General features: G+C 33.4%; 2 protein-coding genes, 1 long non-coding RNA gene and 1 pseudogene across 3 annotated transcripts; 3 read left to right on the forward strand and 1 right to left on the reverse strand.

Annotated features, from left to right (window-relative positions):
* Positions 1-3,364: 3,364 nt before the first annotated feature.
* On the reverse strand, positions 3,365-4,318 carry LOC135149109 (uncharacterized). The gene is made up of 3 exons (XR_010287222.1): positions 4,118-4,318; positions 3,654-3,940; positions 3,365-3,496 (listed from the first exon to the last, which is right to left on the reverse strand). It is a non-coding gene; the product is annotated as an uncharacterized LOC135149109 (long non-coding RNA).
* Positions 4,319-18,207: 13,889 nt separating this feature from the next.
* On the forward strand, positions 18,208-18,750 carry LOC135149599 (AT-hook motif nuclear-localized protein 15-like). Its single transcript, XM_064085343.1, has one exon. It carries the CDS (start codon positions 18,208-18,210, stop codon positions 18,748-18,750), a length of 543 nt encoding a protein of 180 aa, XP_063941413.1.
* Positions 18,751-22,359: 3,609 nt separating this feature from the next.
* On the forward strand, positions 22,360-24,099 carry LOC135149600 (uncharacterized). The gene has a single exon (XM_064085344.1). The coding sequence runs from the start codon at positions 22,360-22,362 to the stop codon at positions 24,097-24,099; it is 1,740 nt and encodes a 579-aa protein (XP_063941414.1).
* Positions 24,100-33,886: 9,787 nt separating this feature from the next.
* Positions 33,887-46,595, forward strand: LOC108192561 (uncharacterized; annotated as a pseudogene).
* Positions 46,596-72,089: the final 25,494 nt, after the last annotated feature.

Genomic DNA, 72,089 nt, shown 5'->3' on the forward strand with positions numbered 1-72,089 from the left:
TCTCTTTTTCAGGTTGTTCCTTTGTAAATTCAGAATCAACTGCAAGCTTATACTTATATATTGCATTCTCTTTAAAAGTAACATCTCTACTTCTAACAACTTTCTTCATTTGTTCATCCCAGAAACGATAACCCATATCATCTGAGCCATAACCAATGAAGATACACTTTTTCGCTTTCGGATCAAGCTTGTCTCTGTCTGAATCTTTAACACGCACGTAAGAAACACACCCAAAAACTCGCAAGTGTGAAAAATTTACCTCCTTTCCCTGCCACTCTTCTTCAGGAATCTTGAACCCCAAAGGAACTGAAGGTCCCCTATTTATGAGATACGTTGCCGTGCTCACTGCATCTACCCAAAACATCTTTGAAAACCCTGCATGTAATCTCATACTCTTGGCCCTCTCATTCAAGGTTCTATTCATGCGTTCCGCAACTCCATTCTGTTGTGGTGTCTCTGGAATAGTTTTAATCATTCTAATCCCATATTCTGTGCAATAGCTTTTAAACTCTTCACTACTATACTCACCACCATTATCTGAAATCAAACTCTTAATATTCAAACCAGTCTGATTTTCAACTTCAGTCTTCCACTTCTTGAAAGTAACAAACACATCTGATTTATTTTTCAGAAAATAAACCCATACCTTTCTAGTGGAATCATCAATGAAAGTGACATAGTAGCGAGATCCTCCTAGTGCGCAGCTGTTGTTGGACCATATACATCCGTATGAATCAGCTCTAACTTATCCGCCTTGGGTGTCCTCCCTGATTTTGCAAAAGTAACCCGTTTCTGTTTTCCAAGAACACATGGCTCGCAGAAACCAACTTCCACATTCTTCAGCTCTGGAATCTTCCCCTGAGAAGCTAACAACTTCATGCCCTTTTCACTCATATGTCCAAGCCTTTGGTGCCACAAAGCCGAAGAACCAATCTCATCTGCAACTGAATTTACTTCACAGCTAGATTGTTCAACTATATACAACGTCCCCTTTTTCTCTCCACGAGCAACAACAAGATTCCCCTTTATAACCTTCCATTGTCCGTCTCCGAAAGTAACTCGATACCCTTCCTTGTCTAACTGACCCACAGATAACAACATCTTCTTCAGTCCAGGAATATACCTTACATCTTTCAACATCCAATCAGTTCCTAAAGAGGTTTTGAGATTAATTAATATCTCCCATGCCCACAATATCCAAAGTCTCATCATCAGCAAGACAGACTTTACCAAAATTTTCAGCTCTGAAATTTAACATCAAATCCTTGCAAGGGGTAGCATAGAATGATGCACCAGAATCCATAACCCATGATTCAACAGAACATTCAACACAGCAAATCAACGCATAGTCATTCACCACTTCTTCAACTATATTAGCCGAATCATCCTCTTTCTTCTTACCTTTAGGAGCTACGGTAGCTGTACACTGATTTCTGAAGTGACCCTTCTTTTGAGAATTCCAACAAACAATATCCTTGTGATCTTTGGATTGTCCTCTCTTTTGTGACTTCGATCTGTGACGCCCCTGATTCTGCCCCCTTCTGGTCTTTCTGCCTCTACCCTCAGCACTCAACAAGGAACCTGACGACTCTCCTGAGTTTCTCCTACGAATATCTTCTCCAAGAATCGAATCTCGAACTCCATCAAAAGTCATCTTACCACTCCTTGATGAATTGAAAATTGCAGTGACAAATCCTGACCAACTATCCGGTAAAGAGGATACCAACAATAAGGCTTGTACTTCATCATCGAATTTAATATCTACAGATGTTAGTCTTGATAGGATAGAATTAAATTCGTTAACATGATCAGCAACACAATCACCTTCATTCAATATCGTGGCAAATAACAAGCGAATCAGATATACCTTATCTGACGCAGACGGCTTCTCATACATGTTTGATATTGCTTTGATGAATCCATGAGTTGTCGTTTCTTTGACGATATTGTAAGCAACGTTCTTCGCCAAAGACAATCGGACAACACCCAGAGCCTGCCTGTCCAATAACTTCCATGCTGTCTCATCCATTGAAGCTGGCTTCTTCTCTTCTAACGGTTCATGTAGCTTTTTCAGATATAGATAATCTTCTATCTGCATCTTCCAGAACCCGAAATCTCTTCCATCAAATTTGTCGATCTTTATTTTCCCATCTTCTGCCATCGCTCCCACTCGCCTGAAAACCTGGCTCTGATACCAGTTGTTGAGTATACAACAACAAAAGCAAAACCCAAAAGCGAATAAACAAGAACAAGAAAAATAAACGACAATCACACAAAACAAAGATTTTACGTGGTTCGGAAAATCCTGCTCCACAAGCCACACTAATTTTATTGATCTCTCACAATTTTTTGTTGTTGTGATTTTACAATTACATGGGAGTATTTATAAGAGAAGAAATTGGCCAAACCAAAATAGGAGTCTAACTTTGAAATATCTAACTCTAATAGGAGTCCAAATATTTCTAACCAAATCCTATTCCGAATCTGACTCCACAAACCCAACACAGATATTGATATAGGAAATGGTATAAGAAAGTGATGGTTGGCAGGTAGCTTCCTTACCGGAAAGAAGTTTGTTTTATATGCAGCCCAGAAAAATGTACTCCCTCCGTCCCCTTTTACATGTCCATTTTGCTTTTCGAGGAGTCAAATTGACCAATTTTTGACTAAGCATTAAAAATTATCTACACATTATTTCTAAAATCTGAAAGTTGCATATTAAAATAAATTAAATATAATTTGTAATGGTATAATTTTTGTTGTTTTTCTCAATTATCTAATACATGTAAAGTTCAATCAAAATATAGTCAATTTGACTGGTCAAAAGTCAAAATGGACATGTAAAAGGGGACGGAGGGAGTAACTGTCATCATTGCCAAGTAACTACCAAGAACAATACCAGTGGTAAAAATCTCAGCAAGCTTCCAGCTATCAGGCATAGGAGATGGTTTCACCCTGTCCTTCGAAATTGTCATGATAGTACCTGGTATGAAAATCAACTAATTCGCCGAAAGCAAGAATTTCATCATTATAGTAAATCTTTACAGATTTTACAAATTACAATGAAGGATTTGGGGATAGTAGAAAAAGATGGAGAATAAATATCAAATTTATAGGAACTGAATGGAGGGGTGACAAAAGATCATATTACTTACCCTTAAAATAAAACAGTTTTATTCCATTGGCACCAAAGTCCATTCCTTTCGATGAAACAGCGCATTGAGTTTTGAAACTATTATTCCAACAACTTGCTATACAAAGTAAAATTCAGGTTAACCATTTTATTCATCACCATCAATTTTTAGTACAATACACAAAATGATTGTCACAATGAATAAATAGATGAAATTAATTAAAACTCAATAAATTATAATTGTTAACCCAATCAACCGCTTTGCATTCCGTTGTGAGATGACTTTAACTTGGACAAATTAAGATCTTCAAATTAATATGTATCAAGAAATTTTGCTTGCACATAAATAACCTTTGGAGGAAACTACAACACATAAACACAAAGAGATTATACAGAATCAATAAATAACAAATAACAATTAGATGTGTGATGTGCATATTAAACTGAGCGTAGTATGAATTGAGTGAATTCAATATAATTAAAAACCATATGCCAGGACATTCACGAAATAGATGATTGCCTTGTGGGTTTGATGCAGATTGTTACAGAGACCACTTCATCTGTCTGTAGTTGCATTTGTAGTACTTGGAGGAGTAATCATAGCTTCTCCGTATGGCATTCCAGTGTTGCGACCAACTGGATGAGTGTACCATGTGTACACTGTTGAGCTTTTTTCGGTTGATAGGCAATGAGTAGTTGGAATATACGGCATTTGTAGTATGATAAGAACAAACCATTTGTTCCGATAAATGAAACTTGTGAAATGTATGGAATAGTTGAAAATGCTTGAAACAGCAGAGGTGCCACCTGCATTCAGAATGAACTCACAAAGATTAGCCAATTATTCTCAATTAAGCTATGCTGCCATTTGTGTAAGTTTATTAGTAAGATATCAGTTGTGTGTATATGACTGTGATGTAAATTCAAAGTAGTTTAACATGATTAGGAGCATTAACAATATTTGAAATTATGCAGGAGCCTTACCCTGCCCTTGGGACTTCTCTTCATTATTTCAAGAACCCTTTCAAAAGTAGGCTTCCCAGTGGTCTCCCCTAGAGCAACTATTAGATCACTGAGTTCAAGTTTGCGTGACAAATAGTACTAAAAATAAATTGGTTCGAGACACACCATGAGCACCACCAAGCTCTTCAAGTGCTACTAAGAACCACCTATGCAGCTCTGGAGACCATTACCCTCTTATTTTGCTTTAGAATTCACATTGGGGGTTGTCAACAACTGTTGTCGTGAACTACTACACTAAAAAGAAACAGAAAGTTCTCTGAGAACTTATATCAAACAGTAGAGATGCAAAATCAAAAAGAAAACTACTAATTAAACAATTATATTATAAAAATCCAAGCATTAGTAAAGATATAGAATCAAGAATACTCATGCAATGTAGGGAAGAACAATTTAACAGATTTAAGTATCAATCCACAATTTAATTCAAAATATGCATTTTTCACTGAACTATATATAAAATGTAACACTAAAATATTAACATATATACTAAAAAAGAGGGACAGTGAAATGGGAAGAGAGAGAGAGAGAGAGAGAGAGAGAGAGAGTCGAACAGATATATGAAGAAATAGAGAGAGATATGGGAGACAGCCGGAGAGAGGGAGCTAGGAGAGAGAGAGATATTCAGGGAGAAAGAGAGAGATTCGCGAGGAGAGAGAGGGGGGATTACTTGGAGTAGACGGAGGTGTGAGGTTGGAGAGCTTTGATATGAAAAGAGACTATATGAGTTTAAATTCATGATATGAATTTGAATTTCGAAATTGAAATCAAAACGAAGCCAAAGAGGAAGTAAAGCAGCTGCATTGGACATATCAGTTCTATCTATACAGTGTTTTTGCTTGAAATGGAAAGCATCACACGTGATTATCAAGAAGACCGCATATGTTTTAATGGGAGTCAATAAATCAGGTGAAGACTTTTTGTTTTTTAGTGACATGGATGTGTATAGTATATAAAGATTTTTAACATTTAATCACCAATGGAACATGTATTGGAAAGTTATGCAATGGAGAGTTTAGACAAAAGTAGAAATTTGGATGACAATATTTGTAAATAAGTGTGAAGAATTAGGGTAGGGGGTGTAAAAAGCCATTGAAATAGGATTCAAGATTTATGATTTAAGGGATTAAAGGATACAATCATTCAACTTATCATTTATATTTTATTATTTTCATTATATTCATATTTTTGTAATGCAAAATAATTGAGAAAAATAAAATATTTGATAAAATGAATATAAATTCTATATTGCTCATATAAAATTAAGTAAAATATTAATATTCATACTTAACAATTTATAATATTTCAATATATATACCTTACATTTAACATATAACACATATATACATAGGGGTGGGTTCTCATACAAACTTACAAACTTACAAATTTTTTTATTCAACACATATATAACTTGAGTTCAACATTTTTTAAGATATTCTAGTTGAATATCGATTAAAATTGTGTTGGAGAAGTACATAAACTAATTTTTCAATGTAAAAACTATGTTAAACGTATTATATAACTAATATTTATGTTTCTAGACCGTACCCAAACCCCAGAGGTATAGTTTAAGCATCTTTATAGATATATTCAACACAATGATAATTAGTGTTCTACACCCGATGTTGAACCCCAGTTATAAATGTGTTGAATGCACGATTTATTTATGCGTTATTTTTAAAAATTGTGATGTTTTTTGAAGAATTTTCGACACGGATATTTTCTATAACTAAGCATTAACACGATGGGAGAATAAAAAGAAATTTGTAAGTTTGTAATTTAAAAAAGTTTTTATTTGATCCTATCTCTATATACATATACATATACACGTCAACTGTACTACCTAGTCAGGGAAGAAATAGAATCGGCGTGGTACCATACAAGCATTGATGAAGTTAGTCTTATTGACGGCGTTAAACAATTTAAAATAAAAGATGCATTATTAAAGGGAAGATTGTTTGAGGTACGTTGTTTTTTTAAGTCAATTAGTTTATGGAATTTTTTTATAAAACATGATGATATACAATTTTCTATATAATTTTAGGTTATTGTGAGACTTGCTGATCACGATGTAAATTGCGAGTGCAAATTCTATGTCCGGAGAGGTTACTTATGCAGACATGCGTTTGCAAGTTTGCATCAATGTGGTGTTTCCAAAATTCCACTAGCTTTTATTAACACACATTGGACAAAGAATGCCGAAAATCAACCCTCTGGTTTTGATAAGAGCGCGGTATGTAAGATGCGCACACATATCCAGGCGATGAAAGTTGACATGAAAGAATTAGTGACACACAAGGAAGCAACAATTAACAAGTTTGTCGATCCACAACCTCATTCAGATGTTGTTGTACAGAATCCAAACACAAGTCGTAACAAAGGATGTGGCATATGAGGGCATATTGTTGGACATAATGCTTGGACATGTCCACTCCGAAAGAAATAAAGCATTATTGCCTGATTGTTAAGAAAAATGTGTTATTTTCAAGTCTTTTCCCAATTTAACTTCTAAAAGATATTTGTAGTTGTCATGGTTATTTCATTTATCGAATAAGTTTCTTGCAGCATATTATTTATATTGCATTGCTGAAACTTTTTTAAAAGGGTGAAATGGTTGTGGAAGTTATGTTGGGCTCCCTCAGTTAATGAAAAATATCCATCTCCACCAACCCCAACTCCATCTCCATCTCCACCAACCCCAACTCCGCCTCCTTCACCTTCTCTTCCGCCATCACCTCCACCTCCATGTTGCCCGCCCCCTCCATAACCACCACATCCATTATTTCTATCACCACTAAATCCACCCAACCTCCACCATCCCCTCCACCTTCACCACCGTCACCTCCAGCCTCACCTCCGTCGCCTGAAACCACAGCCTATCCCGTTGTCACTATCACCCGGTTTCATTTTGTACTCGCTGTTTCACCAATTTCTAAAGTGATACTCACTAATTTATACAGCACAAATCACTAATATGCAAAGCGCAAATCACTAAAGTATATAGTAGAAAATCCCGAACTGTGCAACAACTGACAATAAAAATTGTAGATTATATATATATATATATATATATATATATATATATATAAAACAATGTTTAATGTAGTATAAACCCATGATTTTAGTAGTGTAGACTTACAGATATCTTTTATTACTGACCAACTTCCATATCCTGATGAACAACAATTTTGATCATCCTTTAGATACTGATGAGCTGCGCGCTTTTAGAGATGATGTCACTCATCAAATCCTCATCATCTTCCATATCAGATCTTGATTATCATTGAATGAGTATTTTTAACCTGTATGTTGAATCCCATGGCGCTAATAGCACTTATAAAAATCAATCATGGAGTTCCTCGGCACCAGCATCATGAAAACTTTGTTAGTGTATATTATGTTTTTAATAATATTTATAAAATTCATGAGATTTTGAATTAAGAATTTATTATTATACTTAATATTTTCATTAATCTCAGGGATGCAGAGGGCTCCATGCCCCCTAGACATGAAAAAATACTAGATAATATATAGTCATTTAATTGTTAATTTTTATGCATCATACTTGGTACGAGTTTTGTTGTTTTGTTGCAAGAAACCCGTGTTCGACTCTTTCCAACATGTTTTTAATTTTCTTTCTCGAGCATAATCTATGAGATTTTGATAGTTTATTTTTGAATTTTTTGGGATGGGCATCAAATATAATATTAATTTCTTTATTATTAGTTTTCTTTTCTTGAACTTAATCTACAAGATTTTGACAGAGTATACTTAAAATCTTTGTGGTGGGAATCAGATATATGATTTTCTCCAATACTTAAAAAAAGTGCTTATTTCTTAAAGTAAAGAAGTTCATTAGAAGTGAGAAGTAAATTAAAACTTATAACTGTTTGGGAAAGAATTAGAAATTCTGAAACAAAAGCTAGCAGCATTCTCAGCTTCTTTTAAGTGCTTGTGAGCTTTTTACACAAACGGGTCAAGAAAAGTAGAAGTCGGTTTTTTATCAAAAGAAGCCGGAAGCCCTGGTCCAAACATGCACAATCTATAAGATTTTGATAGAGTATACTCCCTCCGTTTCAAATTATATGTCCACTTTCTAAAAATCACATAGTTTAAAAAAAGTGAATTTTGAGAAAAAAGTTGGGTATTAAGTCATTAATTGAACATAATATGTGGTGTATGGTTGATCTTGGAAATATAAATTAGAAATATGTGAAGAAGAGTTGATTTTGGAAATATGAATTTACATTAAAATTTGAAGTGGACAAGTATTTTGAAACAATTTTTTTTCTAAAGTGGACATGTATTTTGAAACATAGGGAGTACTTGATTTTTAGGATGAGCATGAAATATGATTTTCATTATTGTTATTTTTTTTCCCTTAAGTATATTCTATATATAAAATTTTGACAGAGCATACTTGAATTCATTGGGATGGGTATCAAATATACGATGTTCTCCATTATTATATTCTTTTCTCGAGCATTATCTACGAGATTTTAATGGAGTTTATTTGAATTCTTGGGGTGGGTATCAAATACACTATTTTCATCATTGTTATTTTTTTCTCGAGTATAATCTACGAGATTTTGACGGAGGATATTCAAATTCTTTAGGATATGCATCATATATACCGATACTTTAGTTCAACTCCACCGGATTTTGCATAAAACTAAAATAAGTTATAATAATCTATAAAAATTCATAAATTATTTACTACTCTCTCCGTCCCAACCAATTGTATATATTTGGTTGGGACACAGAGACCAAGAAAAAGTGTAAAAAAATTAGTAAAATTAGATGAAAAGTAGGTAAAGTGGTGGGATCCATATATTTTTAATAATAGATTTGTGATAATGAAGGAAAGTAGTGGGTGTAATAGTGTTATTATTATAGAATGGAGATAGCGGAAAAAATCAGTGGGTGTAATAGTGTTTTATATCATAAAAAGTTACTATTTTTGAAATGTATAGAAATAATGGGACATCCAAAAAGAAAACTGTATAGAAATGAGTTAGACGGAGGGAATATGAATTTAGCATATATATCTCTTCCATCAATCAATCAGTGGAAAGATTTTATGTATCAAAATAATATCCAAAAGATTGTCCCTATGAATAAAATCAAATCACAGATATTTTATTGAATAAATGATATCTATTAATTGCTGGTTATTCTTCAGTTCTGCAGTAATAACATTTTCGCAGTTATTTAGCAAAAAAAAAAAAACATTTTCACAGTCATGAGTAATTCAAGAAAATTTGATGGATCCCCGTCCGCACTTCTCCCGGAAGAAAATCACGAGGAACCCAAGTCCAAGGATACAAGCTCACCATCTGCAGCTCCAGGGAGGCATGGAGGAGCCCCTCAATTTTCGTTCAATTCTGATGGGTCTTTAACGACCAACAGTGAGTCGATGAATGGCATCAACAAACGAGTCATTCTGGAAATCCCTAGTGGATTTGATGTCATAAGTTGTGTGGTGCAATTTGCACTGCATTTCGGGCTTTTTGTAAATGTGCTTACTGGCCATGGACTCATTTCTGATGTCGATGTTGCCTATTCACCCGGTGCAATCCGTCCGCTGTGCAGTTCTACATGCTATCACATAATTTCATTTTCGGGGACTTACCGTGGTTCAAATGCTGCTTCTGGAAACATTATTAGTGTTTTCCATGTTCAATTTGTAGATGATAAGGGTAATGTTATGGGGGGACGAATTCAGTCTCACATGAAAGCAGCAAGTACTGTTACGCTTGTTCTTGCTTTTTCTAAAAACGCCTGATGTTTCAGTTCTATTTTCTCTAGTGTTGTTCTGCAATACAAGATATTTGTTGGCTATGTACTCTGATAAACTATTTAGTTAAAATAAATCATTTTCAAATATTTTGTCCTGATATAGCTGAAAACCTTCTCTCCTAAATTTACACTTCTCGAGTAGGCACCACTTTATTGTTTCAATGTATATGTTTATTTCATTTGCTGAACACACAGAAAATATTATTATAAATTATATAAAATCAGTGAAATAAAATAAGAGAATAAAAATTAAGATATATCTGTGATTGATTTGAGAAGTACTTCTCATTATATAAATATGACAAATCAAAAAAATACTGCAAAGTCAACACACTTGAAAGTATAAATTTATTGTGAAAATTTTATATTAAAATATGTTTGCATTGTAGACCACATCTCTGACCTCTAATCTGATTTTGTTTTTCTTTACTCATTAACAATATTTTATCATAGTACATATTGAAACCAGTGTGTAAAATACCGTTGCAATGTTACCACCTATTGAAATATTAAAGGCTAATATTACATGTACAAAATTGAGTAAAATGTTTGTACACATTGATATGGCATGGTTATATATCTGAAGTGTAGTAATTGGTGATAGTTGAGCAAACAAAGATAATTTTTATTGATCCTTGTCTTGTGTAATGATTGATCGACAAGGTTAATGTTAGGTTTAATGACATATTTTTATTGATCCTTGTCTTGTGTAATGATCGACAAGGTTAATGTTAGGTTTAATGACATAATTTTGTACGAAGTTTGCGCAAACCAGATACAAAAAATTCCTACGGATACCTAAACATAATATTAACACACAGTCAAAACTAGCATTAACATAGACACTGCTCTTATTATTTCTCACCTATTTTAAATTTATATTTAATTTATAAAAAATATAGTTCATCTTAAATAATTATTATATTTTTCGAAAAGACACTAGTTCAATATAAGAATATTATACAATTACAAAGTTCATTCACATGCTAACAAAAAAATTTACAACAAAAGTTTACAAAATAATAACACAATATAATGTAGTCAAAATTTGAGATTTAGAATAAAAATATATATTGTAAAAATTTATAGTAACTTAGAAATAAAATAAGTTATTATAAAATATATATCTATCAGTGTTATGATCTTTTGTGTTAACAATGAATTTTATAATCGTTTAAATAGATAACTTATCTTAAATTCGGTATGAACAAAAATAACATATTAACATAAATTTCATGTGTAATCTATAAAGAAAATAAATATATTGACATAATTTCATGTTTCAGAATTTTATCGATGGGAATGAATTATTTTTGATCTCCAATATTTAAATTTTTTGTTATTTTTCATTTTACTCTCACTTATAATAAAATTATATGATTACGAAATTTTTATACATTATTTAATGAATTGTATCTTATATTATTTATAAATTTGGAATTGAATGTGAAATCATTTATTGATTATTTTACATTTTTATATTTCGATTATAAAACTTCGGTTATATTATATGTTAGTAATAATTTATAGAATTATTTTCATTAAGCTATTAATAGCAATTAATTTCATAAAAAATTTATAGTTTAAATTATTTTAGAAGGAAAAATAGTCATTTATTATAAATAATATTTTAAATAAATACTGAACACTAATAGTTGAGTATAAATGTAAATAATATAAATTATCCAAAATTAAAATAAATATTAAAAAAGTAAAAATTCAAAAATCGCTAGTCCAAGTGATAGTTGAGTAAAAAAACAATACCACTTGGGCTATCCAATCGTGCTCGCTTAATGTTAGGTTTAGTTGAAAATGTAACAATGTAACATCGATTTATAAATTAATAGGTGTTTGTTAGGTATAGCCGACAATATAAATTCACAATATTGATATAACAAATTAGTCTATTTCTTAATCCAGCTTCAACCGAGCTACATCTGCTGCGGGAACACGAAGCATTTCTAGACAATGATGATGTGGTAATTGGCATTACTACCTAAACCTGAAGTCACTCCTCAAAACCAGGACTAATGTCACACTATTTTTTTTAATATTTCTTACATAATACTATTTTAAATTTATATTTAATCTATTAAAATGAAAGTTGATCTACACTAAGCACTATATTTTTTAAAAAATAGACGTTTAATGCTATGTAGTATAGCTATAAGTTCACTAATAAAGATCCTAATTAAAAAAATTTAACAAATTCTTAAGAAAACTATCACAACATAATACCGTCAAAAAATGAGATTTAAAATACTAATCACAATATATGTTTTTAAAATTATAATAACTTAAAATAATAACATAAGTAATTATAAAAAAACAATAATTAACATTATATTTTCTATATTAAGGATGAATATTATAATTATTTAAATGGATAAACATAGAAAATTATCTAAAATTATGTATAAACAAAAATAAATTATTAACATAAACTTCATGTGTAATTTTATAAAATAATTAACATATTAACATAATATCATATATCAAAGTTTTATTAATGTGAATGAAAAATCTTTTCTCTCGTGTTTTTTTACATATTGATAATATATTCTACAATTTATTTTACTCTCATTTATAATAAATATACAAAGATTAGCATGGTTTAAAATTTTTACACCGCTTACCATCAAGAAGCCAAAACTAGAGCTGAACAAAAAGAACGGACTCAAAAAGCCCATTTGGATAGGCCTGATAAAGCTTGGATATAAAAAACCGGTCTAAGACCTTACAAGACCCTAATTTTGCAATAAAAACCTGACCCGGCCCGGCCCGAAAAATAATCTGGCCCAGCTTAGATAAAAGCCCAGATAAAGCCCGGCAATCCGTCCGCGTAAAAGCTTGTTTAACCTAGACAAAAACCCGATGAATCTGCATATTTGCATATTGATTTGTATACCATAACGATCAAAATCAACTTAATATGATGATGAGGACCTAAAGTACAACAAACAAAATTAAAAAGTAGTTCTATAGAGCTAATTAGATTATGAAAATAACATAAACCCAAATTATAAGAAATCCATGAAACGCTGTTTGAATCTGAATAGCAAGCACATTCTTTCCTAACAACCATTAAATCTTTAGGATGAGCTCTAACTACAGTAGCAATAGTAGCGGTGAAAGCAGGATCACTACCATAAGCAAGCGATGGTGAATCTGAACGGTCCGAGTAAGTAAGAGATCTATGATATTGATTTCCTTTAAACCCCTTCCAAGCTCATGACACCAAATCACCATATGAGCTCCTCCATAGCTTCCATTTCTTGTCCTTTCCCCCACTTTTTTCCTCCACAAAACATAGTTAACTGATTAGCTACCTTCTAAAATTTAGTAAAAAAGAGATTTTTACGCAAGATTTGGACCTTAATCATCAACTTTTATACACAAGACATACAACATAAATAGTGTCAATGTAAAGACGGTTCTACGGGGAGAGATGATGAGAGAAAGAAAGGAGTTACGAGGAGGAAGACTGTATATAATTTGTTTTAAAGTGAAATGTATATAACTGGTTGCAGTCCATCATATTCCATGATTTATCAGTCCTGGCCTGATTATTAAGAAGGCCTGGTCCGGTTAATCTAAAAAAAGGCTTGGGCTTCTTAAGGACCGGTCCTGGGCCTAGCAAGCCGGTCCTTTTGTTGGAAATAAAAGCAAACTGAAAACAAAACAAAATAAAAAATTAGATTATACAAACTTGGGACCCAACTTAACAGCATTACAAAATAGCCAATAAAAACCTCTAATCCTGAAGAAGCCCACACAAGCAAAGATCTTAACTTGGGATGATGCTATTGGTAAACGTAACTATAGCATATTTGGAGATACTCTGTCCTTTGATCCAACCTATCGTACAAACAAGTAGGTGAAAATTTTGTTTAGTCATTTTTCTAGTTGTCAAAATTTATGTTCTATGTGCATGTGTGCTGCAGTAGGACCCCATATACTCTATGTCATACACCATTGCCTGATCAAATTTGTATGTTTTTTTCCAGATATTGCATGGTATTTATTCCTTTTATAGGTGTTGATAATCACTGGAGCAATGTGACATTTGCTGCTGTACTGGTTGAGAAAGAAGATCATACCAACATTAAGTGGGCGTTGGATGCTTTTACCAAATGCATGGATCATATTCCTCCATGCGTCATAACAGATCAATGCCTTGGAATAAATAAGGCTGTTTCGCTCGTTTGGCCCGAAACCATACATCGTTATTGTATGTGGCACATTATGAATAAATTGTCTAGCAAGGTAGTTTCATATATAAAATTTTGATTTTTATTCACTCAATAAATATTGATTAGTGCACTGATATTTTCTAAATTTTCTAAGATTCGTCCATCCTTAGCTTCTGATAAAATTTTCATGGCTAAAATGAAGTCTTTAGTCTGGGCTGATCACTTATCACTTCAATAATTTGAAGAAGGTTGGACGTCTTTTATTGATGAATACGATTTGGGTGATAATGACTGGCTTACTGATATGCATGTTATCCGTAAAGAATGGATCCCTGCTTATTTTAATAATGTTGCAATGGCTGGTTTGCTTAGAACAACGTCACGTTCAAGGAGCTCAAACTTCTACTTTAAACATTTTCACAAGAGTGGGGATACTTTGCTTGAGTTCTTCTCTAAATATAAAAGTGCAATTGAGAAACAACGTCATTTATTTGAAGATAACAACCAGCTCTCAATATCCGTTCCAATACCAGCCACCGAGTTGAAGATTGAAATAGATGCTGCAAAAATATATACACGTCAACTGTACTACCTAGTCACGGAAGAAATAGAATCGGCGTGGTACCATACAAGCATTGATGAAGTTAGTCTTATTGAAGGCGTTAAACAATTTAAAATAAAAGATGCATTATTAAAGGGAAGATTGTTTGAGGTACGTTGTTTTTTTAAGTCAGTTAGTTTATGGAATATTTTTATAAAACATGATATACAATTTTCTATATAATTTTAGGTTACTGTGAGACTTGCTGATCACGATGTGAATTGCGAGTGCAAATTCTATGTCCGGAGAGGTTACTTATGCAGACATGCGTTTGCAAGTTTGCATCAATGTGGTGTTTCCAAAATTCCACTAGCTTTTATTAACACACGTTGACGTTGGACAAAGAATGCCGAAAATCAACCCTCTGGTTTTGATAAGAGCGCGGTATGTAAGATGGGCACACATATCCAGGCGATGAAAGTTGACATGAAAGAATTAGTGACACACAAGGAAGCAACAATTGAAAAGTTTGTCAGTCCACAACCTCATTCAGATGTTGTTGTACAGAATCCAAACACAAGTCGTAACAAAGGATGTGGCATATGAGGGCATATTGTTGGACATAATGCTTGGACATGTCCACTCCGAAAGAAATAAAGCATTATTGCCTGATTGTTAAGAAAAATGTGTTATTTTCAAGTCTTTTACCCAATTTAACTTCTAAAAGATATTTGTAGTTGTCATGGTTATTTCATTTATCGAATAAGTTTCTTGCTGCATATTATCTATTTTGCATTGCTGAAACTTTTTTAAAAGGGTGAAATGGTTGTGGAAGTTATGTTGGGCTCCCTCAGTTAATGAAAAATATCCATCTCCACCAACCCCAACTCCATCTCCATCTCCACCAACCCCAACTCCGCCTCCTTGACCTTCTCTTCCGCCATCACCTCTACCTCCATGTTGCCCGCCCCCTCCATAACCACCACATCTATTATTTCTATCACCACTAAATCCACCCAACCTCCACCATCCCCTCCACCTTCACCACCGTCACCTCCAGCCTCACCTCCGTCGCCTGAAACCACAGCCTATCCCGTTGTCACTGTCACCGGGTTTCATTTTGTACTCGCTGTTTCATCAATTTCTAAAGTGATACTCACTAATTTATACAGCACAAATCACTAATATGCAAAGCGAAAATCACTAAAGTATATAGTAGAAAATCCTGAACTGTGCAACAACTGACAATAAAAATTGTAGATTATATATAATTATATATATATATGTGTATATATATATATATATAACAGTGTTTAATGTAGTATAAACCTATGATTTTAGTAGTGTAGACTTACAGATATCTTTTATTACTGACCAACTTCCATATCCTGATGAACAACAATTTTGATCATCCTTTAGATACTGATGAGCTGCGCGCTTTTAGAGATGATGTCACTCATCAAATCCTGATTATCTTCCATATCAGATCTTGACTATCATTGAATGAGTATTTTTAACCTGTATGTTGAATCCCATGGCGCTAATAGCACTTATAAAAATCAATCATGGAGTTCCTCGGCACCAGCATCATGAAAACTTTGTTAGTGTATATTATGTTTTTAATAATATTTATAAAATTCATGAGATTTTGAATTAAGAATTTATTATTATACTTAATATTTTCATTAATCTCAGGGATGAAGAGGGCTCCATGCCCCCTAGACATAAAAAAATACTAGATAATATATAGTCATTTAATTGTTAATTTTTTTGCATCATAGTTGGTACGAGTTTTGTTGTTTTGTTGCAAGAAACCCGTGTTCGACTCTTTCCAACATGTTTTTAATTTTCTTTTCTCGAGCATAATCTATGAGATTTTGATAGTTTATTTTTGAATTTTTTGGGATGGACATCAAATATAATATTAATTTCTTTATTATTAGTTTTCTTTTCTTGAACGTAATCTACAAGATTTTGACAGAGTATACTTAAAATCTTTGTGGTGGGAATCAGATATATGATTTTCTCCAATACTTACAAAAGTGCTTATTTCTAAAAGTAAAGAAGTTCATTAGAAGTGAGAAGTAAATTAAGACTTATAACTGTTTGGGAAAGAAGTAGAAATTCTGAAACAAAAGTTAGCAGCATTCTCAGCTTCTTTTAAGTGCTTGTGAGCTTTTTACACAAACGGGTCAAGAAAAGTAGAAGTCGGTTTTTTATCAAAAGAAGCCAGAAGCCCCTAGTCCAAACATGCACAATCTATAAGATTTTGATAGAGTATACTCCCTCCGTTTCAAATTATATGTCCACTTTCTAAAAATCACATAGTTTAAAAAAAGTGAATTTTGAGAAAAAAGATGGGTATTAAGTCATTAATTGAACATAATATGTGGTGTATGGTTGATCTTGAAAATATAAATTAGAAATATGTGAAGAAGAGTTGATTTTGGAAATATGAATTTACATTAAAAGTTGAAGTGGACAAGTATTTTGAAACAATTTTTTTTTTCTAAAGTGGACATGTATTTTGAAACATAGGGAGTACTTGATTTTTAGGATGAGCATGAAATATGATTTTCTTCATTGTTATTGTTTTTCCCTTTAAGTATAGTCTATATATAAAATTTTGACAGAGCTTACTTGAATTCATTGGGATGGGTATCAAATATGTACGATGTTCTCCATTATTATATTCTTTTCTCGAGCATTATCTACGAGATTTTAATGGAGTTTATTTGAATTCTTGGGGTGGGTATCAAATACACTATTTTCATCGTTGTTATTTTTTTTCTCGAGTATAATCTACGAGATTTTGATTGAGGATATTCAAATTCTTTAGGATATGCATCATATATACCGATACTTTAGTTCAACTCCACCAGATTTTGCATAAAATTAAAATAAGTTATAATAATCTATAAAAATTCATAAATTATTTACTACTCTCTCCGTCCCAACCAATTGTATATATTTGGTTGGGACACGGAGACCAAGAAAAAGTGTAAAAAAATGAGTAAAATTAGATGAAAAGTAGGTAAAGTGGTGGGATCCATATATTTTTAATAATAGATTTGTGATAATGAAGGAAAGTAGTGGGTGTAATAGTGTTATTATTATAGAATGGACATAGTGGAAGAAATCAGTGGGTGTAATAGTGCTTTATATCATAAAAAGTTACTATTTTTGAAATGTATAGAAATAATGGGACATCCAAAATGAAAACTGTATAGAAATGAGTTATAAGGAGGGAGTATGAATTTAACATATATATCTCTTCCATCAATCAATCAGTGGAAAGATTTTATGTATCAAAATAATATCCAAAAGATTGTCCCTATGAATAAAATCAAATCACAGATATTTTATTGAATAAATGATATCTATTAATTGCTAATAAATGATATCTATTAATTGCTGGCCTCCGGGTGCAACATGCTATATATACTTATCTATTTTATTCTTCAGTTCTGCAGTAATAACATTTTCGCAGTTATTTAACAAAAAAAAACATTTTCGCAGTCATGAGTAATTCAAGAAAATTTGATGGATCCCCGTCCGCACTTATCCCGGAAGAAAATCACGAGGAACCCAAGTCCAAGGATACAAGCTCACCATCTGCAGCTCCAGGGAGGCATGGAGGAGCCCCTCAATTTTCGTTCAATTCTGATGGGTCTTTAACGACCAACAGTGAGTCGATGAATGGCATCAACAAACCAGTCATTCTGGAAATCCCTAGTGGATTTGATGTCATAAGTTGTGTGGTGCAATTTGCACTGCATTTCGGGCTTTTTGTAACTGTGCTTACTGGCCATGGACTCATTTCTGATATCGATGTTGCCTATTCACCCGGTGCAATCCGTCCGCTGTGCAGTTCTACATGCTATCACATAATTTCATTTTCGGGGACTTACCGTGGTTCAAAAGCGGCTTCTGGTAACATTATTAGTGTTTTTCATGTTCAATTTGTAGATGATAAGGGTAATGTTATGGGGGCACGAATTCTGTCTCACATGAAAGCAGCAAGTACTGTTACGCTTGTTCTTGCTGTTTCTAAAAACGCCTGATGTTTCAGTTCTATTTTCTCTAGTGTTGTTCTGCAATACAAGATATTTGTTGGCTATGTACTCTGATAAACTATTTAGTTGAAATAAATCAATTTCAAAAATTTTGTCCTGATATACCTGAAAACCTTCTCTCGTAAATTTACACTTCTCGAGTAGGCACCACTTTATTGTTTCAATGTATATGTTTATTTCATTTGCTGAACACGCAGAAAATATTATTATAAATTATATAAAATCAGTGAAATAAAATAAGAGAATAAGAATTAAGATATATCTGTGATTGTTTTGAGAAGTACTTCTCATTATATAAATATGACAATTTTGAGAAGTACTTCTCATTATATAAATATGACAAATCAAAAAAATACTGCAAAGTCAACACACTTGAAAGTATAAATTTATTGTGAAAATTTTATATTAAAATATGTTTGCATTGTAGACCACATCTCTGACCTCTAATATGATTTTGTTTTTCTTTACTCATTAACAATATTTTATCATAGTACATATTGAAACCAATGTGTAAAATACAGTTGCAATGTTATCACCTATTGAAATATTAAAGGCTAATATTACATGTACAAAATTGAGTAAAATGTTTGTACACATTGATATGGCATGGTTATATATCTGAAGTGTAGTAATTGGTGATAGTTGAGCAAACAAAGATAATTTTTATTGATCCTTGTCTTGTGTAATGATCGACAAGGTTAATGTTAGATTTAATGACATAATTTTGTACCAAGTTTGCGCAGACCAGATACAAAAAATTCCTACGATACCTAAACCTAATATTAACACACCACTCGTCAAAACTAGCATTAACATAGACACTACTCTTATTATTTCTCACCTATTTTAAATTTATATTTAATTTATAAAAAATATAGTTGATCTTAAATAATTATTATATTTTTCGAAAAGACACTAGTTCAATATAAGAATATTATACAATTACAAAGTTCATTCACATGCTAACAAAAAAATTTACAACAAAAGTTTACAAAATAATATCACAATATAATGTAGTCAAAATTTGAGATTTAGAATAAAAATATATATTGTAAAAATTTATAGTAACTTAGAAATAAAATAAGTTATTATAGAATATATATCTATCAGTGTTATGATCTTTTGTGTTAACAATGAATTTTATAATCGTTTAATTAATAGATAACTTATCTTAAATTCGGTATGAACAAAAATAACATATCAACATAAATTTCATGTGTAATCTATAAAGAAAATAAATATATTGATATAATTTCATGTTTCAGAATTTTATCGATGTGAATGAATTATTTTTGATCTCCAATATTTAAATTTTTTGTTATTTTTCATTTTACTCTCACTTATAATAAAATTATATGATTACAAAATTTTTATACATTATTTAATGATTTGTATCTTATATTATTTATAAATTTGGAATTGAATGTGAAATCATTTATTGATTATTTTACATTTTTATATTTCGATTCTAAAACTTCGGTTATATTATATGTTATTAATAATTTATAGAATTATTTTCATTAAGCTATTAATAGCAATTCATTTCATAAAAAATTTATAGTTTAAATTATTTTAGAAGGAAAAATAGTCATTTATTATAAATAATATTTTAAATAAATACTGAACACTAATAGTTCAGTATAAATGTAAATAATATAAATTATCCAAAATTAAAATAAATATTAAAAAAGTAAAAATTCAAAAAACGCTAGTCCAAGTGATAGTTGAGTAAAAAAACAATCTTTATTATCGTACATTTGTGTAATAACCATACCTCTTATTTTTAGTTATCGCTTAATGTTAGGTTTAGTTGACAATGTAACAATGTAACATCGATTTATAAATTAATAGGTGTTTGTTAGGTATAGCCGACAATATAAATTCACAAAATTGATATAACAAATTAGTCTATTTCTTAATCCAGCTTCAACCGAGCTACATCTGCTGCGGGAACACGAAGCATTTCTAGACAATGATGATGTGGTAATTGGCATTACTACCTAAACCTGAAGTCACTCCTCAAAACCTCAAAACCAGGACTAATGTCACACTATTTTTTTTAATATTTCTTACATAATACTATTTTAAATTTATATTTAATCTATTAAAATGAAAGTTGATCTACACTAAGCACTATATTTTTTTTAAAAATAGACGTTTAATGCTATGTAGTATAGCTATAAGTTCACTAATTAAGATCCTAATTAAAAAAATTTAACAAATTCTTAAGAAAACTATCACAATATAATACCGTCAAAATATGAGATTTAAAATACTAATCACAATATATGTTTTGAAAATTATAATAACTTAAAATAATAACATAAGTAATTATAAAAAAACAATAATTAACATTATATTTTCTATATTAAGGATGAATTGTAAATCACAAGTTTTGATGATCACACTTCAGCAAGCTGCTTTATTATAATAGCCTACTCTTTTGATGATCACACTTCACAAGTTTTGCAGGAATTGAAAACAGCGAGCTGTTATGTGATAACAGCAAGCTGAACAGAGTCTGGACAGAAGCAGTGTTCTACTCGGATTTTGAACTCAAGATTTATACATGGGTTAGGACTTATATATTGTACATTCTCTGTTTAGTATATGATTTTAGTGAACGTTTTAAGCTCATTTAAAATCAATAAAACGTTTTCTAAATATGGGAAGAAGTTGAGAAGAATTCAAAATCTTTTCTCTTAACAACTTCTATCATATCCCTAAATTATAGGAGCTGATTTGTAATCGTTTTTCAAACTCTAAACTCCTATAGTTTTGCATATGATTTATCTCCAACGTTCAGAACAACGTTCACAAGATCGTTGATGGAGAAATTCAGATCTCTAGCCGTTATATTATTTCAATTTATATATGGCTATTGTGTTTTTCAGAAAAGCAATCAACTCACTTTGAAAAACATCAATCTTTCTCTAAACTTCGAGCTTGAATTGTTCACTGCTATTATATATTATTTAGAGAATACTTTTGAGTTGTAATCATTATTCTTGTAATTGATTATTGTGATTAGTCACTGAAACTAGCAAGGGTTCTTAGTGGATTAGAACGGGAAGAGCTAGGTAATTAGTTACATTGATTCTCAAGGGCAAAGGGTTCAGGAACGAAGGGATTCAAGGAGTTGGAGCTCATGAATTCAGAGGTTCAAGGAACGAGTTGCTTGGAGAAGTCAGTGGGAAGCTAGTTGCAAGTTGCTCAAGGTTAAGGGAATAACAGCAACTGTTTCAGTGACGGGGTAAAGGGAAGATATATTATTATTCTGTAATTGTTTGATTTTCAGTAATAATATATTCTCTTACCGAGTTGGTAAGGGACCAGGACGTAGACCATTAGATATAGGGGTCGAACCTGGCTAAAATTGCTTGTGTCTGATTTACTTTTCTGCTCTTTATTGTTTTGATATCTGCTCTCATAACAGCCTGCTTTAATTGTAAAACAGTAAGCTGAAATATCCGGTAAAAGTTTAAAACTGACATTGGTAGCTAATTACACCTATTCACCCCCCCCCTCTAGGTGTTATTTCATTTGGTATCAGAGCTGCGTTTACTAACATTTCTGTAACAGGAAAGTATAGATCCTATGGCTGACCAATTTCAGGGAAAATCAGACTTTAGAGCTCCTCTCCTCACCGGTTCGGATAATTACAATTGGTGGAAAGGACAAATGGAAGCTCATCTCTCCAGAGACCCTCTCATTCAAAGAGTTGTTGAAAGAGGTCCCTATCAATTCCTTGATAAAGATGGCAAAGTCAAAGATGTTGATGAACTCACTACCGATGAGCTAACAAAGATGGGTGCAAATGGAAAAGCAAGGAGTACTCTCATCAATGGTCTTAATCAAGCTGAATATGACAAGGTGTCATCTCTCAAATCTGCAAAGGAGATATGGGATGCATTGGAAGCTTATCATGAAGGTTCAAAGGGTCTAGGGAAAGTAAAGTTGGGACAACTAATGAAAGAACTTGGTGCTTTCGGTTTGCAAAAGGGAGAAATAATCAAAGAAGCTCAAGCTAGGTTTCAACTCATTGTCAATAATCTAGGGAGACTTGGAAAGATAATTCCTCAATCAGAACTCAACATGAACATTCTCGCTTCTGTTCCATTCGACTTTCAAGACAAAGTAACTGCCTTGGAAGCTGCTCACAATATTGATACAATGGATCATCTAACTCTTTTTGCTGAATTGGAACAATTTGAGAAAAAGATGCATGCCAAGAAGAATGATGCTCCGGTTGAGAAAATGAAGAATTTAGCTCTTACTGCTGAAAAGAGCAAGCCAGAATCAGATGAGGAATCAGACGAAGATCTTGCACTCCTTTCCAAGAAGATTCAACGGATGATCAACAAACATAATAAGCTGAAAAGGGAGAAAGGCAAGGACAAGGCTAAGAACTCAAGTAGCAGAAAGCCCTCTAAGGAATCAAAGGATCAGAATTGCTTCGAATGTGGAAAGCCTGGTAACTTCAAGAAGGACTGCTACAAGCTGAAGTCAAAACAGCCTGCTGTTTCTAAAGACAAGAAGAATAAATCTAAAGCACTTCTGACTTGGAGTGATGATGAAGAAGAATCTGCCTCTAGTGATGACTCTGGTGAGGAAATGATCAATCTTGCACTTGTTGGCATGGAGGATGACAATGTTCGAGGACTCACCAAAGATGGTCTTGTCGAAACTGATTCTGAGGATGACAACAGTGAGGTTAGTTCGTTTAGATTTGATCTTTCCAGTGATAATCTTGTGCTAGAACAGCTAACCATGCAGGAGCTAGATCATATTCAAAATGAGGAATATAATTCTCTCAAGGTAGAAAACAGCAAGCTGATTGAAAAGAATAACTATCTCAAGAACATGGTTCAAGAACTTATACAGAAGATAGATACATTCTTTGACTCCAAAGAGCCTACTCAAGCCAGAATCAAGGAACTTCAAGAAAAACTAGATCAATCTGAAGGTTTTCATAAAGTCTTGATGAGAAGAAATGAGGCTCAAAAAGAAGAAATCTATCAGCTGAAACAAGAGATAGAAGCCAGAGATGCATGCCTAGAGACGTTCAAAATTAAGGAATCTACAAAGCTGCATTCATTTCAGCCTGCTGCCAGTACATCTCAGCCTGCTGCAAGTACATCACAGCCTACTGCCGCAACAAGACAACAAGCTGAAAAGATCCAAACTCTTGAAACAGAAGTCTTAAAGCTTAGAAAAGGAATGGGAACTTTTGTTCAAGGAGAAGAAGGTCTGAAATTCATGATGAAGAGCATCAAGGTTCCACTGGATAAAGAAGGAGTTGGTCACAACTTCAACAAGAAGAAGAAATGCTCTTAAGTATGAAGGAAGGCGTGGCAAACCATACAAATATGCTATGCCCTGGAAGGAATGTGCAAAATGTGGAGGAAAAGGACATCTAGCTCAGAATTGCAGAGTCAGACCTCAAAGACAATACTTCCAGAAAAGATTAGAAGGGAAAACAGCCTACCGGAACAAGAAAACAGCTTACCAGAATGGTCCAGACAGAAGCTATAGAACTCAGCAGCATACATATCCTACTGTGGTCCAACAATGGATCAAGAAAACTGATTTAAATGCTTTATATGTTCTTGCTTCTAACCAGGGTGGACCCAAACCAATTTGGGTACCAAAGGGTTGAGTTTTGTTTTCTTTGTTTTGCAGATGTGTCTTGCTGCTAAGATCAAGTCTACACAATGGATCATTGATTGTGGCTGTACAAGGCATATGTATGGAGACAAAACTCAGTTTAAGAGTCTAAAGATGAAAAGAGGAGGAGGTGTAACTATTGGTGATAGTAAGACCCTCCCTATTCTAGGTAAAGGTAAAGTTGGTAATGACACTACCTCTATCTTTAATGTTAGATTTGTTAAAGGCTTGAAATACAATTTACTTAGTGTAAGTCAATTGCATGATGATGGTCATAAAGTTGAATTCTCTAAGGATAAATGTGTTATTATTGTTGGTACTAACAAGATTCCTCTAGTTGCTAGAAGGGAAGGAAATATATATATCTTAGATTTTGAGTTGCAGAAAACAGCCTGCTGTTTAGCTGCTGTGGATGCTGATCCAACCATTTGGCATAGAAGATTGGGTCATGCTCACATGGGCTTGCTTAAGAAGTTGTCAAGCAAGGAGCTAGTGAGGGGTTTGCCCAAATTAAAGTATGTCAAGACCGAGGTGTGTTCAGCATGTCAGCTAGGCAAGCAAATCCGAAGCACTCATAAGGCTAAAAATATGGTATCAACTACTCAACCTCTAGAACTCTTACACTTAGACTTGTTTGGTCCTGAAGCTTATAAAAATATAGGAGGTAAGCAATATTGTTTTGTTATCGTTGATGACTATTCTCGATATTCATGGGTTTTATTCCTTCGTACTAAAGATTGTGCATTTGAGGAATTTGAAAAGCTAATCAAACTTCTTGAGAACAAGTTGAAAACCAAGCTTATAGGTATAAGGAGTGATCATGGAGGTGAATTCCAAAAGGACTTCATTACATACTGTGAGGAAAGAGGAATCACTCACCAATTCTCAGCTCCAAGGACACCTCAACAAAATGGAGTCGTAGAGCGCAAAAACAGGTCACTTCAGGAAACAGCAAGGACGTTATTGCAAGAAAGCAAGCTGCCAAGAAGTTTCTGGGCAGAAGCAGTCAATACAGCCTGCTATGTTCTAAACAGGGTGATCATCAGGCCTATCTTGAATAAAACTCCATATGAGCTGCTGAGAAATAAGACTCCTAATATCGGATGATGCAGGTATTGATCCAAATGCTCAACCTCCTCCTGGTGAGAAGAAGACAGATGAAGCTACTACTCCAGCATCTAAGCAAGCTGAAACTCCATCTTCACAAACTGTCACTCCATCACAGCAAGCTGGAACATCATCTCAGCCTATCGGAATGACATCTCAACAATCTGGATCTTCATCTCAGCAAGGTGGAACAGAATCTCATCAAGCTGGACTATCCTCTGAAGTGCAAAATCTCTCTGACATTCTATCTAAAATGAATCTTGATGGATCAAATGCTCCAAAGGAAAGGAAGAAAGCTTCAGCCTCTCATGAAGAAATATCTCAACAAAAACTGCCAAAGGCTACAAGGACCGTCAAGAACCATCCTTCTGAGTTGGTGATTGGTGATATTACTGAAGGAATAAGGACAAGAAAAGGAAAGGCAAACTTTTGTGCTTATGCCGCCTTTCTAGCTCAAGAAGAACCAAAATCCGTCCAAGAAGCTCTCAAAGATGAAAATTGGATCATGGCTATGCAAGAAGAACTCAACCAATTCGAAAGATGTGATGTTTGGGAATTGGTCAAGCGTCCAGAGAATGCATCAATTGTTGGCACTAAATGGGTTTTCAAGAACAAGCTTGATGAAGAAGGTACTGTTACTCGCAACAAGGCAAGGCTTGTGGCTCAAGGATATAACCAGCAAGAAGGCATCGACTATGATCAAACATATGCTCCGGTTGCTCGCTTGGAATCAATCAGAATGCTCTTAGCTTATGCATGCTACAAAAAGATCAAGCTGTTTCAGATGGATGTCAAAAGCGCTTTCCTACTGGAAGAAGAAGTTTATGTAAAACAGCCTCCCGGCTTTGAACATGAACAGTATCCAGACTACGTCTACAAGTTGAAGAAAGCTCTTTATGGATTGAAACAAGCTCCTAGATCATGGTACAAAAGACTCATGTATACATAGTTAATTTGACATGAGCATGATGGGTGAGCTCAACTATTTCTTGGGTCTTCAACTCAAGCAGACTCCTGATGGTATCTATGTGCACCAAACAAAATATGTGAAAGAGTTGCTGAAGAGATTTGGATTTGAAAGTGTCAAGCCAAAATCAACTCCAATGCCTCAAAACAGCAAGCTGTTTTCAGATGGATCAGGTAAAAGTGTTTATATAAGACGATATCGAGGTATGATTGGATCTCTATTATATCTAACAGCCTCTAGACCTGATATCATGTATAGTGTTTGTGTTTGTGCACGCTTTCAAGCTAATCCCAAGGAGTCCCACTTAAATGCTATTAAAAGGATTTTTCGTTACTTAAGTGGTACTATTAATCTTGGCTTATTCTATCCTATTTCGAATACATTTGATCTTGTTGGGTATAGTGATGCAGACTATGCAGGATCACAAACGGATAGAAAAAGCACAAGTGGTGTTTGCAACTTTCTTGGTTCTAGCTTGGTGTGTTGGCAAAGTAAGAAGCAAACATCGGTGGCTCGCTCTACAACTGAAGGCGAATATCTAGCTGCAGGGAGCTGTTGTTCTCAAATTCTATGGATGATGCAAACTCTCAAGGATTTTGGCATCAGATGTGAAAAAGTTCCAATTTATTGTGACAACACTAGCACAATAAATATCTCAGAAAATCCGGTTCTTCACTCTCGCACAAAGCATATCGACGTCCGACATCATTTCTTGCGAGACAATGTGGCTAAAGATTTCTAATCATTCGAAGAGAATTGGGCATGTGCACTATTTAAAACAGCAAGCTGCTACCGGTATGTAGCTTACCCTTTATGCTGATTAAGGGGGAGAATATTTCAGGAGTAAGTAAATGTTATTTAGTGGAATGTATTTTTGTTGTTGGACTAACAAGATTGCAGGAATTATAAAATTCAGGGGGAGTTCAGGTATTATAAAATTCAGGGGGAGAATCTCCTGAAATAAGTGTAATCATCAAAAAGGGGGAGATTGTAAATCACAAGTTTTGATGATCACACTTCAGCAAGCTGCTTTATTATAATAGCCTACTCTTTTGATATTGCTTGCTTTAGCCTTCCGTTTTGTATCTGCTAATTCAGTTTTGCAGGAATTGAAAACAGCGAGCTGTTATGTGATAACAGCAAGCTGAACAGAGTCTGGACAGAAGCAGTGTTCTACTCGAATTTTGAACTCAAGATTTATACATGGGTTAGGACTTATATATTGTACATTCTCTGTTTAGTATATGATTTTAGTGAACGTTTTAAGCTCATTTAAAATCAATAAAACGTTTTCTAAATATGGGAAGAAGTTGAGAAGAATTCAAAATCTATTCTCTTAACAACTTCTATCAAATCCCTAAATTATAGGAGCTGATTTGTAATCGTTTTTCAAACTCTAAACTCCTATAGTTTTGCATCTGATTTATCTCCAACGTTCAGAACAACGTTCACAAGATCGTTGATGGAGAAATTCAGATCTCTAGCCGTTATATTATTTCAATATATATATGGCTATTGTGTTTTTCAGAAAAGCAATCAACTCACTTTGAAAAGCATAAATCTTTCTCTAAACTTCGAGCTTGAATTGTTCACTGCTATTATACATTATTTAGAGAATACTTTTGAGTTGTAATCATTCTTCTTGTAATTGATTATTGTGGTTAGTCACCAAAGCCAACAGGGTTCTTGGTATAGAACAAAGGGGGAGTTAGATAGAATTAGTCTTCACAAGGTCTGAGGTGCTAAGGTTCGAGGAACAAGGTGAATTCAAGGAGGGAAGCTCAAGGAATTCAGAGGTTTCAAGAACAGGTGCACAGGGGACTAAAGTGTCGAGTTGTTCTCTGTCTGCTCAAGGTTTCAGCAAGCTGCTTTAGGTGACTGGGTAAAGGGAAGATATATTATTATTCTGTAATTGTTTGATTTTCAGTAATAATATATTCTCTTACCGAGTTGGTAAGGGACCAGGACGTAGACCATTAGATATAGGGGTCGAACCTGGCTAAAATCGCTTGTGTCTGATTTACTTTTCTGCTCTTTACTGTTTTGATATCTGCTCTCATAACAGCCTGCTATAATTGCAAAACAGTAAGCTGAAATATCCGGTAAAAGTTTAAAACTGACATTGGTAGCTAATTACACCTATTCACCCCCCCTCTAGGTGTTATTTCATGAATATTATAATTATTTAAATGGATAAACATAGAAAATTATCTAAAATTATGTATAAACAAAAATAAATTATTAACATAAACTTCATGTGTAATTTTATAAAATAATTAACATATTAACATAATATCATATTTCAAAGTTTTATTAATGTGAATGAAAAATCTTTTCTCTCGTGTTTTTTTACACATTGATAATATATTCTACAATTTATTTTACTCTCATTTATAATAAATATACAAAGATTAGCATGGTTTAAAATTTTTACACCGCTTACCATCAAGAAGCCAAAACTAGAGCTGAACAAAAAGAACGGACTCAAAAAGCCCATTTGGATAGGCCTGATAAAGCTTCGATATAAAAAACCGGTCTAAGACCGGCCTGCAAGTCCTTACAAGACCCTAATTTTGCAATAAAAACCTGACCCGGCCTGAAAAATAATCTGGCCCAGCTTAGATAAAAGCCCAGATAAAGCCCGGCAATCCGTCCGCGTAAAAGCTTGTTTAGCCTAGACAAAAACCCCATGAATCTGCATATTTGCATATTGATTTGTATACCATAACCATCAAAATCAACTTAAAATGATGATGAGGACCTAAAGTACAACAAACAAAATTAAAAAGTAGTTCTATAGAGCTAATTAGATTATGAAAATAACATAAACCCAAATTATAAGAAATCCATGAAACGCTGTTTGAATGTGAATAGCAAGCCCATTCTTTCATAACAACCTTGAAATCTTTAGGATGAGCTCTAACTACAGTAGCAATAGTAGCGGTGAAAGCAGGATCACTACCATAAGTAAGCGATGGTGAATCTGAAGCGTCCGAGTAAGTAAGAGATCTATGATATTGATTTCCTTTAAACCCCTTCCAAGCTGATGACACCAAATCACCATATGAGCTCCTCCATAGCTTCCATTTCTTGTCCTTTCCCCCACTTTTTTCCTCCACAAAACATAGTTAACTTATTAGCTACCTTCTAAAATTTAGTAAAAAAGAGATTTTTACGCAAGATTTGGACCTTAATCATCAACTTTTATACAAAAGACATACAACATAAATAGTGTCAATGTAAAGACGGTTCTACAGGGAGAGATGATGAGAGAAAGAAAGGAGTTACGAGGAGGAAGACTGTATATAATTTGTTTTAGAGTGAAATGTATATAACTGGTTTATAAAAGAAAAGCCCACCTCAGAGCCTGGTTAGCTTGGGCTGGACTATCAAGTCTGTTGCAGTCCATCAAATTCCATGATTTATCAGTCCTGGCCTGATTATTAAAAAGGCCTGGTCCGGTTAATCTAAAAAAAGGCTTGGGCTTCTTAAGGACCGGTCCTGGGCCTAGCAAGCCGGTCCTTTTGTTGGAAATAAAAGCAAACTGAAAGCAAATCGAAATAAAAAAAATTAGATTATACAAACTTGGGACCCAACTTAACAGCATTACAAAATAGCCAATAAAAACCTCTAATCCTGAAGAAGCCCACAGAAGCAAAGATCCTAACTACTGCAAGAGTAACTAGAAGTAATGCCAAAAAAAAAGTTCATTTGTGAATTACCATCACATATCAGCTAAAATATTGACTTCATCAAGAATGGAAGCATCATCCGCGTTAATAATCTTTGGGCACAAATCCGCCTCGTAAATTGCCATGAACCGTTGCTTCAGCAAAAGACCCATGTCTAAACTCCACAACTCAAATACCCTTCCGAAAGACTAAGCTATCACAAAAACCAAATAAGTAGCCACGCTTGATTCCGGCCTAACGAGCGTGATTTCCATTTCAAAGTTCTTGTCTTCCTTGTGCTCCTGCACAATGCTTGCATGATCAGGATGAACTCCAGCTTACAATGTTGAGTTCCTCCATTCTCAAAAGGGATCCAAATAATCGAATTTTAGGATGTAATGCTCCCAATTCTCAATAAAAGCTCTCTTACAACTTTTCATCATTGCGTGATATTTGTTAACCCTTTTATTTCAAATGTCGAAAGAACGACACAACATACACAGAATTTTGCCTTTGTTATTTCTTATTACCTCACAAATATCAAAAATATTGCCGGCAGGGATAAGTTCATCAAAGAAACAACCATGAATGTTAATCTTGACCATTCCTCTTGGGCCCTTTGAACATAAATATAAGTATCAATTATATTCTTTATACATAAATTACATAGGGAAGATGATAAATCTCACCTTAATTAGGCTTGTGATTTTTCCAATATCTTCTCTTTTGAATGTCCTTCTTTTTCTCAAATTCCTAATTTTCTCTCTCTCAAAATTTTCTTCCCCAATTTCTCTCTCTAAACTTAGAGTTGTAAGTTAATTACTATTTACTAGCCTTTTTATAATACAAATTTTTATAAATTGCTTCCAAGGACAACTAGTTTTATTTATGTCCTAACATTTGTCCTTGATTGCAAAACTTGTATATTTGGTTAAATCCCTTTAGAAAAATAAAAATTATTTTTGATTATATGGTTATCGAACACAATTCTTTCTTTTCCCCCGTCTATTATTGCTCTATTGAGTAAATGAAAGAAATAATCTAGAAGCATATGTGTCATTTCAATATATCTGGAGCAAATGTCACATTGCTCTAGTGATTATCAACACCTATAAAAGGAATAAAAATACCATGCAATATCTGGAAAAAAAACATACAAATTTGATCAGGCAATGGTGTATGACATAGATTATTTGGGGTCCTACTGCAGCACACATGCACATAGAACATAAATTTTGACAACTAGAAAAATGACTAAACAAAATTTTCACCTACTTGTTTGTACAATAGGTTGGATCAAAGGACAGAGTATCTCCAAATATGCTATAGTTACGTTTACCAATAGCATCAGCCCAAAAAAGACGAGTTAAGTGACCCTCATTGTCTTGTTTATACTCATAATAAAAGGTTTTTTTTTTGACGTCACATATTTCCCACTAAACTTGTCAAGTATCATGTCTGCATCATGTGGACCGATACGAGCCCTCATGTCTTAAAATCTGTGCATGTAGCACATACATTCTCATACGAACCAACCATTCTTTCATTATATTATAAGTTCTAACTGGACCAATATTTTCCCGAGAAAAGTCAGAAATCAAGTTCTGATGACAGAAATTCAATTTCCTACTACATCTCAAGAATTGTTTACCGGAGGCGGAAGCTAATGCGTGATTGTGCTCCTCAACGAAATGTGATACAACATAACCACTGAGACCAGCATATTTTACTTTGATCATAGCATTACAATCACACCTACGTGAACTTGTCCTTCGACGTTTAATGGGCTTCTCAGCAACAACTTCAGATGTTGTTTGCTTATTTTTGTCATACGTACCAGCCCAACTACATTCTATGTACTTGAGAATGAGTGTACCATCAGGAGCATGTTTGGCAGAACTCTTGCGCACATCAAATCCACATAAACGTCCATATTCTCGGTAGAACTCATATGCAGCATCAACAGTGGGAAAAGCCCTATCTACATGCGGCTTATACTTTTCATCGCATTTGGGTGTAAAATACTCACGACCACCAGGGGACGTATATTCTAACGCTTCAAAATGGATTGGCTCCTCAAGTATATTTCCATTCTTTGCGAATTGTTTGTCAATAATTGGTGAATGATGTGTCGCACCTGAAAGTAAAAAATTTACATCACGATCTTACATGTATGGAAGTGCATAAAATTAATCATAATTTCAGCATATGCAGCACACGTCTGTTGCAGCACATGGAAACGTGTGAACAAAATTCTTGTACAAAACAACACCAATATAGTGTAAATGTGTAGTAGTACGTGAATCGACATGAGTAGACTCCATGCTGGGTTCAAAATTCTCCATAATTTGTAAAACCAGTAGTATTGTGAAACTGAGAGAAAATCGAGAGTAGTAGCTTAGTTTTGTTCTATCGATGAAAGTGTTTTATTACTATTGATTTTGCAAAATTTGATCAGTTACAAATTGTTGATGTATTTTTAGCAACTAATATCTAATTAATAAATACTCTAATATACTATACGTATTTCATTTATGTATATGAAAGGTATATTGTTTTTTTAATTAATAATATATTAAATCATAACCATCTATTCCACTACAATCTAATGGTTAATAATGGTCCTAAGTTCTAATTATAATATTGGTTCTAATTTGAACCTCGCCCTCACAGTATATATAAGTTTAATAATATATCATATCATGGGTCAGGTTTCACATAGAACCTCTTAATTTTAGAACCTTAGAACTTTCATTAAATGATAATAATTAATCCATAATTAATGTAAACTTTCTAAAATTATATAATTTAACCATATAACTTGTAGGCTTGTACTGCTGCAGAATATTTGTATAAAGATCTTAAATACAAATTACTACGTCATACTGCTGCGGAACATATACTAATATATATAATAGAGAATGATTTTACAATGCAATATTTTTGTAGGAAAATACAAATAACTATGTCTGCTGCGGAACATATATTAAAATAATAGAAAATGATTTTATAAATTGTAGAAAAATACAAATTACTACGTATACTGTTGCGGAACATATATTAATATAATCGAAACTAATTTTAAAATGCAATATTTTTATAGGAAATGCAAATAATTACATCATACTGCTGCAGAACATGTATTAATATAATGGAAAACGATTTTTTAATGCAATATTATTGTAGAAAAATAAAATTTACTACGTCATAATGCTGCAGAACATTGCATTTAATAAGCAATTTGATTAGAAGATAATAATTAAATTTTAATACATATAATTATTGCATTTAATGCATTCATTAATTATCTATACTCAACTAAAAAAGATATTAAATAACTAATATTAAATGCAGTATTTGATCATCACCGTTGATTTAACATTAATCTAATGATTCTATATGAGTTCTAAGTTCTAATTTAATATGAGTTCTGATTTGAACCTCACCCATCATATAATATACATTATAATATATATATATATTTATACATGATCAAGTAATCATAAAAATATTTTTTACTTGATAGTTAAACAAAAGATAAGTTATATTGAATACATAATCTTATATATTATAATATATTATAAGTTCATCAATTAAAAATTGATCACTTAGCCGAAAAAAAGTGAGACAATTATAATAATTCAATGCATGATATTCGTGTAAATTTTTCTAAAATAATTATTAATTGATTTATTTTAAGTATTAATGGTTGTGTTCGGAGTTGGTTCGTGTTTTCTTCGCCTAATGGGATTGTTTGTTAGAAGAAGAACCATTGGTTTTGACCAGTGCTTTGTATGTATTTCTTAGGCTATTGGCAGATCATTGTAGGCTCGTGGGTAATTTAAAGGTTGAATTGTTGAAAAAAATGGAGATTGAATTTTGTGTTAGACTTTTGAGGTAGCGGTTTCGTTTGTGTATGATGATAGGGAGGGATCTTGTTAGGCTTTTACAGGAACAGGTTCACGTACCCGAGTTTCGAGCCATATGGAAGGACTTGATGTTGAGCCCAACTGAATTTAAAGTTCCTGAGTTTCGAGATATTTCTCAGCTTTACCGTGTAAGGACATCGAGTAGGTACTTTTTGCTACGTATAACACCTGTAATGGAGTCACAGTTGCGGTTTTTGCTTAGTGATGTCAAGTTTGGTAATCATAGAAGGTACCCGGTCTGGTTTGCAAAGAAGTTTCTTTGCACAGCAGAGAAGGAGACTGTTCTTGTTGACATAGTTAGATTTATCTGTTGTTCACATCACCCACCTAATGAAATTATATTATCGGACATAATTCCTAGATGGGCTGTCATTGGCTGGTTATTGAAATGCTGAAGAAATATGTGGAGGCTAGTGTTAAACTGGCACTCTTTTATGATTGGCTTTTCTTTGATGAGAAAGTGGATAATGTTATGAATATTGAGCCTGCATTCCTACTGATGGTTAACTCAATGTCCAGATATATTGAAATTACACATATGCTTTTAGATTATTTCTTTCATTTACTCAATAGAGCAATTATAAATTATCATTAAAATTATTTTTTTTTTTTCACTAGTTGATTGAGTGGAACTCCCGACCTCCGGCAAGGGGGGACAAGAGCTCTACCACCACACCTACACTTTGTTGGCAAAATTATTTATTACAGCTATTAAATAGTATGACTAAATAGTGAAAAGTGAGTATTATTATAAATAAATAATAGACGGGGGAAAAGAAAGAATTGTGTTCGATAACCATATAATCAGAAATAATTTTTATTTTTCTAAAGGGATTTAACCAAATATACAAGTTTTGCAATAAAGGACAAATGTTAGGACATAAATAAAACTAGTTGTCCTTGGAAGCAATTTATAAAAATTTGTATTATAAAAAGGCTAGTAAATAGTAATTAACTTACAACTCTAAGTTTAGAGAGAGAAATTGGGGAAGAAAATTTAGAGAGAGAGAAAATTAGGAATTTGAGAAAAAGAAGGACATTCAAAAGAGAAGATATTGGAAAAATCACAAGCCTAATTAAGGTGAGATTTATCATCTTCCCTATGTAATTTATGTATAAAGAATATAATTGATACTTATATTTATGTTCAAAGGGCCCAAGAGGAATGGTCAAGATTAACATTCATGGTTGTTTTTTTTTATGAACTTATCCGTGACGGCAATATTTTTGATATTTGTGAGGTAATAAGAAATAACAGGCAAAATTCTGTGTATGTTGTGTCGTTCTTTGGACATTTGAAATAAAAGGGTTAACAAATATCACGCAATGATGAAAAGTTGTAAGAGAGCTTTTATTGAGAATTGGGAGCATTACATCCTAAAATTCGATTATTTGGATCCCTTTTGAGAATGGAGGAACTCAACATTGTAAGCTGGAGTTCATCCTGATCATGCAAGCATTGTGCAGGAGCACAAGGAAGACAAGAACTTTGAAATGGAAATCACGCTCGTTGGGCCGGCGGATTTGTTCCCAAAGATTATTAACGCGGATGATGCTTCCATTCTTGATGAAGTCAATATTTTAGCTGATATGTGATGGTGATTCACAAATGAACTTTTTTTTGGCATTACTTCTAGTTACTCTTGCAGTAGTTAGGATCTTTGCTTCTGTGGGCTTTTTCAGGATTAAAGGTTTTTATTGGCTATTTTGTAATGCTGTTAAGTTGGGTCCCAAGTTTGTATAATCTAATTTTTTATTTTGATTTGTTTTCAGTTTGCTTTTATTTCCAACAAAAGGACCGGCTTGCTAGGCCCAGGACCGGTCCTTAAGAAGCCCAAGCCTTTTTTTAGATTAACGGGACCAGGCCTTTTTAATAATCAGGCCAGGACTGATAAATCATGGAATATGATGGACTACAACAGGCTTGATAGTCCAGCCCAAGCTAACCAGGCTTTGACGTGGGCTTTTCTTTTATAAACCAGTTATATACATTTCACTCTAAAACAAATTATATACAGTCTTCCGTAGAACCGTCTTTACATTGACACTATTTATGTTGTATGTCTTGTGTATAAAAGTTGATGATTAAGGTCCAAATCTTGCGTAAAAAAATCTCTTTTTTACTAAATATTAGAAGGTAGCTAATAAGTTAACTATGTTTTGTGGAGGAAAAAAGTGGGGGAAAGGACAAGAAATGGAAGCTATGGAGGAGCTCATATGGTGATTTGGTGTCATCAGCTTGGAAGGGGTTTAAAGGAAATCAATATCATAGATCTCTTACTTACTCGGAAGGGGTTTAAAGGAAATCAATATCATAGATCTCTTACTTACTCGGACCGTTAAGATTCACCATCGCTTGCTTATGGTAGTGATCCTGCTTTCACCGCTACTATTGCTACTGTAGTTAGAGTTCATCCTAAAGATTTCAAGGTTGTTAGGAAAGAATGGGCTTGCTATTCAGATTCAAACAGCGTTTCATGGATTTCTTATAATTTGGGTTTATGTTATTTTCATAATCTAATTAGCTCTATAGAACTACTTTTTAATTTTGTTTCTTGTACTTTAGGTCCTCATCATCATTTTAAGTTGATTTTGATCGTTATGGTATACAAATCAATATGCAAATATGCAGATTCATCGGGTTTTTGTCTCGGCTAAACAAGCTTTTACGCGGACGGATTGCCGGGCTTTATCTGGGCTTTTATCTAAGCTGGGCGAGATTATTTTTCGGGTCGGGCCGGGTCAGGTTTTTATTGCAAAATCAGGGTCTTGTAAGGACTTGCAGGCCGGTCTTAGACTGGTTTTTTATATCCAAGCTTTATCAGGCCTATCCAAATGGACTTTTTGAGTCGTTCTTTTTGTTCAGCTCTAGTTTTGGCTTCTTGATGGTAAGCGGTGTAAAAATTTTAAACCATGCTAATCTTTGTATATTAATAAAACTTTGAAATATGCTATTATGTTAATATGTTAATTATTTTATAAAATTACACATGAAGTTTATGTTAATAATTTATTTTTGTTTATACATAAATTTAGATAATATTCTATGTTTATCCATTTAAATAATTATAATATTCATCCTTAATATAGAAAATATAATGTTAATTATTGTTTTTTTTATAATTACTTATGTTATTATTTTAAGTTATTAAAATTTTCAAAACATATATTGTGATTAGTATTTTAAATCTCATTTTTTGACGGTATTATATTGTGATAGTTTTCTTAAGAATTTGTTAATTTTTTTTAATTAGGATCTTTATTAGTGAACTTATAGCTATACTACATAGCATTAAACGTCTATTTTTAAAAAAATATAGTGCTTAGTGTAGATCAACTTTCATTTAATAGATTAAATATAAATTTAAAATAGTATTATGTAAGAAATATTAAAAAAAACAGTGTGACATTAGTCCTGGTTTTGAGGTTTTGAGGAGTGACTTCAGGTTTAGGTTGTAATGCCAATTACCACATCATCATTGTCTAGAAATGCTTCGTGTTCCCGCAGCAGATGTAGCTAGGTTGAAGCTGGATTAAGAAATAGACTAATTTGTTATACCAATATTGTGAATTTATATTGTCGGCTATACCTAACAAACACCTATTAATTTATAAATAGATGTTACATTGTTACATTGTCAACTAAACCTAACATTAAGCGATAACTAAAACTAATGATAAGAGGTATGGTTATTACACAAATGTACGATAATAAAGATTGTTTTTTTACTCAACTATCACTTGGACTAGCGTTTTTTGAATTTTTACTTTTTTAATATTTATTTTAATTTTGGATAATTTATATTATTTACATTTATACTGAACTATTAGTGTTCAGTATTTATTTAAAATATTATTTATAATAAATGACTATTTTTCCTTCTAAAATAATTTAAACTATAAATTTTTTATGAAATTAATTGCTATTAATAGCTTAATGAAAATTATTCTATAAATTATTACTAACATATAATATAACCGAAGTTTTAGAATCGAAATATAAAAATATAAAATAATCAATAAATGATTTCACATTCAATTCCAAATTTATAAATAATATAAGATACAATTCATTAAATAATGTATAAAAATTTCGTAATCATATAATTTTATTATAAGTGAGAGTAAAATGAAATATAACGAAAAATTTAAATATTGGAGATCAAAAATAATTCATTCACATCGATAAAATTCTGAAACATGAAATTATGTCAATATATTTATTTTCTTTATAGATTACACATGAAATTTATGTTGATATGTTATTTTTGTTCATACCGAATTTAAGATAAGTTATCTATTTAAACGATTATAAAATTCATTGTTAACACAAAAGATCATAACACTGATAGATATATATTTTATAATAACTTATTTTATTTCTAAGTTACTATAAATTTTTACAATATATATTTTTATTCTAAATCTCAAATTTTGACTACATTATATTGTGATATTATTTTATAAACTTTTGTTGTATATTTTTTTGTTAGCATGTGAATGAACTTTGTAATTGTATAATATTCTTATATTGAACTAGTGTCTTTTCGAAAAATATAATAATTATTTAAGATCAACTATATTTTTTATAAATTAAATATAAATTTAAAATAGGTGAGAAATAATAAGAGTAGTGTCTATGTTAATGCTAGTTTTGACCAGTGGTGTGTTAATATTAGGTTTAGGTATCCGTAGGAATTTTTTGTATCTGGTTTGCGCAAACTTCGTACAAAATTATGTCATTAAACCTAACATTAACCTTGTCGATCATTACACAAGACAAGGATCAATAAAAATTATCTTTGTTTGCTCAACTATCACCAATTACTACACTTCAGATATATAACCATGCCATATCAATGTGTACAAACATTTTACTCAATTTTGTACATGTAATATTAGCCTTTAATATTTCAATAGGTGATAACATTGCAACTGTATTTTACACATTGGTTTCAATATGTACTATGATAAAATATTGTTAATGAGTAAAGAAAAACAAAATCAGATTAGAGGTCAGAGATGTGGTCTACAATGCAAACATATTTTAATATAAAATTTTCACATAAATTTATACTTTCAAGTGTGTTGACTTTGCAGTATTTTTGTGATTTGTCATATTTATATAATGAGAAGTACTTCTCAAAACAATCACAGATATATCTTAATTCTTATTCTCTTATTTTATTTCACTGATTTTATATAATTTATAATAATATTTTCTGTGTGTTCAGCAAATGAAATAAACATATACACTGAAATAATAAAGTGGTGCCTACTCGAGAAGTGTAAATTTATGAGAGAAGGTTTTCAGGTATATCAGGACAAAATACTTGAAAATGATTTATTTCAACTAAATAGTTTATCAGAGTACATAGCCAACAAATATCTTGTATTGCAGAACAACACTAGAGAAAATAGAACTGAAACATCACGCGTTTTTAGAAACAGCAAGAACAAGCGTAACAGTACTTGCTGCTTTCATGTGAGACAGAATTCGTCCCCCCATAACATTACCCTTATCATTTACAAATTGAACATGGAAAACACTAATAATGTTTCCAGAAGCAGCATTTGAACCACGGTAAGTCCCCGAAAATGAAATTATGTGATAGCATGTAGAACTGCACAGCGGACGGATTGCACTGGGTGAATAGGCAACATCGACATCAGAAATGAGTCCATACCCATCAGAATTGAACGGAAATTGAGGGGCTCCTCCATGCCTCCCTGGAGCTGCAGATGGTGAGCTTGTATCCTTGGACTTGGGTTCCTCGTGATTTTCTTCCGGGAGAAGTGCGGACGGGGATCCATCAAATTTTCTTGAATTACTCATGACTGCGAAAATGTTTTTCTTTTTTGCTAAATAACTGCGAAAATGTTATTACTGCAGAACTGAAGAATAAAATAGATAATTATATATAGCATGTTGCACCCGGAGGCCAGCAATTAATAGATATCATTTATTCAATAAAATATCTGTGATTTGATTTTATTCATAGGGACAATCTTTTGGATATTATTTTGATACATAAAATCTTACCACTCATTGATTGATGGAAGAGATATATATGCTAAATTCATACTCCCTCGGTCTATATCATTTCTATACAGTTTTCTTTTTGGATGTCCCATTATTTCTATACATTTCAAAAATAGTAACTTTTTATGATATAAAACACTATTACACACTGATTTCTTCCGCTATCTCCATTCTATAATAATAACACTATTACACCCACTACTTTCCTTCATTATCACAAATCTATTATTAAAAATATATGGATCCCACCACTTTACCTACTTTTCATCTAATTTTACTCATTTTTTTACACTTTTTCTTGGTCTCCGTGTCCCAACCAAATATATACAATTGGTTGGGACGGAGAGAGTAGTAAATAATTTATGAATTTTTATAGATTATTATAACTTATTTTAATTTTAAGCAAAATCCGGTGGAGTTGAACTAAAGTATCGGTATATATGATGCATATCCTAAAGAATTTGAATATCCTCAATCAAAATCTCGTAGATTATACTCGAGAAAAAAATAACAATGATGAAAATAGTGTATTTGATACCCATCCCAAGAATTCAAATAAACTCCATTAAAATCTCGTAGATAATGCTCGAGAAAAGAATATAATAATGGAGAACATCGTATATTTGATACCCATCCCAATGAATTCAAGTATGCTCTGTCAAAATTTTATATATAGATATACTTAAGGGAAAAAAAATAACAATGAAGAAAATCATATTTTTTGCTCATCCTAAAAATCAAGTACTCCCTATGTTTCAAAATACATGTCCACTTTAGAAAAAAAAATTGTTTCAAAATACTTGTCCACTTCAACTTTTAATGTAAATTCATATTTCCAAAATCAACTCTTCTTCACATATTTCTAATTTATATTTCCAAGATCAACCGTACACCACATATTATGTTCAATTAATGACTTAATACCCATCTTTTTTCTCAAAATTCACTTTTTTTAAACTATGTGATTTTTAGAAAGTGGACATATAATTTGAAACGGAGGGAGTATACTCTATCAAAATCTTATAGATTGTGCATGTTTGGACTAGGGCTTCTGGCTTCTTTTGATAAAAAACCGACTTCTACTTTTCTTGACCCGTTTGTGTAAAAAGCTCACAAGCACTTTAAAGAAGCTAAGAATGCTGCTAGCTTTTGTTTCAGAATTTCTACTTCTTTCCCAAACAGTTATAAGTCTTAATTTACTTCTCACTTCTAATGAACTTCTTTACTTTAAGAAATAAGCACTTTTTTAAGTATTGGAGAAAATCATATATCTGATTCCCACCACAAAGATTTTAAGTATACTCTGTCAAAATCTTGTAGATTACGTTCAAGAAAAGAAAACTAATAATAAAGAAATTAATATTATATTTGATGCCCATCCCAAAAAATTCAAAAATAAACTATCAAAATCTCATAGAATATGCTCGAGAAAAGAAAATTAAAAACATGTTGGAAAGAGTCGAACACGGGTTTCTTGCAACAAAACAACAAAACTCGTACCAACTATGATGCATAAAAATTAACAATTAAATGACTATATATTATCTAGTATTTTTTCATGTCTAGGGGGCATGGAGCCCTCTGCATCCCTGAGATTAATGAAAATATTAAGTATAATAACAAATTCTTAATTCAAAATCTCATGAATTTTATAAATATTATTAAAAACATAATATACACTAACAAAGTTTTCATGATGCTGGTGCCGAGGAACTCCATGATTGATTTTTATAAGTGCTATTAGCGCCATGGGATTCAACATACAGGTTAAAAATACTCATTCAATGATAGTCAAGATATGATATGGAAGATGATCAGGATTTGATGAGTGACATCATCTCTAAAAGCGCGCAGCTCATCAGTATCTAAAGGATGATCAAAATTGTTGTTCATCAGGATATGGAAGTTGGTCACTAATAAAAGATATCTGTAAGTCTACACTACTAAAATCATGGGTTTATACTACATTAAACACTGTTTTATATATATATATATATATATATATATATATATATATATATATATATATATATATATATATATATATATATATATATATGTATATATATAAATATATATAATCTACAATTTTTATTGTCAGTTGTTGCACAGTTCGGGATTTTCTACTATATACTTTAGTGATTTGCGCTTTGCATATTAGTGATTTGTGCTGTATAAATTAGTGAGTATCACTTTAGAAATACAGCGAGTACAAAATGAAACCGGGTGACAGTGACAACGGGATAGGGTGGTTTCAGGCGACGGAGGTGAGGCTGGAGGTGACCGTGGTGAAGGTGGAGGGGATGATGGAGGTTGGGTGGATTTAGTGGTGATAGAAATAATGGATGTGGTGGTTATGGAGGGGGCGGGCAACATGGAGGTGGAGGTGATGGCGGAAGAGAAGGTGAATGAGGCGGAGTTGGGGTTGGTGGAGATGGAGATGGAGTTGGGGTTGGTGGAGATGGATATTTTTCATTAACTGAGGGAGCCCAACATAACTTCCACAACCATTTCACCTTTTTAAAAAAGTTTCAGCAATGCAAAATAGATAATATGCTGCAAGAAACTTATTCGATAAATGAAATAACCATGACAACTACAAATATCTTTTAGAAGTTAAATTGGGTAAAAGACATGAAAATAACACATTTTTCTTAACAATCAGGCAATAATGCTTTATTTTTTTCGGAGTGGACATGTCCAAGCATTATGTCCAACAATATGCCCTCATATGCCACATCCTTTGTTACGACTTGTGTTTGGATTCTGTACAACAAAATCTAAATGAGTTTGTGGACCGACAAACTTGTCAATTGTTGCTTCCTTGTGTGTCACTAATTCTTTCATGTCAACTTTCATCGCCTGGATATGTGTGCGCATCTTACATACCGCGCTCTTATCAAAACCAGAGGGTTGATTTTCGGCATTCTTTGTCCAACGTGTGTTAATAAAAGCTAGTGGAATTTTGGAAACACCACATTGATGCAAACTTGCAAACGCATGTCTGCATAAGTAACCTCTCCGGACATAGAATTTGCACTCGCAATTCACATCGTGATCAGCAAGTCTCACAGTAACCTAAAATTGTATAGAAAATTGTATATCATCATGTTTTATAAAAAAATTCCATAAACTAACTGACTTAAAAAAACAACGTACCTCAAACAATCTTCCCTTTAATAATGCATCTTTTATTTTAAATTGTTTAACGCCTTCAATAAGACTAACTTCATCAATGCTTGTATGGTACCACGCCGATTCTATTTCTTCCCTGACTAGGTAGTACAGTTGACGTGTATATATTTTTGCAGCATCTATTTCAATCTACTTGGTGGCAGGTATTGGAACGGATATTGAGAGCTGGTTGTTATCTTCAAATAAATGACGTTGTTTCTCAATTGCACTTTCATATTTAGAGAAGAACTCAAGCAAAGTATCCCCACTCTTGTGAAAATGTTTAAAGTAGAAGTTTGAGCTCCCTGAACGTGACGTTGTTCTAAGCAAGCCAGCCATTGCAACATTATTAAAATAAGCAGGGATCCATTCTTTGCGGATGACATGCATATCAGTAAGCGAGTCATTATCACCCAAATCGTATTCATCAATAACAGACGTCCAACCTTCTTCAAATTATTGAAGTGATAAGTGATCAGCCCAGACTAAAGACTTCATTTTAGCCATGAAAATTTTATCAGAAGCTAAGGATGGACGAATCTTAGAAAATTTAGAAAATATCAGTGCACTAATCAATATTTATTGAGTGAATAAAAATCAAAATTTTATATATGAAACTACCTTGCTAGACAATTTATTCATAATGTGCCACATACAATAACGATGTATGGTTTCGGGCCAAACCAGCGAAACAGCCTTATTTATTCCAAGGCATTGACCTGTTATGACGCATGGAGGAATATGATATATGCATTTGGTAAAAGCATCCAACGCCCACTTAATGTTGGTATGATCTTCTTTCTCAACCAGTGCAGCAACAAATGTCACATTGCTTCAGTGATTATCAACACCTGTAAAAGGAATAAATACCATGCAATATCTGGAAAAACAACATACAAATTTGATCAGGCAATAGTGTATGACATAGAGTATATGGGGTCCCACTGCAGCACACATGCACATAGAACATAAATTTTGACAACTAGAAAAATGACTAAAAAAAATTTTCACCGACTTGTTTGTACGATAGGTTGGATCAAAGGACAGAGTATCTCCAAATATGCTATGGTTACGTTTACCAATAGCATCAGCCCAAAAAAGACCAGTTAAGTGACCATCATTGTCTTGTTTATACTTATAATAAAAGGTTTTTTTTTGACGTCACATATTTCCCACTAAACTTGTCAAGTATCATGTCTGTATCATGTGGACCGATACGAGCCCTCATGTCGCGCTTAAAATTTTTAAAATTTGTGGATGTAGCACATACATTCTCATACGAACCAACCATTCTTTCATTATATTATAAGTTCTAACTGGACCAATATTTTCCCGAGAAAAGTCAGAAATCAAGTTCTGATGACAGAAATTCAATTTCCTACTACATCTCAAGAACTGTTTACCAGAGGCGGAAGCTAATGCGTGATTGTGATCCGCAACGAAATATGATACAACATAACCACTGAGACCGGCATATTTTACTTTGATCATATCATTACAATCACACCTACGTGAACTTGTCCTCCGACGTTTAATGGGCTTCTCAGCAACAACTTCAGATGTTGTTTGCTTATTTTTGTCATACGTACCAGCCCAACTACATTCTATGTACTTGAGAATGAGTGTACCATCAGGAGCATGTTTGGCAGAACTCTTGCGCACATCAAATCAACATAAACGTCCATATTCTCGGTAGAACTCATATGCAGCATCAACAGTGGGAAAAGCCCTATCTACATGCGGCTTATACTTTTCATCGCATTTGCGTGTAAAATACTCACGACCACCAGGGGACGTATATTCTAACGCTTCAAAATGGATTGGCTCCTCAAGTATATTTCCATTCTTTGTGAATTGTTCGTCAATAACTGGTGTTGAGCCCAACTGAATTTAAAGTTCCTGAGTTTCGAGATATTTCTCAGCTTTACCGTGTAAGGACATCGAGTAGGTACTTTTTGCTACGTATAACACCTGTAATGGAGTCACAGTTGCGGTTTTTGCTTAGTGATGTCAAGTTTGGTAATCATAGAAGGTACCTGGTCTGGTTTGCAAAGAAGTTTCTTTGCACAGCAGAGAAGGAGACTCTTCTTATTGACATAGTTAGATTTATCTGTTGTTCACATCACCCACCTAATGAAATTATATTATCGGACATAATTCCTAGATGGGCTGTCATTGGCTGGTTATTGAAATGCTGTAGGAAGAATTATGTGGAGGCTAGTGTTAAACTGGCACTCTTTTATGATTGGCTTTTCTTTGATGAGAAAGTGGATAATGTTATGAATATTGAGCCTGCATTCCTATTGATGGTTAACTCAATGTCCAGATATATTGAAATGACACATATGCTTCTAGATTTTTTGCTCCTTGTAGTAAATAACTATGATACAGAAAGGAGGGAAATTATTGTTCAGGGCGTTCAATCATCCTTCGATGTACTCGTTAGGAGAGGCGTGGTTCAGTCTCTGGATGTTTTGATTTCTTCTGATAAGCTTTTCCCTTTTCTTAAAGAGAGAATTGTAAAGCTGTTATCAGAGAGAAAAGTGACCTCGTTGGAAAATTTCCAGGCTGGTAGTTTTCGTGGATCCACTTCCTTACCAGATCATCCTGCTGCAGTTGGGATGGAATCCGGAACATTACAACATGACATGTCTGCATCTGCAAGCCAGAATGATGTAGAATTGGGGCCCCCTACTAATGTTACTTCTTGTTCTCCTCTGGCAGAGAATGATGACATCCATGAACAAAGTTTAGAATCTTTAGTTCAGAATCTAGGAAAACATATCCGAAGTTCAAAACAAATGGGCGTGCAAGCATTAGACAAGATACTGCACTTATATATTAATTACCTATCTTCTAAAGCAGAAACTACCAATTTCTCTATCAGCCTTGATCAGTTATCTAGTATAATTGCAAAGGAATTTCGGTGCAGTGGTAACCAGCTGTTTGATAAAAACTGGGTTCAGGACCTTCAGTCTGCATCAGCCGTAATAATTCGGTACTTCATGTTTTCTCAGAATGAGACATTGCTAGGCATGCTTTTGTGTTGGAATAGAGATGGTCTTACTGTTGGGCCTTGCTTCTTGTCTTACGCAATAAATCTTGCTCACGAGGCTCATGTTTTGGGTTATGTCACACATCCCAATACCCTTACCCATCCTGACACTCTGAGAGACTCTAACAAGACAACAGATTCTGGAATGTCCCTGCTGAAATATCATTGTGAGCAGTATTTTTGTTTTATGAACAAAGGAAAGGATCTTGCAATTTTTTGACCTGATGAAAGCATACTTGCAATTTTAAGCTGTTTATTAATTATTAATTGGCCAATGCGAATTACATGACATTTGTTGTGGAATATGGATGGATTCCAGCAGGTATTGAGAATCAACATCTGTTAAAATTTACATTGTTATGTGTTGTATCTTACGAGATTAGGCTTTTTTTTTTGGAACTTTAGGACTTAGCGGCGGTCTCCGAGAGTCATGAACTTTTTTGTAATAAGATAAACAAATCTCAAAGGTGAATTGTATTAGTATATAATATACATGGCAAAGTGTTTCGAGAGTTGTGTTTGGATCGGATTTAGCTATATCTAAATTACAATAAATTACAATCCAAATATTTTCGGGTTTAGAAATTAAATTCAAATTCATGGATTCTCGATCGGATTAGATTTTTTTTCCGGGTATTTAAATTTTTAAGTAATGAGATAGTTCAATATTCTCTATACTAGCATGTACTAAAACTTTTTTATATCCAAGCAAATAATAACACACACGAAGTTCCCTGGAGTGAAGTCGTGGAGACTCATTCTTCAAAATTGGATAAAATATAATCTAGTGATTTCAAAATTTTTTTTTGTTCTACAATATTTTTTAAACATTTGACAAGTTAAAGATTATATTCTACAACGTAATCAACATGTATAACAATTGTTTTACAAATTGCAGGATGTTATGTTCTGCAATATGTTTATGTTTAATATGTCCTGTGATTTACGAAATATAACATCCATTCTCATCCTAAAATATATGTATGTATATATATTATTTATTTTGATACATGCTGGATATAAGTAGAAATTTTTGGTAACAAGTGAATATGAGAAATGTTACGTGTATTAATTAGTTATAAAAATTAGCGGGAAGGATGTTAGGTTATGCCCTAAACCTAATCCAGTGAACCTAACATTAATTTAGAGCCGATATTATCCGCTAAACCTAATATTTAAAGCTGACATCGGCGGCTGAACCTAACATAGAGGACTTCAGTCATCCATCACACAAATATATTATATATTAAAAAAAATATTCGTATTGTTTATATAAAATTACATATGAAGTTTGTGGGGAATAATTTATATATTTTTATACAAATTTTTAGATAATTTGTCTATGTTTATCCATTTAAACAATTATAATATTTATTAGAAAATATATTGTTGATTATTTTTTTTCATAATGAGTTATGTGATTATTCAAAGTTATCTATAAATGTTACAACATATAATTTTTCTAAATCTCATATTTTTGCTATATTGTATTGTGATGATATTTGTAAAATTTGTTGTAATTCTTTTATTAGCATTTTAATCGAGGCTATAACGAGTATTTTCTTAAAATATATAGTGTTTATTTTAGATCAATTTTCACTTTAACGAATTAAATATAAATTTGAAAAAGTTTCATGAAATAAATATTAAAAAAAAAGTAGTGCCATGTTAGCGCTAGTTTTGAGGATCAACTTAATGCCAGGTTCAGGTAGTAAGGTCCCTTCATCATTGTGTAAAAGTTTTTTATTTATGTTCAATTTTGTGAATCTAAGAAACATATACGTACTGTTTACTAAACCTAAAAATTAATAGGAGTTAGGGTTGTCAGTCATGTAAGTTCGTGTTTCCTCAATTATCATTCAGTTAGATCAGTGGATTTTGTATTTTAGCTCTTTTTAATATTTATTATAATTTTGAAAAGTTTATATTATTTCTTTTTATGTTTTTTTATCTTTATTATTAGTGCTTAGTCTTTATTTAAAATACTAATTATTATTTTTTATTCTAAAATATAAATTTATTATGGACACTATTGGAGTTAGGAGCTTAATAGAAATAGTAGAAATAATTTTACAAAATACAAAATTTAATAACCGAGTTCAATATGATATGGGAATGGTGGAATATGCTCCACATTGGTTGCTTCATAAACTTAGCACAGCAGGACAAGAGGAACTGATTCTAATAGTTAGAGTTCTTTGGGGAGTATGATTCTTTTGCAATAAAAAGGTATGGGAAAATAGGACTGACAACAACATAGTGGCAATGGACTGGAGTGCTAAATTTTTTCTCGACTGGAAGTTAGCCAGAGCTAGCAGTGCCATTAGTCCAGCTAGTACTACTACTGATAACACACGGTCTCCTCAGAGATGGACGTCACCACTTTGGGATCTTTCAAGCTCAACACCGATGCAACAGTTATATATAGCAGGTGCTAATCATTTTTCTGTGGGTCTTATTCTTCGTGGTCACTTGGGAAATTGTTGCTAGTAAAGTGATGAAGGTGGGGATGAAGAGCTCAGTTTTTGAAGTGGAGGTGGTTGCTATTTATGAAGGTTTAAAATGGGTGACGGCATTTTCTTATCAGAATATCGAAGTCAAGTCTGATTCCCTCCTCGCGGTTCAAGCTCTTAAACGACCACATGATAATCAGTAAGAAATTGGTTTTGTACTGGATGAGTGTCATGGTACTATTAGTTCTAATCGAGGTCTGTCTATCTCTTTTGCTAAACAGCAAGCAAACAAAATAGCACATTTAATGGCTAGAGAGCCAAAGCACCTACTATATGTCTCCTCCAGATGATGTGTTGGAGTCTTTGATGTATGCTGCAATGTTTTAATGAAAGTTCTCTCATTTGAAAAAAAAAAGATATGGAGATTGCAATTGTATTATTTTACACACTGATTTTGATATGTGCTATGATAAAATATTGTTAATGACTAAAAAAACAAAATGAGGCTAGAGGTTAGAGATGTGGTCTATTGAATCCAAAAAAACATTTATATAAAATTTTGACCATATTTATTTTTCATAGGTTATATAATGAGAAGTCATTTTCACAAAAGGCCCACGATATATCTTAATCCGTATGTTCTTATTTTATTTCATTGATATTTATGTAACTTATAATTGATTTCCAAATATATTTTATGTGTGTATAGGAAATGAAATAAACACATACATTCAAACAATAATATCGCGCCTATACGGAAAATTATATATCAGGAAAAACATAAGAAATAAATATTTGAAAATGTTTTATTTGAAATGGATAGTTTATCAGAGTACACTAGCATATTCTTGCACTGCAGAACAACACTAGAGATAATAAAATTAAAACATCACACTTCTTCTACGGCAAGAATAAGCGTAACAGGACTTGCTGCTTTCATGTGAGAGAGAACCCGTCCTCCCATAACATTATTTGCACCATCTGCAAATTGAACATGGAAATAACTAATAATGTCTCCAGAATCAGCATCCAAACAACGGTAAGTCCCAGAAAACGAAATTATCTGGAAGCTTGTAGAAACGCATGGCGGAGGGATTGCCCCTCGCGGATACTCAATATCGACATCAGTAATGAGTCCGTGGCCAATAAGCACATTTACAGAAAGCCTGAAATGCTTTGCAAAATCCACCACACAACTTATGATATCAAATCCAATAGGGATTTCAAAAATGACTGGTGTCTTTATCAAATCTTCACTGATAACATCCGTTGACTCACCGCTGATCGTTAAATGCCCATTAGAATCGAACGAATAATTAGGAGCTCTTTCGTGCCTCCCAGGAGCTGCAGATGTTGGGCTCGATAAACCATGTTGATTGGGTGCCTCATGATTTTCTTCCAAGAGAGGTGTTGATGGGGATCCGTCGAATTTTCTAGAATTACTCATCACTACAAAAATGTTAGTAATGCAAAACTGAGGAATTTTCTAGAATTACTCATCACTACAAAAATGTTAGTATGTTATTAATATTTTAGATTGTTATAAATAGAATCTAACACTTTAATATGGTAATTAGTTATGTGTAATATTTTTACAGATTTCTTACAGACCTGTAGTTGATCGACAAATATAGTCATCCATAGGAGTTTGGCTATAATTATAGACAAGGGGTGAGTATGGTTGAAGTGTCGTTTTTTGAAGGCATTGACTATAATTTTTATTTTTGGTATGTTATAGCTAAGGCTTTCTCATGGTTGGAGATGCTTTTATACTCCAGAAAAGGAAATAACAGCGGTGAAAATAGTGTATTTGATGCCCACCGCAAAGAATTCAAATATACTCCATCAAAATCTCGTAGATAATGCTCGAGAAAAGAAAAATAACAGTGATAAACATCGTATATTTAATACCCCACCCCAAAGAATTCAAGTATACTGAAAGGCATATGTTCAGCCTATTTGTATTTAAAGAGGTACAATTCAACTCAGATAAGAAAGCTCAGTAAATAGCAAGTCAACGGAATCCGTACGAAGAACGTCAAATGATTTATGGGAATTATATGTCAGATAAATTCCAGGATGCTGCTGCACACCACTGAAAGAAGTTCATTAATATGTTCAAGCCTCAGTGCACAAATAATCTTTTGTGGCACGTCCAGGAGTTCAGAAGATATAAAGTTTCTATACTTTATTTTATCAGAAGATTCCATTTAATGAAGAAGTACTTACAAGACGAATACTCGACGAACAAATCAATTCTTAATGTTTATTTGACAAAGAATATTTGATTTAACTAGATACAGATGAACCAGACAGTACATCTGTGTATCAGTTATTCAAATTGAATATTTGAAGTCAAGCAGAGTTGGTGGTTCGTTCGTTCGACTGATCAAGACGGAGTTATTAATGTTTAAAGAAGACGGAAACAATTCTACTGATGAATAGGTGATTAAATATTTAAATAGATTATTATTTCACTTCTCAAAATAATTAAATTAATTATGTAATTTATTTGTTAAAATTAATTCACTCTCGAATTAATTTAATTTATGAATTTATATGATTAAATTAATTAAGTGGATAATTTTCTATTTAAATATAATCTACAAATTACAATCAATCATCCACTCAAGCTCAGCAAGACAATCAAGATTGTCTTACCGAATATTTCAGCTGTCAAGACAATCAAGATTGTCTGCCCGAATGATACTCTGCAAGACAATCAAGATTGTCTGCCCGAATATGCTTTGCCAAGACAATCTTTGATTGTCTGGCCGAAAGAACATTTCTGCCAAGACAATTAGGCATTGTCTGACCGAGATAAATTGTCTGCAAGACAATGGCTGTGGCTTCCCAGACAATCTAAGATTGTCTGACCGAATGAAGATCAGCAAGACAATCCTTGATTGTCTGACCGAATGAAGATCAGCAAGACAATCCTTGATTGTCTGACCGAATGGAGATTGTCTGACCGAGCTCTGAATTGTCTTGCTAGCCTTAAAATTGTCTTTCTGCTGTGTCTTGTGCTTGCAAGGCAATCTAAAATTGTCTTGCCCTTTCTACTTTGTCTTTGCTACTCACAATTGTCTTGTCTTTCAATTGTCTTACAAGTACAAATGCTTTGCCTATAAATATGGCATTGCATCCTTCATTTTTAGTGTTCATTCACTTTGTATTCAAAGCATTTGTAAAGCTTTCAAGTTGTTTGTAACTTGCTTGATCGTTATATCCACAGTTTTCTGTGCTTTGATAACCCGGTTGTTTTAATCACTAAATCTAGAATATACCCTATCGAATTTATTCTACGAACTTTAGTGGACATTAAAACTGAACCATTTTAATTATATAACGACTTCAAACATTGTTATATTAATTAATTATAATCTGATTAACAAATCATATTCAATCAGATTCACTTCCGCGACGATTTGGTACTGATTGTATTCAACCCCCCCCCCTTCTACAATCATATCTGGACCTAACAATTGGCATCAGAGCGGTTGATACCATTTTCCGTATCAGATCCTATACACACTCTGTAACGTCCAAATATTTTTTATTCGAATTAATTTTATTCCAAAAATTAATTTTGATTTAAAATATTTTTCTTTCAAAAATCCAAATCTCATCCAAACACTATTCACTTCAAATCCTTAAACATGAGTACACAAAAGATCAGTAGCATTAAAATCCCACCGTTCAGCAAGGAACACTTTGGCCTATGGAAGAGGCACATGTTCCTATTCCTCCGCACTGCGAACAGAAAATACATCGGGATTTTAGACAAAGGTGTTACTACTCCGATGAATGTCATATTAGCACACGAAGAGGATGGTGTGTTAATACCTCATCAGATCATTCCGAAAGAACTTTCTGAGTACACAGATGAAGAGAGTGAACAGATGAATTTAGATGATGCTCTTCAACTAATTTTGGTTGAATCTCTAGATCCAGTGATGTACAATGCTGTTGTAAATTGTAAGAACGCCAAGCAAATCTGGGATACGTTAGAGATTATCAATGAAGGCTCAGAGGAAGTTAGGGTAAACAAGAAAGAGATACTGATGGCTCAGTATGAACAGTTTGGTTCCCATCCCGGTGAAGGGATTTCAGAAGTATTTATCAGACTTAATAATTTGATAAATAATTTAAATCTGAATGGGAAATTCTACGACAAGAAAGAGGTCAACATGAAGTTTCTCTTAACCCTTCCTGAACATCTGGAACACAGAATCACTGCCATCAGGGAAAGCAGAGATCTGAATGAGATTTCTCTGGAAAGACTCTACGGAGTTTTGAAAACTTATGAACTGGAGCAAGTTCAGAGTAAACAGAGATATGGCTGGGGTAAAACACAGAACCATTCGAGAGCTCTAGTTGTTGAGTCACCTGTACTGGAAGAAAAGAAGAAGGATGTTGTTGTTCCTTCTAAAACCACTCAGGAATTTGTTGTACCTGAGATTGGTCAAACTGCTTCTTCCAGTGGTGACGAAGAGTTCTATACAATGGAAGAGCTTGAACAGTTAGAAGATCAATCTCTATCACTGTTTGCCAAGAAGTTTGGAAACATGAGATTCCGGAAGAACCCTTCCTATAAATACAAACCTACTGTTAGTAAGTTTCAGAAGGGAGGCTATTCATCTTCTACAAGCAAAGGAGGATACAAGACTGGGATGGTGGACAGAAGCAAGTTCAAATGCTTCAATTGTGGTGAACCTGGACACTTTGCAACTGAATGCAAACAGCCCAAGGTTCAAGGAAAAAGAAAAGATTCGTATGATGAGCTGAAGCAGAAGTATGATGCACTGGTTAGAAAGCATCATGGTACTTCTGGAAGTCAAAGTTTCAAAAGCAAATCTTATCTGGCAGAAGGTAAAAGCTGGGATGATACAGATAGTGATGAAGAGGAGCAGCTAGGGAATGTTGCTTTCATGGCTAATACTGGATCATCTTCACCTCCTCCTGCTGGAAGCTTTCAGGTAGATCCTACATGCCCTAAACTGTTTATGCAATTAGGACTTGAAAGAGATGATGCTATTAAAAAGATGAAAGCTGCCAATCTTAAAGTTGATACTTTAGTCTTAGAAATTCATGCTTATAAGATGAATGAGATGAAAGTATTAAAACCTAAAATAGAACAATTGACTATGGATTTAGGATTACAATGTGCTAAAGTCAAAGTTCTAGAGAAAGGTGAGATTGCTTTAAGACTTCAGCTAGACGAAGAGAAAGTTAAGTGTAAAGCCTTTAAGGATGCCTCCACTATAGTCAAAGAACTTAATGATAAACAAGAGATCAAGAGAACTGTTGGAATAGGTTTTGACTATAACAAATCCGTAGGTAAGGCTAGTAACATTACTCCTTTCAAGAAGAGTGCTGAGGAAAGAGGGATTCCTTTTGTTTTGAAAGATTCCCTTAAACCTTTGTTTAAAACCTCAGAAGCTGAACCTCTTTTAGAGACTCCTGTTGTCATTAGATATGAACTAAAACAGGAAGACCTTAAAATGAAAGAGAGTAATGAGATGAGAGATGAGATTCTGACAAACCTGAAACCAATCAAAGTGAAAGGCAATGTTAGGTTGCCTAAAGCTGGTTTAGGTGTCAACTCTGAAAGAACTAAGTTCAACAAGCCTAATAACTTTGTGAATAGTAAGAACAGAAACAATAGATGTCATTCTACTGAGAATTTTAAAACTGTTAACAATAGTAGAGTAGAATCTGTTGATGTTCCTATTATTATGACTGATACTCCTGTTGTTCCTGCTTGTGATGCATGTCATAAATCTTGTAGTGTTGATAATTGTATGACTTGTGCTTTCAATTTGATGTCTGCTTATTTTAAAAATTTGCATGCTAAAAATGAAAACACATCGCCTAGACAACACACAAACAACAAGCATGCTAGATCAAAAACTGCTAGTCCTACTCGTGTTAGGAAGGAGACTTATGTTCCAAATCCTAAAACTAAGGTTTATAAGGCTGTTGTTAAGGAAGTAAGTTCAGTCAAGTCTGAACCAAGTATCAGTCCAAGAGGCTCTGTTGTTACACCTGATAGAAATCAGTTCTTTAAGTTTGCTGGACCCAATCAAGTGTGGGTCCCAAAGAATGTTTAATCAAATTGTCTTTTGCAGGGTGCCAGTGGAATTGTTCGTGTTACCTGGGTGCTTGACAGTGGAGCGTCAATGCACATGACTGGCAATAGATCCTTGCTGGAAGACATAAGAGAAGGAGCTGGCCCCACAGTCAGTTTTGTTGATAATAGCAAAGGTCGTACTGTGGGATATGGCAAGTATAAAATTGGAAGGATTATCATAGAAGATATTGCAATAGTTGAAGGACTTCAACATAATCTCCTGAGTGTCAGTCAATTCTGTGACAAAGGTTATTATGTTCATTTTGAAAAGGAGATATGTATCATTAAACATATCAAGGATAAGCGTCCTTCACTATGTGGCATAAGGAAAGGCAATATATTCGTAGCTGATTTGTCTTCAGGACCAGGAAACGAAGTTCACTGTTTCTACGCCAAAGCGTCTGCTGAAGATAGTTGGTTATGGCATAAGAAGCTCTCACACCTCAACTTCAAAACTATGAACTCTCTAGTCAAGAGAGATCTAGTGAGAGGGTTGCCTTCCCTGGAATTCTCAACTCATCTTTGTGAAGCTTGACAGAAAGGAAAAGCGAAGAGAGCATCTCACAAAGGCAAAACCATCAATACCATTACAGATCCACTTCATTTGTTACATATGGATTTGTTTGGCCCTGTGAATGTTACATCCATTGATGGAGGAAGATATGCCTTGGTTATTGTGGATGACTTCTCAAAATTTACATGGGTTTACTTCCTGGCTTCTAAGGATGAAACTCCCCTGACAGTAATTGATCATATCAAGTTGGTTGAGTTGGAAAAAGGTGTTCCTGTAAAAGCTGTAAGATCAGACAATGGAACTGAGTTCAAAAATCAAACTCTAATCAACTTTTACTCTGAAAAGGGAATTAGAAGGCAGTATTCAGCACCAAGGACTCCTCAGCAGAATGGAGTCGTCGAAAGAAAGAATCGTACACTGATCGAAGCAGCAAGGACTATGATTGCTGAAGCAAAGCTTCCTCTGTACTTTTGGGCTGAAGCTGTGTCTACTGCCTGCTATACCCAGAATAGAACTTTGATCAACAAGGATCATATGAAAACTCCATTTCATCTGTATAACAACAAGAAACCTTATGTCAAACATCTTCATGTCTTTGGAGCCAAGTGTTATGTTCTCAAGGATGGTGAAGAGAACTTGAACAAGTTTGAGCCAAAGGCATCTGAAGCAATTTTTGTTGGTTATACAAATAATGCTTATAGAGTTTTTGTAATTGATACTCTGTCAGTGAAAGTTAGTGTCAATGTTACATTTGATGACTCTAAACTTCCAAGTCTACAATCTGCTGATCCATCTGAGTCTCTGAAGTTTGACAACTATCCAGACTCTGATTCAGATGATGATATTCCACCTGAGGTTGCAACAGGAGATGACAACAATGATAATGATCCAGGCAATGGTGGAGGAAATGGCAATAATGCTGGAGATTCCACTGATGCCAGTGGTGGATCATCAAGTCAACCTGGAAACAACTCAGGGGGAGCTGATGGATCAACTAGTCACACATTTCAGCTTAATGATAATACTGCTGAATCATCAAGGATACATCTTCCAAGGGAAAGGATTTGGAGCAGAGATCATCCCTTTGATTTAATTATTGGTGATCCTGATGTTGGTGTCAGGACTAGAAGTGCTACGACAAATGAATGTCTATTCTCAGGGTTTCTATCTCAACTAGAACCAAAGAAAATAGAAGAAGCACTTGCTGATCCTGATTGGGTTCTTGCCATGCAAGAAGAACTCAATCAATTTGAGAGACAAGAAGTCTGGGCCCTAGTTCCAAGACCAAAAGGGAAATCTACAATTGGAGCTAGATGGGTCTTCCGTAACAAGTTAGATGGTGATGGCATTGTTGTAAGAAACAAAGCCAGACTGGTGGCAAAAGGTTATTCACAAGAAGAAGGAATTGATTATGATGAAACCTATGCTCCAGTTGCTCGTCTTGAAGCCATCAGAATATTTCTTGCATTTGCTGCACACTCCAACTTCAAGGTATATCAAATGGATGTGAAAAGTGCATTTCTGAATGGAAAGCTAGAAGAAGAAGTATATCTGGAACAGCCCCCTGGCTTTGAAAATCCAGAGTTTGCTGATTTTGTATACTTCCTATTCAAAGCTGTCTATGGACTCAAGCAGTCACCAAGGACATGGTATGACACTCTCTCTGAGTTTTTAATTGAAAACAATTTTACTAGAGGTGTCATAGACAAAACTCTCTTTTACAAATTGCATGATAAGGATATGATATTTGTACAAATATATGTTGATGACATTATATTTGGTTCTACTAACGATAACTTGTGCAAGAGATTTGCTAAGTTGATGCAGAGTAACTATGAGATGAGTATGATGGGTGAGCTGTCCTACTTCCTTGGTCTTCAAGTAAGCCAAAAGGATGATGGAATATTCATTTGCCAATCCAAGTATGTCAGAGATCTTCTTCGAAAGTTCAATCTAGAAGACTCTTCACCGGCAAAGACACCCATGGCCACTGCCACAAAGCTTGACCAGGATAAATCTGGTAAGAAAGTTGATATCACAAGCTATCGAGGTATGATTGGCTCTCTACTTTATCTTACTGCAAGTAGACCAGATATCATGTTTGCAACATGTTTGTGTGCTAGGTTCCAAGCTGATCCTAAGGAATCACATCTTATTGCCGTCAAAAGAATCTTTAGATATCTTAAGGGTACACCTGGTTTAGGTATTTGGTACCCTAAGAATACTGGTTTTGACTTAACCGGCTATACAGATTCTGATTATGCAGGATGCAGGATTGATAGAAAGAGTACGTCTGGAAGCTGTCAATTTCTAGGACGACGGTTGGTTTCCTGGTATAGCAAGAAGCAGCACTCCGTGTCTACTTCTACTGCTGAAGCTGAGTATATAGCTGCTGGAAGCTGCTGTGCTCAGATCTTGTGGATCAAGAATCAACTGAATGATTATGGTGTTGTAGTAAACAAAATTCCCATATTTTGTGATAATACAAGTGCCATAGCCATTTCCAACAATCTGGTTCAACATTCAAGAACCAAGCACATTGATATCAGGTATCATTTTATACGAGAACATGTCATGAATGGTACAGTGGTGTTACATTTTGTACCCACGACTGAGCAAATTGCTGACATCTTCACTAAACCACTGGATGAATCCACTTTCTCTAAGCTGGTTTGTGAGTTAGGGATGTTAAATATGACATAGTTCTCTTGTATATGTTTTTCACATGCATTATATGTTTTTGTATATTTTTGTGAATTTTCTATATAATTATATCTATTTTATTAGATTTTATATGATTTTCTGTATGTTATCTGATAATATTCTGAGTAATTATGCATGTTTGTATATTAGTCTGTAATTTTCTAAGTGCTCATACACTCCCCTGTACTATTCCCTAAGCATTTAGATAATTATTTGTAATTATTTTGTATTTTTCAAAATTAATTAAGCATAAATATTTGATTTTAAGTTAATTCATCTTTTTGAATTAAAGTTAAAGTCATAAGTATTTATATTTAATTAAAGTTGAAATTTACAAAATATTTGTGTAATTTATAGTATTGTTTTTATTATAGATTTTTGATTTTAATTGCAAAAAGTTTTATCTTTTAAATTAATCAAAAATCATATTATTATTATTTGTTTTTCTGTTAGACAATTACATTGTCTACTGATTGGCTCGGCAAGACAATTTAAATTGTCTTGCTGAACCGGTTTGTCTGTAAAGTTTCAAACTTCTCGGCAAGACAATTAGATTGTCTTACCGAGCATGCCGTTTATCGCCTGGTGTATCAGGAAGACAATTAAAATTGTCTTACTGACACTTTACTGATCTGCATTAGTCAGTCTCGGCAAGACAATTTGAATTGTCTTACCGAGACTTCACTCGCTATTGTCTTGCAGTGCCTGTATATATACCTCCGTTACACTTTTGAGCAAGACAATTTATATTGTCTTGCCCAAAGTTCATCTTCTTCCCTTGCATATACATACATATATACACGCACTTGATCTGGGTTTTCAAGTTTTTGCCGAAAACTTGCTGGATTCTTGTATTTCAAGCTCATACGCTTGCTTGGTACTGATATTCTCGAGTGTTATTGACGAATTGCTGTCCATTTTTCGCCACGATTTGCTGGTAATTTTGAACTCCACGGACCTCGATCGTTTCTGGGAATTCATCCGTGTGTTTGTCTAATTGATTTCGAAGCTGTTCATTCGCTGTTGACTCGATTGTGTTGATTTAGGGTTCTTGAGATCAGTTTGGGATTTATCGATTTAAGGGCGTGTTTGTTTGAAATTGATTATTTGGGGTTTTTGGCCTTAAGGACCTGTTTGGCAAATCTGGGTTATTTGGACTTAAAGATTTGTTTGGTGATTATCTAGTTAAGTTTTATTTGATTAGTGCCATTCAAATTAATTAACTTTTAATTCGATATTATTTTAATATTTTGAATTATTAATTAATTAATTAAGCTTTAATTAATAGTTGAAATTTGCGAGACATTTGAGAATTCACATTTAATTTGAAAAATTCTCGCTTAATTCAATTTTTAATTATTAAAAATGGCCGGAGAATTCGTGGTTGCTGAGACTAACTACTGTGCCAGCCTTAACCCCGATGACTGTTCTGATAGATTCCGGACTTGGGTTAGATTTCTTTCAAGACAGAGTTTAGTCAGTACTGCGCTCACAGCAGATATTCAAGTCAAGCTGCAACCTCTTTTTGACTTCTACTCAAATGCTGTCAATTCTACAACCCTGGAGAATTACAAGATTATAGGGGATCTACCTAACAGGAAACGTATTGTAATCACTGTCGATGATGTGAACCGAATCTTAGGACTTCCAAGGGACAACTTTGAGCCAGATCCCTCAGAGGATGAACTGAGATAATTCTTTCAGGATATTCACTATCAAGGTCAGATTTTTCTCCCGAAGATGTCAAAGGGAAATCTGAAGGCTGAATGGGATGTGTTCTTTGACACCCTTGCCAAGGTGTTTGCTCCCACTAATCGAAAGAACTTTGGGAATATATCTTCAATGCTGCAAATATTTGGATTCAGCATAGCTTATAACCGTCGAATCAATTTTGGGAAGATATTGCTGAGGGATATTATCAGAAAGATGGGGTCTGTTACACAGAGATCAATTCAGAGGAATGACAAAGTTGAATGCTTCTACCCCAGATTCCTGATGTTGTTTATGAATGATAAGATGAATGCTGATGATAGGCACATGTACGTCGATTCTCCTGTTGTTCCTATTCAGAGGACTTGTGCCAAGATCCAAACTAGGCTGGTCAACAAGAAAAAGCATGATAATGTACCACTGGTGGTGACTCCATTCATGCTCGAGCAATTCAGTGTTCCTTTTCAGCCAGTACAAGTTCCAGAACCACTACAACAGCAACAATATCAACCACAACACCAACAACAAACTCAACAACAAGAACAACCGCAACAACAATCACCTCCTCAAAACTATCAACCACTTCAACTACTTCAAGACTATCAGTCATCCAGCCAATCCTCACATTACTCTCCCTACAACCCTCCTTACAATTCACCACAACAATCACCTCACCAATCTTCATACAATTCTCCTCACCAATCTCAACACCAATCCCCTCCACAATACAACTTCTTCCCAGACCAACAAGCCTCCATTCTTCCCTCTCAATCTGAACCAACACCTTCACCTACACATACACATACCATTCCTCAACCTCAATCAACCTCTCAGCCACTGGCTGCTGATTCTGCTATCAATCCTGGCCTACAGGACTTCAGGGTTGATTTACAGGTAGCTCAGGTACTTTCTAATCTCACTGATACCTTTAATATTGATATTGCAGATTTTGATTGTGATATTGGATTTGATTTCCAGACTCCCAGCATTGAACCTGTAAACACCCAGGTTCATAACCAAGCTGACGTTTTCGTTTCAACAACTGATTCTTCGTCAAACACATCAACCGACACTACTCATACACCAGTTGTTCGAAAGGTAGCCCGGAAACGGAGTGGGAGTGCAATTCTGAGAGAACCCGCAGCTCTGTCTCATAAGAAGCAAAGGGTGGCAGAACCGGAGACAACTGCAGCCACATCCATTTCCTCCCAAAAGGATTTGGACACTGACATGATAAATATACAGTCTCTAGATTCATTCTCTCCACAGAATGCATTTATTGAAATTGGCCGTCCGATCGCGGTATCCTGTAAAGAGTCAAGCACACAACTAGCACTCACGCTAGTTGAACCTTTGTCTTTTAATTCTTCACTTAGAGAGAGCACAGATATTCAAAAATTGTCATATGAAAAACTTTCTGATCACTCTTTCTTTTTGGATCAGGCTATACTTGGCAACCTGCAAGTACATCAGCCTTCACAGGCATCTGAAGGACAATTTGTTCCTTCACAATCTACAGTTCCATCTCAGGGAACTATGGTTGTCTATACAGGTACTGGTGACGGTGTGAAAACTACGAGTGAAATCAGGCAAACACCGAGCGAAACACATGCACGAGAGGATAGTGAAAAATCTTTGAGTGTTCGTGAGGTGAGTGCACACACCAACACAGATCTGCTACAGGAACAAATGGCTGCTCTGAGGGCTGAGATAGAAAGGTTGAATGCTGAGAATGCAAGATTCAGAAGTGGAGAGCTGGTGACTCTGCAAGAGAAAGTTGTTGATCCCTCCTTTACTTCTCTGAAAAAGGAATTGGATGATCATGTTCGGGGCATTCACTCTAGGATGGACAAATTTGATACAACTCAGGAGCTCTGTCTGACGAAGCTTGACAACTTGGAGCACACTTTGGCTCAAGTTGTTCAACACTTAAAGATCAATCCGTCAGCATCTCAGTCTACTCCAGAGGATCCCTCAACTAAGGGGGAGAAGGATAAGGATGACAAAGATAAGGATGACAGCAATGCTGATGCTGCTGATAGGGGTGATAAAGGTGGTGAGACTGATAGGAGTGATAAGGGTGGAGAAGGAGCAAGTAAAAAGGATTCTTCTGCAGCTAGCAAATCTAAAGGCAAAATGCCTGAAACTGAGAACATCTTCACTAATCAGGATTATGACAATATTCCTGAAGATGTTGATGATGATGATGCATTTGATTCTGCTTATTTTGAAGCTGAGGAAGAAGGTCGTTTCGAGGAAGGCTTTCTTTTCAATGAAGACCAGTCTGTGGACCCTGAGCACATGGAAAAGGTCAAAATGTTTAAAGCTCAACATGAAGCTAGCAAAGCAAAGCTTCAGGAACTGCAGAAACTGGTGGATGAAAAGAGGACAACTGATGAGTTGGTCAAGCTGGAGAAACAGAAACTGTGGGATGCTAAGTGCAAGGAAAAGAGAGAGGATATCTCCAGGAAAGTTGGTGAAAGCTGGGATATTGCAAGACAAATCCTCTCTGGACCTCAAAGGGAACCTTTCAATGATGGTAAGTTCAAATCCTTCATTTATGACCTGAGAGAGGCTAACCCTAATGAAGATATGTTTATGCGTGCTCTTGCTCTCGAGTTAGAATATATAACTATTGGTGTCAAGAATCTTCTCAATGAATGGGAGATCATTATTTCTACTCAGAGAAACGGAACATTCAGGGTTTCAATTGATTTATTCAAGTTTCTATCTCTAACTGAAATCTGGGTGATTCGTAACAAGATCAGACGCAGCTCAAATATGAATGAACTCCTTCGTGACAGACTTATGGATTGTGCTATTCATAACAGTCCACAAGTTGTCAGAAAGCCTTACTGTGTCAAGTTCATTCACGAGAGAAAATTTGGAACCTTCTACCTGGACCACCAACATCTTCTTAAGTATGATGTTAGTCAGTTGGTTCTTGTATCAACAATTCTACGTACCAAGGGCTTCGCTACTAAGGCCAAAGCTGATGCTGATACTGAGATTGTAAACTACTGCACAAGGAGAAACATTCAACAATACTTCAGGAAGATGAAGTATATCAACCAATCTCAGCCAGCAGATTTCATCGAAGACCCTGTGGATATTGAGGTTCAATATTATCTCTCTTTGGCTCGTGAAAGAAAGAAGCGTGGAGAATCCACTGCAGCTGAAGAGCCTACTCAGAATGAGCCTTCTACTCCAATTATTCACTGTTCAGATGCTGAAGAAGGAGAAGTCACTCGTTCTGAGTGAATAGATTGATTAGGATATTTTGTTAGATATGTTCAAGGAACATCCTTTTGTAATCTATTTATGATCATGGTTTAATGTTTAATGCAAGCCATAAACTTTTGCTATTTACATTCCTTTGTTTAAATCTTTGTCTTATCTGTTAGTTGAGTTATCCTCTAGGAAATTTGCATGTTATGTTAACAAACAAATAGGGGGAGATTGAAAGGCATATGTTCAGCCTATTTGTATTTAAAGAGGTACAATTCAACTCAGATAAGAAAGCTCAGTAAATAGCAAGTCAACGGAATCCGTACGAAGAACGTCAAATGATTTATGGGAATTATATGTCAGATAAATTCCAGGATGCTGCTGCACACCACTGAAAGAAGTTCATTAATATGTTCAAGCCTCAGTGCACAAATAATCTTTTGTGGCACGTCCAGGAGTTCAGAAGATATAAAGTTTCTATACTTTATTTTATCAGAAGATTCCATTTAATGAAGAAGTACTTACAAGACGAATACTCGACGAACAAATCAATTCTTAATGTTTATTTGACAAAGAATATTTGATTTAACTAGATACAGATGAACCAGACAGTACATCTGTGTATCAGTTATTCAAATTGAATATTTGAAGTCAAGCAGAGTTGGTGGTTCGTTCGTTCGACTGATCAAGACGGAGTTATTAATGTTTAAAGAAGACGGAAGCAATTCTACTGATGAATAGGTGATTAAATATTTAAATAGATTATTATTTCACTTCTCAAAATAATTAAATTAATTATGTAATTTATTTGTTAAAATTAATTCACTCTCGAATTAATTTAATTTATGAATTTATATGATTAAATTAATTAAGTGGATAATTTTCTATTTAAATATAATCTACAAATTACAATCAATCATCCACTCAAGCTCAGCAAGACAATCAAGATTGTCTTACCGAATATTTCAACTGTCAAGACAATCAAGATTGTCTGCCCGAATGATACTCTGCAAGACAATCAAGATTGTCTGCCCGAATATGCTTTGCCAAGACAATCTTTGATTGTCTGGCCGAAAGAACATTTCTGCCAAGACAATTAGGCATTGTCTGACCGAGATAAATTGTCTGCAAGACAATGGCTGTGGCTTCCCAGACAATCTAAGATTGTCTGACCGAATGAAGATCAGCAAGACAATCCTTGATTGTCTGACCGAATGAAGATCAGCAAGACAATCCTTGATTGTCTGACCGAATGGAGATTGTCTGACCGAGCTCTGAATTGTCTTGCTAGCCTTAAAATTGTCTTTCTGCTGTGTCTTGTGCTTGCAAGGCAATCTAAAATTGTCTTGCCCTTTCTACTTTGTCTTTGCTACTCACAATTGTTTTGTCTTTCAATTGTCTTACAAGTACAAATGCTTTGCCTATAAATATGGCATTGCATCCTTCATTTTTAGTGTTCATTCACTTTGTATTCAAAGCATTTGTAAAGATTTCAAGTTGTTTGTAACTTGCTTGATCGTTATATCCACAGTTTTCTGTGCTTTGATAACCCGGTTGTTTTAATCACTAAATCTAGAATATACCCTGTCGAATTTATTCTACGAACTTTAGTGGACATTAAAACTGAACCATTTTAATTATATAACGACTTCAAACATTGTTATATTAATTAATTATAATCTGATTAACAAATCATATTCAATCAGATTCACTTCCGCGACGATTTGGTACTGATTGTATTCAACCCCCCCTTCTACAATCATATCTGGACCTAACATATACTCCATCTCATTGATTATGCTCGAGAAAAGAAAGTAACAGTGAAAAAAAATCATATATTTGATGCCCATCTTAAAAAATTCAAGTATCTCTATCAAAATATTGTAGATTATGCTTAAGAAAAAAAATTAATAGTGAGGAAAATATGATGCCCACCCCAAAAGAATTCAAGTATAGTCTATTAAAAATCTTGTACGAGCGAAAAAAAATCTCATAGATTATTTGAGGTTCATCCCAAAAAATTCAAAAATATTCTATCAAAATCTCATAGATTAATGTCGTAAAAAAGAAAAATAAGAACATTGTGGGGAGAGTTGAATACAACAAGACTCATACCAACTATGATACATAAAAATTAAATATTAAATGAGAACTTATCTGATATTTGATTCTATCTCGGGGCATGGAGCCCCAGTATACTAATAAATTCTTAATTTAACATCTCAATGAATCATGCAAAGATTATTAAAAATACAAAATACACTAACGAATTTTACATAATCCATCATGTACACAGTATAACTTTATTGGAATATCGGTTAACCAATGAGAAAAGAGGAATTATTTTAGGACCAATCAGAGGTCATTCTTAAATTTTAGACCAATAATATTCATTCTTCAACTTTCCTTCTACCACCTTATGTAGTTAACCAATAGTTAACCACTCAGAAAATAGAATTATTTTAACCAATACAATTTTTTTATTATACAATATAATTAATCAACTCCTTTTCATTAAATGATTTTCAAAAAAATTACCCTTTTTTAAAATATCATTTTCTTATGTGTTGATTAAAATATCATTTTCTAAAAAACACCCTTTTTTTAAAAAAAACTTTGAAAAATAAAAAAAATTGGGAAAAAATCGGAAAATTTTGAAAACAAGTACGAAAAAAATCTCAATATTCAAAAAATATGAAAAAACAAATCTCATTTATAGTGTAAAATCACTACTTCAAATTCTGAATAGATTTTGAACTATAAATGAGAAATGGTATAAATGATTGAAAATAAAAAAATCTTAGATAAATTTTTAGAAATTTTATTATTAGCGAGATTGAATAATATGGTTTGTAAATCCAATCAAAATTTTAAGATTTTGATCCGAATTGTAATTTTAAAATTTTGCCCAAAAAATTTGAAAGAAAAATTCAAAAATTGAAAAAAAATCTGAAAAATGTTTTTTTATTTTTCAATTTTTTTGGTATTTTTAGAAAAATGGATTTTAAAAATTTTTCCTAACTTTTATCGGTTTTTCTTGATTTTTTTTCATATATATTTTAGAAATTTTGAATTTCCCGTTAAGTAGTTAACGGAAAGGCTAAAATGAAATGAAGATATAACGTTAGTGCTTATAATAAATATATATTTTGTTTAGTGACAAGTTTCTAAAAAGGTAAATAATTTAGTTACAAAAAAATTCATTTGCCTAATATGAAAAAAATAAATAAGTATGATACAAGAATCGATTGATTAACGAACATGAAAATACATAAAAAGATAATCAAGGAAATTGAAGCAATTACGGAATTATTGAAATCAATTCATTAATATGTTCAGGCCTAGTGAAGAATAGAGTACAACCTATTTTACAGCTCTGAAGTTGTCTATCGACTCAGTATGAAGTGCTAGTGAATTCCAATATCATAATTGATCATTCGTAATCAAATTCTGAAACATTTCTAACTCGAAATGGATGGATCAATGGTAGCTGACAGAGATAGTACAAATTTCGAATTCAATGTTAGTCATTTGTGAATCAGACCGGTGCACTAAACATCAACATGTACGAAGTTGTCCATCGTATTTATCGATCAAGTCAAAAAAAATCAAAGAAATAATCAAGTCATGCGCCCTTCAATTTATTAGAGTCGAAGTATTCAATAAAGTCAAATTTGACTATTAGCACCAAAGAAATTGATTATATACATACACTACATTCTACATATATGTGTGTGTGTAAGTGTATTGGTACAAAAGACCTTAACTAAAATGGCTAAGTATAAAGGCCCTTGTGCCCTACATAAATGTATCGTGTGGTGGCGTCAGCAAGCTTAAATGTACGTCTAAGTATGAACTGCTTACGTGTATATATAGTGAAATCTTCCTATGCATAGACATCAAAGGTTGTAATTTAACTAAAAAAGAGTCCCTTACGCCCACAATCCCTTGTGACGGTGCAAGGGGAGACTACATATACAACTTTATAGTGTACTGGCGCAAGCAAACTCAAATTTGTCTAATTATAGAAGCCCTATAGTACTTCTCTATGTAAAAGCCCAAGGGGAAAGCATTTTCATGATGCAGGCCTAGAAACTTCATGCTTGATTTTTTTTAAAAAGTGCTATTAGCGTCATAGGATTCAACATACATGTTCAAAATACTGATTCAATGATTGTGAAGATATGATATAGAAGCTGATCAAGATTTGATAAGTGATGTCATCAGTAAAAGCAGCTCATCAATATCTGAAGGATGATCAAGATTGTTGTTCATCAGAATATGGAAGCTGGTTAGTAATAAATGATATCTGTAAGTCTAAATTTAAAGACAACCCTATCTGTTATATAGTAAAAGATGACAACTTGACATTTAGGAGGACATGTAAATAATACTACGCTCGCACATGAATAGAAGAAAGATACGAAGATAAAGGATAAAGAAGTCATCTACTATCTAGAAATAAGTTCACTAGATAAATGATAATATGTTGCTTTAGAAATTCCCGTATTATTTTGATAATAGCTAGAGACAATTACTACCGTACTCGAAGTGGTTTGTTGTAAAAAAACAAACGGCTGATTTTTTTATAAATGATTAAATAAAGAGGTATGATAATGTGGATAAAATAATATATATTTGATTGATATTGGCATAAATGAATCCCCGGTGACATGAGTGAGTCAACTGAGATGTTTTGACGCAACGGGGGTCAGTTTGATATAAAATCCTGATAATATAATACAATTTAGACATGATCTAATATTCATAAAAATATTTATTCTAGTTAATAATTAAACCAAAGATATGTCATATTGAATATATAATATTATATATTATAAGTTCATCAAATTAAAATCAATTTTCACTTCGTGGAAAAAATAAGTGAGACATGATAAACATTCAATGCATGGTTATGAGATGCGTGCAATTCTTTCTTTAAAATAATTATTAACTAGCTTTTCTTGCCCGCGCTCCGCGCACGGGTGTCTTGATATTGTATTTGGTTTTTTGTGATGTAGTAAAATAATTTTTGTGATTAAGAATAGAAAATTAAACTATCAAAGAATCCCAAATGAAGAATAAAATTAAAAAAATATATATAATCCAAAATAAATATAGTCAGAATGATAACCTCATAGTCTATAAAGAATTCGAGCATAATCTCAAATACTTATTATATTATTATTTCATAAAAATCCAAATATTATAGTACGATTATTCAGCATTCTTGAAGATGTTATAATGAGAGATCTAGAAGCTATACATATCCATCACGATCAAGTCTGGAACAATATAAAAAATTTATAGATTATTCTCATATTATTTTGATATGAAATATATAACTATACGATTCCGTGTGAATAAATGAGCAAATTAAATAAATAACTATGTCTAATGCTATAAATAAAATCATTGTTTTAAATATTGTCATACTATTGTTCAACGAAAGCTATAATCAAGGAAATTTGAATATCAAATTGAAGAGAGACAACCAATATGATTTCAATTTTTCAAATACTTACTTTGAATTCAAATTTTTAGATGGTAATGGAAAGAAACAAATGAAATTCACTCTTTATTCTGAAGCACCAATCATGCATATAATCAAGCAAAGCTACACACTGACTACATGTGCCTTCTAAGCTTACAATTCTCGATCCTCAAAAGATATTATTCTTCAAACAAAACTAAAAAGAATTCAAACCAATTAAATATTTAAAAAACACCGATTATGCAGCTGATTGAGCATGCTTAAATATAAACTAAATGCTGCTTCACACACTTTACCATTACGACGCTCTGTTACTGTGATATATAAATTTGAACTAATTTCATATTTATTTTAAAATAAAAAATTAGAGAGTAAAACATATATAATGACGTATCTCAAATTTTTTATATATAAGAATTACTTTATTAAAATTGAAAAAAAATAAAATAATGAAAAAAACAATAACACATAAATAAATTTAACAAAACGATAGTCGAATCATAATTTTTTTAAAGTATGACATATTTAATGGTGCATCAATACCTTATTCTTTTTTGTATAATCTTATGAAAATATTTTAACTCTACTTTATTTTTAAATATTTTAAGAAAAGACGATTAGCAGTTTAAGAGGAAGTAATCACTGTTTCAATATATTGAATTTTTAATGCAGTATCATACAAAAAATCTTCTAAGTGCTTAGGAAGTCTTTCCATGTTTAATTTGAAAGAGATAAGAAGCTAACAATTACAATTATAAATAGATAAATATACAAAATATACATGTAGTTGGGAATAAATTAAATGTATAAAGATAAGAAAATTATTGTTTGAAATTTTTTTAAATAAATTTTAATTTTAAATATTTTAGGAAAAGGCAATCAGTAATTTAAGAGATAATTATATTTTTAAATTTTTAATTTTTCATGCAACATCGTACTATAAAGTCTTCAGAGTGCTTAGGAAGTCTTCCCATATTTAATCAGAGAGAAATAGGAAGTAATTAATTACAATTATAGATACGCAAATATATGGATATATACACATACATATGAAATCAATTAAAAGAATCATAATAAGTAAAGTAAAGTCTGTTACAATTAGTATTAATTGTATGAAATAAATTTCACGTGCAAGTTATACTAATTATTCAATTAACATAGAGCTTGAAACCATACTTAGAGAGGAGAAGAAAAATAAAAAAGATGAGAGAGATACCGATGAATTTGAATTTTTAAAATAAATGATAAGAATTGATTTGATTTTGAATTTAAAAATAATTAATGATGATTAGTTTCATATCTTGGAGAGTACTTGAGAAGTCTTTTCATATTTAAATTAGAGATAGAGGAAGTCAATAACTACATTTAAAAAATATGCTAATAATTAGGATGGGAATGATTTTTATTTAAGACAATTAAAATCAAAAGCAAGAATGCATGCATAATTTGTGGGACTGTCTAAAACTTGACATATATAAATCAGTTGATTAGATGGCGCTGATGTGGCATAATTAAAATATGTGGCTTTATGACGTGGTATTTTATGAATTACGTGGATTTCTTGACGTGGCATCGTTCAGGAATTGTGATATAAATAGATTGATGTATTTTAAGTATTAATTATGTATATATTATAATCATGTATGAGGAATGTTAGTGTATTTGAAAATTAATGGTTAAGTATTAATAAATTTAAATTTTCATTTCGGGTTTCTGATTTCGACATTTTGGACATATCCAAATCCAATCTTAATTGAAAAAAAAGTTGGGTATCAGGTATACTCGAATCCGATCCAAATCTAACTTCGATCCGGTTCGAATCTTCATTTTTAGGTATTTTCCGTCTCGGATCGGATTCGGATATTGATAAAATTCAGATTTGTATTTGGCTACTATAATAAAAAAAATTATAAATGTTTTTAAAAGAATATTAAATTATAAAAAATTAAGATGGTTTTTTTGTAAATTCCCTTTTAATTTTAACGGAGGTTCTCACTTCTCAGATTGGGTTTGATCGGAGAGTAACTTACAAAGACTCTCTCTGTATGGGTTCAAGACTGATTGTTGGAGCACCCCACGAAGCTGATAACTTGCTTGAAACCTCTTTAAGAGAAGCGTTTGAGCTTCTTGAATCTCAGTTAAATCCCCCCTTCTCGCTAAAATGTCGTAACGAATCGGAGTATTTTGATATTAACAAGGCAATTATTTATGGGATTTTATGTGAACCCCGGATGGGCAATGTGCATATTAAGCACTTACATGGTATTGTCATGTCACTACAAGAGAAATTTAACACTAAACTGGTAATACAGCTAGCTATTTCTAAAAATGAACAAGACAGTAAACTTAGAGTGCAGAGAAAGAAAGGGAAATAAGCTGTTTCATTATCATTTTGCATGCCTACAAACGAAGACTGGCAGAGCATATATAGTACGACTCAAGCCCATAATAAAACATCAGCCCATAATAAAACATTAAGCCCATTTCATTTAGCACTAACTGGACCCAAATGTAACAATACCCCCCACTTAGACTGATCCTTGTCCCCAAGGATCGAATTCAGGAAATTTCTTCTGGATATCTTCCCAAAATTCCCAAGTAGCATCATCTCTTCCTCCACTGGTCCATTGAACCAATACCATAGTTGCAGGTTTGTTGTGCCTTTTCACCAACTGTCTATCCAGAATTGCTGTGGGCAACACCTTGAATGTCCCGTCTGTGTCTAACCCTGGTAACACAGACTGCACTACCTTTTTCTTACCAATTTTCAACTTCAGTTGAGAAACGTGAAACACGTTATGGACCTTTGACCCTGCTGGCAATTCAAGCTGGTATGCTACACTTCCCACCCTTTTGGTGACCTTATAAGGTCCATAGTATTTTGCAGCCAGCTTCTGACTCTTTCTCAACACCACAGACGACTGTCGATAAGGCTGAAGCTTCAGAAATACTTCATCACCCACTGTGAACTGTCTGTCTACCCTTTTCCGATCAGCATACCACTTCATGCGTTCCTGCGCCTTCAGTAAATTTTCCCTCAGCAAGTGCTTAACCTCATTTCTATCCTTAACAAATTGCTTTACTCCAGGATTCGTGATCCCTGGTGACTGGTATTGCACAGTTGGTGGTTCTTGGCCGTACAAGGCTTTAAACGGTGACATTCCCAAGGATGAGTGGTGGCAAGTATTGTACCAAAACTCAGCCATTGGTAACCACTGGCTCCACTGGTTGGGCTTCTGTCCGGCCATGCATCTCAAATACATTTCGAGGCATTGGTTAACTCTCTCGGTCTGCCCATCCGTCTGTGGATGGTAGGCTGTGCTGAGGTGACACTTGGTACCCATTGCCTTAAACAACTCACTCCAGAAAGAGCTAACAAAGATAGTGTCTCGGTCTGATATGATTACCTTTGGAGGACCATGCAACTTAATAACACTGTCTAACACCTTCTGGGCCACTACTTCTGCTGTGAAGGGGTG

This window comes from Daucus carota, chromosome 9, assembly GCF_001625215.2.
Source record: "Daucus carota subsp. sativus chromosome 9, DH1 v3.0, whole genome shotgun sequence".
NCBI lineage: Eukaryota > Viridiplantae > Streptophyta > Magnoliopsida > Apiales > Apiaceae > Daucus > Daucus carota.

What these genes read in the sequence shown, in the direction of transcription:
- LOC135149599 (XM_064085343.1), top strand. Translation starts at nt 18,208, where the DNA reads ATGAGTAATTCAAGAAAATTTGATGGATCCCCGTCCGCACTTATCCCG.
- LOC135149600 (XM_064085344.1), top strand. Translation starts at nt 22,360, where the DNA reads ATGGCTGACCAATTTCAGGGAAAATCAGACTTTAGAGCTCCTCTCCTC.